Here is a 51,997-nt window from a genome sequence, read left to right as displayed (position 1 = left end):
GGCTGCTGCCAACACTGACCCTGTCTGCGCCCAGAGCTCCTCCCTGACAGCCCTGCAAGGCAGCTAACCGGGGCCCTTTTCACAGAGAGGGAGAGGGAGGGGAAGGGATTTGCCCAAGTCTGTCCAGCACCTGAGGTCACTTGCCTGGGGCCCTTTGACCCTGTCCGGGCCTTGGCTGCCCCTCCGCTCAGGTGGGGACAGGGACTTCTGTCTTGGGGGGTGACCTGTGGCAGCGATGCCATGGTTAATGTTTATGCTCCGGAGAACTCCCCCTGCCCCCAGACTGCTGGAAACCTGCAGCTCTTTCCTTCCCCCCGGCTAGCTCTGTCCGCCACGCCGCGTGAGGCTCTGCGTTTCGCCTCGCTGCCACGGGCTGCCTCATGCCACCGGCCTCCTGCTCGCAGCGTGGCTTTGTCGAAGGCGCACGCCAGTCTAGGGCATGTTTCCCCTTCACAGGGAGGGGAGGGCCTTCCCGAGGCTCCTCCTTGGCACCAGGTGCCTGCTGCATCTCCCCTCCCACGCCATGCGGCTGCTAGCCTGGCCCCGACTCCACCAGACCAGGACGAAGGACCGGTCGCTTCTGACTTCGTATCCCCTGGGCAGGAGCCCAGTGAGGAGGAGACAGTTAAAGCCCAGGGCTGTCGCCTGGAGCTTCCCGGCCTGACTTGCTGCTGGTCCTGGGGAATCCATTAAGGGCCCATCTCTGCTACACGTACAGCTTTGGGCACTTGGAGCTGTAGCCCTCTAACTTGCCCACTTGCAGGGCTGCTGGGAGGTTTAATTCCCTGGGAGATGTACCGGGCAGCGAGAGCCTTGGGTGGGATGGTGCTGCAGGAGAACAGGGCTGGACTGCAGCAGCTAGGAGAGGTTTCACGGGCCCAGCTGGGTGAGAAAGGCTAGCACTGATGGGGTGGGGGTGAGGCCACAGAAATCCACTCTTCAAATGACCAGCACTCCCTTTGTCCTTACTAGTCAGCTGCGAGCAGCACACCTCCCCCAGCTAGACTGCCAGGATCCCTAGGCTGACGGGACTGGTATGCCAGGGACAACGGTGAGTGATTCTCCACCAGGAACACAGCCCCCCACCTGCAGAGCCTGACCGGAGGATTCTATGACTCCGATAAGGAGCAAACTCCCCTCTCGGCTTGTCTTCTATTTAGCCACGGCTGCTGGAAGAACCTTCAAGTGGTTCGTGGTGGTAGCTTGCTCAGAAGCCTTGGGCCCCAGCCCAGAGATGACTTGGCTAGCCGCCCCCACCCTAGGTCAGGTCAGGAGTTTCCACTTGCCTTGCATCTTTAGCATCAGGCGCGGGAAGAATTGTTTAAGGGGAGAGCGGGGGAGATGCAATGCTCTGGTGAATTGCAATCATTAATCTAGGCAGCTGAAAGGAGGTGGGGGAGAAATTGGGGGGGGGAGAGGTGTAAAAGCCTCTTTCCTGCTCCTGAGGAAACTAGAGACTGAATTCTGCTGCTCTTTACACGAGGGCAAATCCAGAGTGATTCCACTTACTCCAGATTTACCCAGCTGTCAGTGAGCTCAGAATCTGCCCCTGGGCTGCTGCACTATTACATGGCATGCAGCCAACTGCCCCTTCGGCAAAATCCTTGTTCCTGCTTGGGATCCACTGCTTCCTCAAGGCACCGCTACCGGGAAACTCACGCTGGAGGACTCCCACTGGCCACTGGCAAAGCACTGCTGGGAGGAAGCTCGCAGCACTGGAATCTCACTAGCCACGGGCAAAGCACTGCTGGGAGGAAGCTCGCAGCACTGGAGTCTCACTGGCCACGGGTAAAGCACTGCTGGGAGGAAGCTCACAGTCCTTGAAGCCTCGCTGCAGCTGGACCCAGGAAATGCCCTTTGATCTCCACCGTTCTTTAAGCCCAGCATTCCCTGTGCTGCCCTGGGGTGGAGTTAGCTGGGCGCTGCCTTGCCGGGCGGTGGAAACAGTTCTCGGCGAAGTGTCAGCCGTTGATCTGTAAAGCTCTGTGTTGTTGTTGAAGATCAACTCTAGTCCTGCTGCCCTCCCCTCCTTCGCCCACCCTGGCCCGGCTGGGAGCATCCAGATGCCTCCTGTGTGCAGACAGCTGAAAGAGGGTTGCAGTCGCTCCGGGTTTACATCCAGCAGAAAGTCGGGGGCGGGGCTGTCATTATGGAAAGTTGGCAGGAGGCTGCAGGCCGGGAGGAGAGTGGAAAGAATGAGATCAAACCCAGAAAAATGCAACCCTGATGGAGGGCCTGGGAGGAGAGGCCAAGGGGGCGATGCACTGACACGCTGGGAAAGGATGGGAGGGGGAGGGGGGCTTCTGGCCAGTGGGTCTGGACACAGCAGCTGGCTGGGCTGAGGCACCTGACGCAGGTATGGAAAGCCAGGCCTCAGCTGCCTGCTTGCTTCCCACCCCTCCTGAGTGGCACCACCTGTCCGTCACAGCGTGGGCCGCTGCAGCGCAGGGCAGCCCGGTGAGAGGGGAATGGGGAGCCCTTCGGAGGGACGTCGTGGCTCCCCCATTGCTGGCAGCTTTTAAAGCAAGGTGGGAGGTTTTTCTAATAGTGCTGCTCTAGGGGTCCTTGGGGGACGTTCGTGGTTCTGTTACACAGGAGCTCAGACTAGGTGGTCACCACGGTCCCTTCTGGCCCAGGAACCTCTGAATGTGCCCCCAGTGTGCACAGCCAGGCTGCCGGAGCTAGCGTGCCTCGAGTGCTGCCACGGCACACTACGCAGGGGCCCTGAGTGCAAAGGGAGCGTGACCGCGTGGCTTGGAGGTGGCCTTGCCCCGGTCACTGGGTGAGGCTGGGAGTGGCTGGAGGCTGGCCCTGCGGGCAGCACGCCATGTGCCTGTTTTAAGGATCTAGTAGTACCTGCTACTTCTGGGCTTGCTCCTCCCAGTATCCCCTGCCTGCTTCTGCTTCTGCTGTGCACACAGGCTCCAGCCTCCTGCACGGCTGCGCACACCCCACCGAGCAGGTGCAAAACGCTGCCGTGCTGAATTGCATGTCTTTGGCCCAGCTGTAAGTGTTGACACAGCGTGAAAAGCAGCAAAGGATCAGGTCCAGGCACTCTGCCCCACCCCCACTGCTTGGGGGGTTGAGCTCCGCACCCTCCCCCGAAGGCACCTCTTGCTGTACAACCTCTAACCGAGCAATCTGTGCGTGTGCCTGTGTGAATTTTAGTACCCTCTTAGGTCACCAAGACCAATCTGCTGCCTGCTTTGAAGTAAGTCTCTGCACCCTGTCAAAATGCTTCTCTTGGTGCCCACTGATTGCTACTGGCCCCCGGTCCCTGCACGAGAACCAGGACCTCCACTATCCAGCGGACCAATCGGCCCATTGCTCTGTCCCCTAGCTAACTGGAACCAGTAGGAGCCAGCTGCCAGCTTTCGGCTGGAATTCCCTCTCTAGGGCTTCTGCCCTCTCACTTGGTCGATAGCTGCTGGTGTCACAGTATTTGTCTCCAGCCACTGGCTGACTCAGTGTGATGTGAACTGAAGCTTTTAGGTGCTGATCCTGCTCCCAAGGAAGCCAGTGGGGTTTTTGCCAATGTTTCAGTGGAAGCAGGTTCTCAGAGAAAAGCATCCCAGACAGGGCAGAAGGTGATGGGCCAATTCTTCTCTCCGTTACACCTGGGCACCCCTGGGAACTGGCTTAGGTGTCCCAGCTGTAAATGAGAGCAGGAGTGAGCTCAAGGGGTTTTAGACAATCAATGGTGCAACTTTCGGGAAGTAGCATCTGCTGCCTGGGAGGCACTGCAGGAAATGGACAGGCGAGAAAATCTAGAGGACAGGAAAGAAAATGCAAATAGTGTTTAAAGTGGCCAGGAGCAGCCAGCAATGTTCTAGTGGGAAAGAAGGGGCCAGAGCCCCTGCTGATGTAAACGTGTGCAGCTCCCTTGAAGTCAGCAGATCTATGCCTATTTATTCCAGATGAGGATCTGGGCCTAAACTTTACTCAGCCAGTTGCTAATAGGATCTTGAGTCTTTTCCCTTCCAAGTCACTCATTGGTATCCAGACTGGGTCAATGGGGACCAAAAGTTGTTGCCATTCGATGGCTGTTCGGTGGCCTCGGTGGAATGAGTTTGTTGGGTTTTCATCCAGTGTCCACCAGACAAGTGTCCACATCACAAAAAACACCCCCCAGCTGGCACTGATTGGCCCAGGGTTTCATAGCAAGGCCAGTGTTTGAATGGGCCATGGGAACAGAACTATTTTTACTTTATTTATTTAGTCCTTTTATAAGGCAACTATTGTGAGGCATCTAAGAAACGTACAATAAAAACCAAATGCCAAAGAATCAACCAGCCAAATACAATACGCAGCCAGACAGGGTAAAAAAACATCTGGCACTGGGACAAGCCTAATAGCCATCGGGCAAACCACTCTGCCTGCACCGGGATCAATTCCCATCTAGCGAGAGTAACAAGGAAGGGTAGCAAATATGCATGCAAGGGGAGGGGTGGGGAGCGGAGGGGCCCATCGCCAACTGAAAACAGGCCAACCGAAATAAACGAGATTTGCGTTATGCTTTGAGGGCAGATAGTGTAGGACTTTGGCAGACTTGCTGTACATGAGCCAAGGATCTTCACCTGAGCCATCCCTGCTCCTGACGGATGCGAGGCGCCCAGAGCAGACAAATGCCTTCTGACTGCTACTGCTGGATAGGGAGATACAGCAATCACATCTCTCCCCCTAATACTTAGGACTTACAGAAGGTGATGAAGGTTCTGCCATTGCCAGGACTTTGCATTGTCTCCTTTGGGGGTCAGTAGATTGCAGAGGACCCAATTGTCTTGCTCCGATCCCAAGAATCAGGCAGGCAACCCTAGTTTGTGAGCGTTGAAGCTTCTGGTGCTGTTTAAAGAGAAGCAGAAGCACATCTCAGTAATCCAGCCAGAATGTGGCAAATGCATGACCAAAGCATGGTCTGCATTGGAGAGAAAGTGACAACCATTCTGGAGAAGGCAGACACCATAACGGTCACTCTATTCTGTGTTTGCCACATGGGCCCCTCTACTGAAAGCATGTCCAAGGCTGACCCTGGTCCCACCCTGTCTCAGCACTGGTAGCTTCCCCCCCTTGCAGAACAGGCATGCCTGTCTCATCTGATGGAGGATTTCCCTCCTCCCCTGCTTACTGGCATGAGCTGGGATATCTCAATTGACCAATAATGCCATTTGCAGCCTTTTTGGGCAGCATTCTGGGCCACTTTTCAGTCCACGGCCCCTCTGCTCTGCAAACAAAAGGTTCATTTCAGCTGTTTACAGGGCAAGAAAAGAGGAGAGGAAAGTGATTAAAGAGGAGAAGCAGGGCAGTAGCAAAGCCATCACTACTTTTCTCTCTCCACATTCCCCCCTTTCCAATCTCTCTTCATCACTTCCTTTGCCTCTCTCGCTACATAGCCTTGTTTCTCCTGCACTCACCATTTCTTTCTGGTGGTGGTGAGAGACGGAGTGAGGTAGTGTCTCTCTCATCCTCTCAAATTCAGTGTGGGGTTCCCCCTCCCCACTCAAGGAGCATCAGACCAAGGTGTGGAAGCAAACAGAGTCTTTACACTGAGTTTGTCAGCAACAAGTCAGAGACAATTTGTTTATGCAATTGCAGGGAAGACCGCAATTGGACAGAGTGTCTGTTCTTAGGCAAATGTTCAAAGTACAAACAATATAAAGCAATATTTATACCCTTTTGTTACATATAGCTGTGTACTGTTTATACATTTTTTTCCATTATCTTAGTTAACGTTGCATTTTATTCTTATCTTAAAGCAAGGTCCCTTGTAGTTTTCCCATTCGCCTTGCAGAAACCCCGCTTTTACAAATCTTGCGTTATTAGGGTTAAGGTTGGCCTGTTATTGCTCTGTTTCTTAACCAAACTAAAATAACTGCACATAAATTCTCTTTTCCCTTTCACACTTCCACAAAGGTCATCTCCAGAGCTTGGTGCTGGGAAGATGCACCAAAGGGACAGGATTCTCAGCAGGGAAAAAGGGTCCAACCTGGGGATTTGACCCTGACATTTTTGTTGCTTTGAATTAAGATTGCTAACATTGAATCTGTGAAGTCTTAGTGTGGGCATGTGTGCATGCGGAGAAGGCATCTCAAATCGACATGGGTCATACCAGCAGCCTGGGATGGAAATGGTTACACATGTATAAAATATGGCACAGTTCATCTTCTCATGGAGAGGCTCTAAGAAAAGCTTTTGGGAAGGATGGTCTGGCCCCTCTCTTGCTCCTCACTATGGGCTGCAGGCAGGTCATGTTCCAAATCCCTCTAGTACAAGGATAGTGGAAAGTCCCTCCTGCTTTCCCAACACATGTTCTTGCAGAAAATTCCTGTTACTCTGCTGACCTCTCCACTCTGCTCACTGCTACCCCATTGTTGGACTCTCTAGCAGATGACTAATATCCCTGCAATTTAACTCTTCCTGGAACCCTGAAGCCACTATCCTGGGGTCATCCTATCTTGGTCCAAGGTGCCTGCCTAAATGCCATGGTGATGGGTGCATTATAAATGCTAGAAGATAGCTAGAGATCCCGAAATCCACCAGTCCTGCTTTTTGAAACTGTCATTCTATAATCTGCCCCTTTAGGACTAAGGGCTCTTGCCCTGAAATCTACCATTGCAGTGCATGGAAGCTGCTGTCCCCAGTATCAGACTCACACCAGCAGGAGGAATGGCTAGCCAGGGTTTGATTGCAAAGCCAGAGCTCTGATGAGGCTGTGCATGCCCAAATACATGACGCTGGTGAGCTTCTGAGTCAAGCCTGTTGGTGCTTCCTGCTACTGCCCGCAGAAAATAATGGTCAGTGAGCTGGCTTCATAGTGCTACAACTTTGTTTCTAAAGCCAGTTTCTTCAATCGTGCCAAAGACCCTCATCCTCATTACAAACAAAGCCCCTGCCAAGCTTGGCCTTTTCCCTCAGGCTGGACTTCCCACGGAGTATGGGTTGTAGGTGTTTGAAGATGCTCCGTACAGGTTCCAGTGTGGGGCAGTAGGTGACAACTAGGGATGTTTGGTCAGGGGTAGGAGGGGCATTTCTGTATTGAAACAGATTCTCTTGGGGTATTTGGGTGGCCCATTCCGTGATGCGGTCTACTTCTCTGGTGCAGCATCCTTGTTTGGTGAAGGCAGTTTTGAGTGTGTTAAGCAGAAGTTTTTGTTAATAGTCCCTAAGTGCATGACCGTGCACTGTGTACTATTAAATGTCATCCTATTTCTATTACTCCAGTCCTCTAAGCCATCCAGTTCTTCCTGGCTAATATTCTGCTCCTCCTCTGTATTGATGATGCTTCCCAGTTTTGTGTCATCAGCAAATATCATTCTGAAGCCCCAGCAGGGTTGCAGTCTCCTTGCAACGCATTCCCAAGATGCACAGCCCACAAGGTAATTAGTCACGAGTGAAGCAGATGACTCTTCGGGTTCATGACTGGTAGTTTGTGACAGATTAAATTTTACAAAGTAGCCTGAACAACTTGAGACTACCTAAAATCTCCTACTCAGAGCCATAGGAAACCTGTGAATCTCATGTTTTATGATGAGTAAATCCCAATTTCCCTTAGTTTTAGGATGGTAATGTTTTATTTGCTGGAAATAGAGCTGCTGTACCCCTCATTGCTACAACTGAAGGACATGATTGCTTACTGTGTCCTTCTCTGGTGGATAGAAAGGGATCACTTACCTTGTGCCACTGCAGAAGGAAAGCCTTTTACCAGTTGAATTTTAACGGGAAGACCCCGAGCCTAAACTCTCTGAGATAGACACCTACACAGACAGGCTTAGACATCAGAAGAAGGATCCACAGGAAGCAGAGGAACTGATTTCAAAAGAGCTTAATTGCAGGGATGAATTGGGAAGAGGACATAGCATCCCAAATGCACACCCCCGCCTTCTCCGGCAGATGCGGAAGTGGGGACGCCACTCTAGCAGCCTATAAGCTAAGGAGGATGCTTAATAACACAGCCAAGCTGCCTGCAGCCCAGGAGGGAAGGAAATATTTACAAGGAAAACACACATTTCAGCCAATTTTCCAGTGGAGCCCTGGCTCCTGTCCAGCTGCATGGAAAGTTTGCTTTCATTTACAAGGCATTTTTACTGACATGTTGTCTGCTGCGTCCTGCAGCAGGTGGGATCCAAGGAAGAATAGGGATGAGAAGGATCCAATGAGGCAAAAGGGAAGATTCAGAGTGGTTAGCTTTCACTCTGAACCAGCCATCCCCAGAACAGGGAAGCCCAGCATAAAACAGGGACATTTGTTAACAATTATAGCTCCAGACTTAGTAATGTATTCAGATTCCTCTACTGGCTGTATATCTATCACCTTCTCTTTTATTGCCTTTTTCTGGAAGCCCGTAGTGGTGGTGAGGGTGGAGATGAGAAGGGAGAAGCAGCTGCAAGGAAAGTTAAATATGCAACACTCTGAAGCATTGTGAGCAAAGAAGCTAGCAACACACACACTGCTCCTGGAGACAGGCCGGGCATCCTTAGGATCGCTTTCATTTGTACAACCAGTGTAGAAGGCCCCTGGGTCACATCTCCAGGCTCAGGACAGGAGGCCTTTCCTACCATGTCCCCAACCAGTAAGTGGCTGAGCCTTTCGTACCCTATGTTGGCCATGGACAGAGATTTTACTTAGGGGTTGGACCATGACTTCATCTGCAAAGCATAGAAGTTCTTGGCACCACATCTTCAGCAAGGAAGTTTTTGGTACCCTGATGCCAAAACACAAACTACAGCTCCAGTTACACTGCTTTGCTCATACCCAGCATTCGATGCTCCATGAAACAGCTACAAATAAAGAAAAGAGGGAAACATCCCCCATGTATCCTTTTACACAAAGCTGCAGGGAGGCCAGGGAGTACACCAGTTGTCTGTCTATCAAGCACCTATTCACAGTGGTATCTAGTCCTGAAATACAGATTTAAGGATCAGAGTCATAGATTATAAAGCTAGAAGGGACCATTGTGATCATCTACTCTGACCTCCAGGATAACACAAGACATAGGATTTCCCGGAATTAATGCTGGTTTGAACTAGAGCGGATCTTTTAGAAAAACATCTAATCTGGATTTAAAAGTTTCCAAGGATGGAGAATCCACCACAACCCTTGGTAAATTGTTAATTGCTCTCACTGTTGAGAATTTGCACTTTATTTCTAGTCTGAATTTGCCTAGCTACAACTTCCAGCACACAGCCCTTGTTGTACCTTTGTCTGCAAGATCGAAGCACCCTCTTACCAATGTTTTGTTCCCCAGGTAGTGACTACTGAACTGATGCTATACTTGCCCTGAAGGGAGCCAGACCCATACATGCTGGCTAGCACTCTTATGCTAAGGGATGATCTTTTAGATGCTGCGGCTCCATTTTGTCTTCTGTTGTTCCCAGTCCACTGTGAGTGAGCTATCCTGGTTGAGACAGCAGTTACTGTACTCCTCCCCAGGGGGTAAACTAGCATCACAGACTTTTCAGTAACTCGAAAAACAACTGCTGTCCCAAGCTAGCCCAGTTCAGACATTGCAGCTCTCTGAACATAACCAGACACACGCAATCGCTCAACGGTATCGGCTGCAGATTATACAGAGAGGAGATAGGGGCTGCGAAGTCTTCTCTTCCACACAGGCAGAATCAAATCCAGGCCACTATCAGCTGGATTCTGCTGACCTCTGGCGGCTCTCAGGTTAAACAGCAGCTCACTCCAAGCAGTTAGCTCAGGTAAGAGTTTTCTGGTGGTGATTTATTTGTTCTATCATGTTCCTCCAAGCTCTTCCTGGTGACCCAGGCAATCCTCTATCTTTTCCCCCCTCTATTATTTCCCATTCACAGTATGAATCCTGTATCAACCCCACCATCATTCTGGATGAGCAGAGCTGGAAATGGTGCTCCTCCCCCACCTCCATGAATACTTGTGAATCAGCCAAATGGTTCACTGGAGTGTGATCTGAGGGGGACTCCCTCTTACTGTGGCTCCCTTTGCAGCGTTACTCTCCAGTGCCCACCCAGGAGTGAAAGACTACAGCACAAGTCCCAACACTGGATCCTCTGCATGGTAGTGCACTATATTTCCACTAGCCTGGGGGTGTGGCTCTGTTCCAATAGAAATCTCACAAAGACGTGAGGCCAGGTCTGTACAAGCCCTCCACATAGAAGTGTTTTTTTCACTGCCTGAATTGCTGATGGTGAAGCATGTCTGGATCAACTATCCTTTCTCTGTCAGTGGGTGTATTCTCCATCTCTTTCAGCTTGAGTGATCGGAATGTGGGTCAATCTCCAGACACCAAAAGGAATGAGAGATCTCATTTCTAATCTGGGGGTCTCTCATCTGGGAATCTGCTGCTGTTAGCAACTGCCTAGTAAATGCCACTTAGCTGGCAATGAGATCTGGTTGATTAGCTAATCAATAACACGCTGGCATTGCTATAGCTGTAATTGAATACAGTTGAATACGTAGCAACAGTTGTGGCATTTAGACAAAAGACCTGACTTGAATGCTCTAAAAGGCCAGGTTTATTTTGTTCCATGGGGGACGCAGAGCTATGCTGTGTGAAATGTGTAGTTATATAACAGCTTGTACTCACTTTGTCAAAGAAAATATTTATAACACCTCAGCTGTGATGGCCTTAGCCCTGTGCCAGCTGTGTGATCACAATTATTACCCGTTATAATAACTGGGCTTACAAATTTATCCTAATTGTGAGCTCAACTGTAAGAAGTACTTGAAAGGTCATAAGATGTCACAATAACCTATAACAACAAAAGTTGATGGGAAAAAAATATGAAAGTGAGACAGACTGAATTAGTCCAAACAAAAAGACCTCCTGAAATAACTCATGGACTGTGTTAAGATCATGCTTGGTAAACAAGAAAAGTGGAACCAGAAATCAGTGAACCAAAACTGATGGGTTGGAAAGTAGGCCTAATTAGTGGACAAAATAATGAGATGGGCTATTCCAACCATCATTCCTTTGTGAATCCTTAAAGAAAGAGACTTCGAGGAGAAAAATTGGCTACTGGAGTGAGCTCCAACATCATGGCTGCCGTGCCCACTGTCTCTTGGGACCCCATGCCTTCATCATCCTGATTCTGAGAGAGATCCTGACCAGACTGAGCAGAAAGAGGGACCCAAATGCTGATAAATGCAAGTAATGCATATTTGAAAACATAATCCCAACTATACTTATAAAATGATGGGGTCTAAATTAGCTGTTACCACTCAAGAAAGATCTTGGGATCATTGTGGATAGTTCTCTGAAAACATCCACTCAATGTGCAGTGGCAGTCAAAAAAAACCTGAATGTTGAGAATCATTAGCAAAGGGATAGATACGAAGACAGAAAATATCATATTGTCTCTATATAAATCTATGATATGCCCACATCTTGAATACTGTGTGTAGATCTGGTTTCCCCCACATCTCAAAAAAGATATATTGGAATTGAAAAAGGTTCAGAAAAGGGCAACAAAAATTAGGGGTACGGAACAGCTTCTGTATGACGAGAGATTAATAAGACTGGGACTTTTCAGCTTGGAAAAGAGGCAACTGGGAGGGTATGATAGAGATCTATACAATCATGACTGGTGTGGAGAAAGTAAATAAGGAAGTGTTATTTATCCCTTCACAGAACACAAGAACTAGGGGTCACCAAATGAAATTAATAGGCAGCAGGTTTAAAACGAACAAAAGGAAGTATTTCTTCACACAGCGCACAGTCAACCTGTGGAACTTGTTGCCAGAGGAGGTTGTGAAGGCCAGGACTATAACAGGGTTCAAAAAAAGAACTAGACAAATTCATTGAGCATAGGTCCATCAGTGGGTATTAGCCAGGATGGGCAGGGATGGTGTCCCTAACCTCTGTTTGCCAGAAGCTGGGGATGGGCGACAGGGGATGGATCACTGGATGATTCCCTGTTCTGTTCCTTCCCTCTGAAGCACCTGGCATTGGCCACAGTTGGGAGACAGGATTCTGGACTAGATGGAGCCTTGGTCTGACCCAGTGTGGCCGTTTTTATGTTCGAATGACATTGCCACCTCCACCGGCTCCAGCTGAATCCCAAACACACCCTGGGATGAAGTGGGAACAGATTAACTGCAGCAGCAATTATCTTCTCTTTCCCCCAAAGGACAGTTCTTACCATCTTTGATTCCATCTAAGAGACTGTCAGACAAAGGGTTTTTTCCTTCTAAACACCCTCTCTAGCTACAGGGAAAGGGAACAAAGGATGTTGCTAAAATGAAAGCCTTGTTTCATACTTTATATTTTAAATGCTTTGACTGTTGTGTTCTCCTTTTTTATCTTTAAGAAAAGGTTAAAAGGATTTTTACTGGTGTGTTTGCCATGGTACTAAGAACCCGAGGTCTCTGTATATGAAAACCTGGACCTTGCTAAACACTGTTTAGTGTTGGACAGTGACCAGGTTATGTTAACACCTTCAGCCCATATATTCATCTAAATTAATACAAGAGACCTGCCTCACAAGCCAGCCCAGTAATAAAAGCACACAAGTCCTAATTGCCCATCCACAGTCAAGTCTATCTAGTACCCATGGAGGCCTGCTAAATGGGGTGTTGCACAGACTAGTGTGTGTGTTGCACTAGCAGGTTGGGGGAGTGACTGGGAATGCAGCTCATCCTGGCTGGTGCACCAGTATAGTGCACAGGGCTTGCAAAACTCATTAGATACTGCGACAAAGCTCTGTCCTTGCCTCCATGGGTCCCACGTTTCCTGGTGGATTTCACTAGTCTCAGAGGCTCACTGTGACCCTCCACATAACCCTTCTCTCTCTCCACAGTCTACTGAGCCATTTTCATCATAAGCCAGCAAGGGAGGCAAGGAGAAGTTATCCTTCCTTGCACGGTCTCTGTTGTCACCCAGTCTCAGTGATTAATCGGGGGCAAAAGGGGGGGTGGGGGGGAGAGCCCAGGCCCACCCTCTACTCCAGGCTCCAGCCCAGGGACCCTAATAGTATCAGCTATGGTAGCTGACCTTTTAGAAACATGACATGTACAATTCCCTGGGCTACTTCCCCCACAGCAGCCCTCACTTCCTCAAGCTCCACTTCACCCTTACCTCAGGGCCTCCTTCCTTGTGCCTGATATGGTGTGTACTACTCAGCCTCTCCAACAGCACAACTTCCTCCCACAGCTCCTGACATGCACACCCACCTGACTAACTGGGAGGCTTTTAACTAGTTTCGCCAGCCCCTGACTGGCTTCAGGTGTCCCAGTCAACGTAGCCTTGTCCCTGTCTTCTGGAAAGTTCTTAATTGGCTCCAGGTGTCTTAATTGACCTGGAGCAGCTGCCATTTCACTTATCCCGGTACCAGGGATTTATTTAGCCTGGAGCTAATATATCTCCCACTACTTTTCTATAGCCATCTGGCCTTGCCCCGTCACAATACCTATTAGTCAAGGGGCTAAGACAACTAGCCCGGGGTAAGCACAAAAGACGGGGGAAGGGGCTACACTGCTGAGGCTCTGGGTGAAACCATCTCCCCTGCTAGGAGTTCTGCCAAGATCCTCTTGGTGCTGCTTGGGGGCTCTATCAGCCTGGGGTTAGCAGGAGGTTGATTAGCTAAAAGCTGTTGGATGGGAGAATGGGGCTCTGCTTCTTCCCTCCTGGCAAGAACGTCTTTGTGGTCCTGTGGCAAGGGATCCCCTACTCTACCCTGCAGGGGACAAAGGTCACGGGCTCAAGGATGGAGGGCGGGTCCCAGCTTGGGGGAGAAGAGAGGGGCCTGGGGATAGGGCTTAAGGGTGGGACAGGCCTGGCCCATGGGTGGGTATGGTTGCCAACCCTCCAGGATTGTCCTGGAGTCTCCAGGAATTAAAGATTATGTCTTGTGAGGAAACCTCCAAAAATACGTCCAGCTAAAATTTGCCACTCTCGAGTATGGGTCGTGGCCTGGGGGGAGGATATGGGCCTGGAGGTGGGGCCCAGGCCAGGAGCAGGGAGGATGGGGTCTGGGGATCTAGGGAGGGGCAGGGCCAGGGGTGGGGGTCGGACGTGGGCCTGGAGGTGGGGCCCAGGCTGGGGGGCCAGGCCAGGAGCAGGGAGGACGGGGGCTGGGGATCTAGGGAGGGGCAGGGCCGGGAGTGGGGGTCCCGGCCTAGGGGGAGGTCGTGGGCCTGAAGGTGGGGCCCAGGCTGGGGGCCCAGGCCAGGAGCAGGGAGGACGGGGGCTGGGGATCTAGGGAGGGGCAGGGCCGGGGGTGGGGGTCCCAGCATGGAGCGGGGGGCCGAGGCCAGGAGCAGGGAGTACGGGGGCTGGGGATCTAGGGAGGGGCAGGGCCGGGAGTGGGGGTCCCGGCCTAGGGGGAGGTCGTGGGCCTGAAGGTGGGGCCCAGGCTGGGGGCCCAGGCCAGGAGCAGGGAGGACGGGGGCTGGGGATCTAGGGAGGGGCAGGGCTGGGGGTGGGGGTCCCGGCCTGGGGGAGGACGTGGGCCTGGAGGTGGGGCCCAGGCTGGGGGGCCAGGCCAGGAGCAGGGAGAACGGGGTCTGGGGATCTAGGGAAGGGCAGGGCCGGGGGTGGGGGTCCTGGCCTGGGGGAGGACGTGGGCCTGGAGGTGGGGCCCAGGCTGGGGGGCCAGGCCAGGAGCAGGGAGGACGGGGGCTGGGGATCTAGGGAGGGGCAGGGCCGGGGGTGGGGGTCCCGGCCTGGAGCGGGGGGCCGAGGCCAGGAGCAGGGAGGACGGGGGCTGGGGATCTAGGGAGGGGCAGGGCCGGGGGTGGGGGTCCCGGCCTGGGGGGAGGATGGGCCCAGGGCGGGGCGCTGGTCTAGGCCTAGGCCTGTCCCTGGCTCATCCCGGGTTGGTGCAGCCGTAGCTGCGGGTCCCCTTGGTAACGGAGCCGGCTCGGTTGCTAGGGGGCGGGGCCGGGCCGGCGCACGCGCGCGTCTCACTTCCGGCTCTTAAGGGAACGTGTCCCTGCGGCGGCGGGGCGGCCGGGCCGGAAGTGCGGACCGCGTTGGGGGCAGGCGGCGATGGCGGAGCAGGCTACGGCTCCCATGAGCGAAGCGCACAACGTGAGCGGGCCCGGGGAGGCCCCCGCCGCCGGCCCGGTGCGCCCGCCCGCCACCCCCGAGGGCATGGCCCTGGCCTACGGCAGCCTGGTGCTCATGGCGCTGCTGCCCATCTTCTTCGGGGCGCTGCGCTCCGTCACCTGCGCCAAGAGCAAGGTAACCTCCGGGCCCCCTCCCCCCCCCCCCGGACCGGACCGGACCGGACACCCCCGCCCGGACCGGGCCCCCCTTCTCCCCTCCCGGCCCGGGCCCCCCTCGTGGGACTCATCCTCTGCAGCACCCCCTTTGCGCGTCTGGGGCAGCCCCCAGGTACCTCCCGCGCTGCGGGGCCCTGATTCCGCGTATTGCTGCGCTGGTTGGACCCCCCCCCCCGACCCCCCGCCACAAGGGGCCTGGGACCCCCCAGTGACAGATCAGCCTTTTGCTGTGGTCCCCACTGCTCCCCTGAGACACCCAGGATTGTTCTGATCGCGGACGTTCCCTTCTCATGCTGTGGAGAGAAAAGTCCTGAGCCACCTCCAGGGTCTGGGACCCATATACGCACACATGGGGGGCCCCACAGCGTTTTCATTACCCCCCCAGGTATTACTGCTCCCTTCCTGGCAAAATATGCTTTCTAGCTACTGGTCCTTCACCCCTGTTTGTGGCCCACAGGGTTTTGCTTTCATCCTCTAGTCCTGCCTTCGTTCTCCCCTTCATGAGAGAAGTACCCATAGGGTATCTCTGCCTTATTGGTTATTGCCCCCTGGGTAGTGCCCCTGCTGGTTCAGGAGGAGTTCCTGTATCCTTGGAAAGCTTCTAAGCCCCATCATCCCTTTTTGAGTAATGCGTCCACCAGAGAGAGTTGATCCTGGGTTCTGTTTCTACCTCTCTGGCCTTCTCCCCAGAAAAGCTCCTGCTTCCTTTCACTATCCTCCACAGAGATGCTTTCCCTGTCTGAGAGAATTCTGCTCCCCTTCAGCTTTAGGTTAAATAAACACCTCTCAGAGTGTCTGCCTCACTGCAGGAGACTGCGTTGGATAACCTCCCAAGGTCCGTTCTAACCCTGCATTTCTATGATTCTGTGCATTATCCTGTCCCCTTCTTGGGGGGGTGTCTAGTAATGATAGCTCACCTTGGTTTTCCCAGTTATATCACATTTTCTTCCCTAATGGCTAGTTTTGGGAGTTTATCATAGCTGTGTTGTTCAGTGTGCGCTAGATGGAAATAAAGCTGCGGGGTTAACAACAGACCTTGCTGCAGAAAATGAGTGATTCTTTGGGTACTTAGATGCTGTCTTGATCTGGGGACTGCTGTGCAGCAGCCAGCTGTATGCTCTATATGAGTCGTCACTACTTTCATATGTTGTTTTGCATAAGTGGTAGCACTAGGGTGCATATCTCTCAGGCAGGATTGCAAGTGTGTTGTGAAAGTTTCTGTGTCTTGATTAGCCAAACAGCTAATGCCAAGTGTAGAGTGCAGGCAGCTGTTTGGTAACCATCACTAGACAGGTTTCAGGGTAGCAGCCGTGTTAGTCTGTATTCGCAAAAAGAAAAGGAGGACTTGTGGCACCTTAGAGACTAACCAATTTATTTGAGCATAAGCTTTCGTGAGCTACAGCTCACTTCATCGGATGCATCAGCCTTTTCTTTGTGCATCACTAGACAGTAGACTGCTAGCCATCATGCTCTGCTGTGTGGTCTCGGTACCACAGCAAGGCTCTTGATGTCACAGAGAGGATGCAATGTAGGGGAATAAAAGGTCATATCAGGAATTGAGGACCTATATTGAGAGAACCAGACTTTTTTGTGTAAAACAAGAGACTTCAAGTTACCTAACAGAAGCTTCCAAAATTATTTAAAGGAATTTACAAAATGAATACATCTTTCACACTCGTAAGGGGCTCAGTACAAGGGCGCATCCTAAGAATGTGATGAGTAAAAGGTGGCTGGACAAAACTGTCATTCAGTGGGTAATAAACATATGGCATACACAGATGGGAAAGCTAAATGAAGCCAAAAATATGAATAATGTTGAAACAGTTCCGATGCAAGAATAGCACAGGGAATGCAGAGCCAGCAGTGTCCAACACTGGCCTCTGCTAGGGGAGTAGGAAGAGAGAAATGGGGAGGGAGGTCAGCTCAGAAGGCCCGCTGCTTTCTTCCCAAGGGAAAAAGTAGTAAACTCTGGCAAGTCCTGCTAGGACAAAGGTGGGCAGGTATGTTTCCATATCAGTTTCTGCTTTTAATAAAGGCTCAGCAAGGATGACTGGAAGCCAGCAAGAAACTTATTTCCGTGTGAGCCCAGTGTTGATTAGTTCTGCACAGTCCAGCAAACTGATAGCACTGCTGGTGCTTCTGGACCTCTTCTCCCCAATGTGTTGATATGGAGAGCAGGTTAATCCACAGATGTGCTCTTCTTCTCTCTCTAGAATGCCTCAGATATGCCAGAGACTATTACCAGTCGGGACGCTGCTCGCTTTCCCATTGTTGCCAGTTGCACCCTCTTCGGACTCTACCTCTTCTTTAAAGTAAGTAAGCCACTTACATCCTGTGGTGTTGGGGGCCATAGAAATGTGTAAATTCCCTTCTTTGCTCGTTGTTTGTTTTAACCTCTCTACCTTACTGCATTCATGTTTAAATCACATCAAGACTGATCACAGCCTGCAGTGCAGACATCTCAAAGAGGAGTCTGAAAGGCTCTTTTTGGCTTGCTGTATTATGATCTCTAGAATCTGGGTGCACACTATGTTGAAATTGCGCAGGTTTTAGAGATCCTTGCAACATTGCTAGGCAGTGAGAGACATGAGGGATGGCGTGTCAGCCTATATTCTGAATTATCTGACTTTTATGGCAAGTCTGAGTCTGTGTACAAATAAGTGCTTATAAAATAAGACCAAAGAGCCAGTGACAATTTTGAGTCGCTTCTCAGACTACTAAGCACGTGTCCTTCCTTGACGCATTGTAGTGCTGGCTCTGAAGTCTGAGATGTACTAACTCAGTAGTTCTCAAAGCCGGTCCGCTGCTTGTTCAGGGAAAGCCCCTGACGGGCCGGACCAGTTTGTTTACCTGCCGCATCTGCAGGTTCGGCTGATCACGGCTCCCAGTGCCTGCGGTTCGCCGCTCCAGGCCAATGGGGGCTGCAGGAAGGGCGGCCAGCACATCCCTTGGCCCGCACCTCTTCCTGCAGCCCCCATTTGCGATCGGCCGAACCCGCAGATGCGGCAGGTAAACAAACCGGTCCGGCCTGCCAGGGGCTTTCCCTGAACAAATGGCGGACCGGCTTTGAGAACCACTGTACTAATTGATAACTCAGTGACCTGGCTGAAAGCAGAGGAGAAGGAAGAATCTAAAGTTCAGATACCTTCAGACTTTGTGTCATATTCCTTTCCTGCTGTAAGCAGTCTTAGGCATTGATAAATGCCGGCTATCCAGCTAACTGAGAAGGTAAAAGGTGACATTGTCTATAAGTAAAAATAATCTACCGCATGTTTCGTAGGGAAAGCCTCAGAGAAATACATCATCTCAGGTTACATGAAAATGCCAGAACTGTAGCTAGAAGTCATGGCAGTAAGGGCTTTAGGCCTTGTATATGAGAATAGTGGCACTGATATAACTAAATGGACTTAGGCCTCATCTCTGGGTATGTCTACACTACGAAATTAAGTCGAATTTATAGAAGTCGGTTTTGTAGAAAGCGTTTTTATATAGTTGATTGTGTGTCCCCCACACAAATGCTCTAAGTGCATGTAGTCAGCGGAGTGTGTCCACAGTACCGAGGCAACCGTCGACTTCCAGAGCGTTGCACTGTGGGTAGCTATCCCACAGTTCCTGCAGTCTCCGCCGCGCATTTGAATTCTGGGTAGAAATCCCAATGCCTGATGGGGCTAAAACATTGTCGCGGGTGATTCTGGGTACATATAGTCAGGCCCCCTTCCCTCCCTCCTTCCGTGAAAGCAAGGGTAGACAATCGTTTTGCACCTTTTTTCTTGAGTTACCTGTGCAGACGCCATGCCACGGCAAGCATGGAGCCCGCTCAGCCAACCGTCGCCGTATGTCTCCTGGGTGCTGGCAGACGCGGTACTGCATTGATGCACAGCAATGGTTTATTGCCTTTTGGCAGCAGACAGTGCAGTATGACTGGTAGCCATCGTCGACGTAGTCCTGGGTGCTCTTTTAACCAACCTTGATGAGGTCAGGGGCCCCTGGGCAAACATGGGAGTTGACTCAGCCAGGTCATTTCCCTTTTAAGTGTCGTCTCATGGCAGTTGAGTCCTACTGGCAGTGCACTCTTTTAATCAGCAGCCAGCAGAAGATGATGGCCAGCAGTCATGCCGTCTTCTGCTGAGCACCCAGGAGATGACGATGGCTAGCAGTCGTACTGCACAGTCTGCTGCCAGCAAGATGTATAAAGATAGATGAAGTGGCTCAAAACAAGAAATAGACCAGATTTGTTTTATATTCATTTTCTCCTCCCTCCCTCCGTGAAATGAACAGCCTGCTAAACCCAGTTTTGAGTTCTATCCTTGAGGGGGCCATTCTGTTTCTCGCAAAGCCACCCCCTTTGTTGATTTTTAATTCCCTGTAAGCCAACCCTGTAAGCCATGTCGTCAGTCGCCCCTCCCTCCGTCAGGGCAATGGCAGACAATTGTTCCGCGCCTTTTTTCTGTGCAGACGTCATACCACGGCAAGCATGGAGCCTGCTCAGATCACTTTGGCAATTAGGAGCACATTAAACACCACATGCATTATCCAGCAGTATATGCAGCTCCAGAACCTGGGAAAGCGAAACCGGGCGAGTAGGCGACGTCAGCACGGTGACGAGAGTGATGAGGACGTGGACACAGACTTCTCTGAAAGCACGGGACCTGGCAATGTGGGGATCATGGTGCTAATGGGGCAGGTTCATGAGGTGGAACGCCGATTCTGGGCTCAGGAAACAAGCACAGACTGGTGGGACCGCATAGTGTTGCAGGTCTGGGACGATTCCTAGTGGCTGTGAAGCTTTTGCATGCGTAAGGGCACTTTCATGGAACTTTGTGACTTGCTTTCCCTTGCCCTGAGGCGCAAGAATACCAAGATGAGAGCAGCTCTCACAGTTGAGACGCGAGTGGCAATAGCTCTGTGGAAGCTTGCAATGCCAAACAGCTACCAGTCAGTCGGGAATCAATTTGGAGTGGGCAGATCTGCTGGGGGGCTGATGTGATGCAAGTACCCAACGCAATCAAAGATCTGCTGATATCGAGGGTAGTGACCCTGGGAAATGTGCAGGTCATAGTGGATGGCTTTGCTGCAATGGGATTCCCTAACTGTGGTGGGGCCATAGACGGAACCCACATCCCTGTCTTGGCACCGGACCACCAAGCTGGTGAGTACATAAACCACAAAGGGTACTTTTCAATCGTGCTGCAAGCACTGGTGGATCACAAGGGACGTTTCACCAACATCAACATGGGATGGCCAGGAAAGGTACATGACGCTCGCATCTTCAGGAACTCTGGTCTGTTTCAAAAGCTGCAGGAAGGGACTTTATTCCCAGACCACAAAATAACCGTTGGGGACGTTGAAATGCCTATAGTTATCCTTGGGGACCCAGCCTACCCCTTAATACCATGGCTCATGAAGCCATACACAGGCAGCCTGGACAGTAGTAGTCAGGATGGTGGTAGAATGTGCATTTGGACGTTTAAAAGCGCGCTGGTGCAGTTTACTGACTCGGTTAGACCTCAGCAAAACCAATATTCCCACTGTTATTACTGCTTGCTGTGCGCTCCACAATATCTGTGAGAGTAAGGGGGAGACGTTTATGGTGGGGTGGGAGGTTGAGGCAAATCTCCTGGCTGCTGGTTACACACAGCCAGACACCAGGGTGGTTAGAAGAGCACTGGAGGGCGCGGTGTGCATCAGAGAAGCTTTGAAAACCAGTTTCGTGACTGGCCAGGCTACGGTGTGAAAGTTCTGTTTGTTTCTCCTTGATGGAAACCCCCCGCCCCTTGGTTCACTCTACTTCCCTGTAAGCTAACCACCCTCCTCTCCTCCCTTCAATCACCGCTTGCAGAGGCAATAAAGTCGTTGCTTCACATTCATGCATTCTTTATTAATTCATCACACAAATAGGGGGATAACTACCAAGGTAGCCCAGGAGGGGTGGTGGTGGAGGAGGGAAGGACAAGGCCACACAGCACTTTAAAAGTTTAAAACTTATTGAATGCCAGCCTTCTGTTGCTTGGGCAATCCTCTGGAGTGGCTGGGTGGCAGGAGGCCCCCCCCCCACCGCGTTCTTGGGCGTCTGGGTGAGGAGGCTATGGAACTTGGGGAGGAGGGTGGTTGGTTACACAAGGGCTGTAGCGGCAGTCTGTGCTCCTGCTGCCTTTCCTGCAGCTCAACCATACGCTGGAGCATATTAGTTTGATCCTCCAGCAGCCTCAGCATTGAGTCCTGCCTCCTCTCATCACGCTGCCGCCACCTTTCAGCTTCAGCCCTCTCTTCAGCCTGCCACTTACTGTCTTCAACCCGCCACCTCTCCTCCCGGTCATTTTGTGCTTTCCTGCACTCTGACATTGTCTGCCTCCACGCATCGTCTGTGCTCTGTCAGTGTGGGAGGACAGCATGAGCTCAGAGAATACTTCATCACGAGTGTGTTTTTTTCGCCTTCTAATCTTCGCTAGCCTCTGGGAGGGAGAAGATCCTGTGATCCTTGAAACACATGCAGCTGGTGGAGGGGGGAAAAAAAAGGGACAGTGGTATTGAAAAAGACACATTTTATAGAATAATGGGTACACTCTTTCACGGTAAACCTTGCTGTTAACATTACATACATAGCACATGTGCTTTTGTTCCAAGGTCGCATTTTGCCTCCCCCCACCGCATGGCTACCCCCTCAACCCTCCCCGTGGCTAACAGCGGGGAACATTTCTGTTCAGCTACAGGCAAACAGCCCAGCAGGAACGGGCACCTCTGAATGTCCCCTTAAGAAAAGCACCCTATTTCAACCAGGTGACCATGAATGATATCACTCTCCTGAGGATAACACAGAGAGATAAAGAACGGATGTTGTTTGAACCCCAGCAAACATACACTGCAATGCTTTGTTCTACAATGATTCCCAAGTACGTGCTACTGGCCTGGAGTGGTAAAGTGTCCTACCATGGTGGATGGAATAAGGCTGCCGTCCCCAGAAACCTTTTGCAAAGGCTTTGGGAGTACGTCCAGGAGAGCCGGGAATGCCAGGGCAAATTAATCATTAAACATGCTTGCTTTTAAACCATGTATAGTATTTTAAAAGGTACACTCACCAGAGGTCCCTTCTCTGCCTGGCGGGTCTGGGAGGCAGCCTTGGGTGGGTTTGGGGGGGACTGGCTCCAGGTCCAGGGTGAGAAACAGTTCCTGGCTGTCGGGAAAACCGGTTTCTCCGCTTGCTTGCTGTGAGCTATCTACAACTTCGTCATCATCGTCTTCCTTGTCCCCAAAACCTGCTTCCATGTTGCCTCCATCTCCATTGAAGGAGTCAAACAACACAGCTGGGGTAGTGGTGGCTGAACCTCCTAAAATGGCATGCAGCTCATCATAGAAGCGGCATGTTTTGGGCTCTGACCCGGAGCGGCCGTTTGCCTCTCTGGTTTTCTGGTAAGCTTGCCTCAGCTCCTTAAGTTTCACGCGGCTCTGCTTTGGGTCCCTGTTATGCCTCTGTCCTTCGTGCCCTGGGAGATTTTGACAAATGTTTTGGCATTTCGAAAACTGGAACGGAGTTCTGATAGCATGGATTCCTCTCCCCACACAGCGATCAGAGCCCGTACCTCCCGTTCAGCCCATGCTGGAGCTCTTTTGCGATTCTGGGACTCCATCATGGTCACCTCTGCTGATGAGCTCTGCATGGTCACCTGCAGCTTGCCACGCTGGCCAAACAGGAAATTGAAATTCAAAAGTTCGTGGGCCTTTTCCTGTCTACCTGGCCAGTGCATCTGAGTTGAGAGCGCTGTCCAGAGCGGTCACAAGGGAGCACTCTGGGATAGCTCCCGGAGGCCAATACCATCTAATTGTGTCCATAGTACCCCAAATTCGACCCGGCAAGGCCGATTTCAGCGCTGATCCCCTTGTCGGGGGTGGAGTAAGGAAATTGATTTTAAGAACCCTTTAAGTCGAAAAAAAGGGCTTCGTTGTGTGCACGGGTGCAGGGTCAAATCGATTTAACGCTGCTAAATTCGACCTCAACTCCTAGTGTAGACCAAGGCTCTATGAGAATGTTTGTACTAAAGTTGACTTTAAATTATATAGTTATACCTGTACCAATCCCTTATGTAGCTGCACTTAAGGTGGCAAATTACCAATTTCGACTGAAGCTTAAACTGGCTTAAGCGTGTCTACGTGGTGGGGGTGGGATGTAAAGGCCTAAATAGTTTACAATTTAAAATCAGCTTAGTTAAAGTGGTACAGCCTTTCTTTTATTGAGGAGCCTTAGTTAAGAATTAATTTCAACTGCAATTTTAATCCTTCAGCATTTACAACTTTCTCATACTTCTCTGCACTGTAATCTTCCATTCTTGGTCGTTAGCCAAGGGGGAATTTATTTTTAGAATACTTGAATGAAATTGGTTCAGATATATTTGAGTTATATGAGCACTGGGGCAGGGGGAATACTTCTCTAGAAATACCATCTGGATAGGGTTCTCACTCCTGGAATAGGGGAGACCACAAGCCAGGATCCCTACTATTTATGGCATCCCCCCACCATCTTTACAAATGCTGCCCATCAAGCATTCTGGTCAGTTCCTTCTTGACTGTGGTCAGAGAAGGTGTTCCCCCTAAGAAATCCAATCTCCTGTGGTGTCAGGATGCTAGCAGGACTCCTCGGGTACCTTTACCGTCCCTTATCTTTTGGTCATGCCAGGGGTGGCTGTGAAGTGTCTCGAGGGAAAGCACTAAACGTGTGCAATGTGGACAAATTAATGTTGCTACGTGAGCCTTCACTTGGACAGGTTTAAAATAGTTACCATGATGTTACTCTGCATTAAGCATTTGTATTTTAATTTCTCTCTATTTTAAGAGACTACAAGAAAAGATCAAAGGCTGCCTGAAGTGCTTCTTGGCAAATTTACCTAGGTTACAAATGTGCGTGTGAGAGAGAAAATGAATGCAGGCTATAAGGCTGCACATGCATTTCAGAGGGGTAGGGGTTCTCATAATATCCTCAGATAAACTAGGGTGGAGCATGAGTTTAGGATGCCTTTGGAACTGAAGGGGTAGGGGGAATGCTGCCTTAATTCAGTTTTCATAGAAATGTAGGGCTGGAAGAGACCTCAAGAGGTTATCTAGTCCAGACTCTGTCAACCTCTTTGTCATTTTTTGTATTCAGGCTGTTGCATGAATTTAACAAACAATTTCATGCTCCAATCACATGCTGAATTTTTCTCCAAAGGAGAATTGTGTGGGGAAAAAACGAGTGCCCTTTCCTGCAATTTTTTGATTAAGCCATTTTGAATAGCTCGCTGTTGCAGGTGGTAGCATAGACCCCGGAGGTGGCCACCTATCCCACATGACCCTTATTATGGGATCCGGGGACTAGTCATTGATTTTAATTCCTTTTTTGTTTTAACCCCGCGGTATGAAATATAGTAAATATGTTAAAAGAAAAGGAGTACTTGTGACACCTTAGAGACTAACCACAAGTCCTCCTTTTCTTATTGCGAATACAGACTAACACGGCTGATACTCTGAAACCAGTAAATATGTTGAGTTCCCTTAGTCATTCTTAGTCACTTGTCACAACTGTGACCAGAAAGCAGTGACCAGTAACGTGCTAGTTACATCACAGCTGCTTCACATGCAAAGGGGTTCTTGCGTTTTCTGCCACCTGCAAAAAGGGAATTGCTATTATAACCGAATCTCGGGTTTTTGCCTTCCAGATCTTCTCTCAAGAATATATCAACCTGTTGCTGTCTATGTATTTCTTTGTCTTGGGGATCCTAGCCCTGTCTCACACCATCAGGTAAAAAATGGGGGAGGGTACCTCAATATTGTATGGTAAACTCTGTCCTGGTGACTAGGGGAGCGTATAGGGAAGTGCCCTATGGTGTATGTGCACCTAGAAGGGGGCAGATTGGACTTGTTTATTCCCAGAGTGCTGTTACCTTACAGCAGTAGTAATACGACCTAGCACTTTTCATCAGTAGAACTCTAAGCAGTTTACAAAGGAGGGCAGCATCATTATCTCTGACTTACAGACAGGGAAGCTGAGGCATAGAGTGGAGAAGTGACTTGCCCAAGGTCATACAGCAGACCAATGGCTGAGCCAGGTGTAGACCCTGGCTATCCCAAGCCCCAGGCTCGTGGACAAAGCACTGGGCTATGCAGCCTGCAAAGGAGTTTGGATTTATGCTCTTACTGCACCATAGGTGTGCCTGGCCAGCAAGGCACTGTCCCTCTCCTGAGGAGCTAACAGTGTATGTTGTATTTAAACAGCAGAGAGAGCACGTTTTGCTTTGAACAGCAACCGTGAGAGATGGTTCTGAAGTCCTCAGTGGGCTTTTATTGACAGAGCTTGTGCCTCAGCAAAGCCAGTTGGGAAATTGGTTTACAAAGCACAAACCTCAGTGAAAACTGCAGGCTAAATTCTCATCTGCACTGGGACACAATGTGATACAGTTGGGGAAACAGGTGGAATTGGGCCACCGTTCTGCTCCATCCCTCATGCCTGCGGCTAGTCACACCTCCCAGTGCAAGTTAGAGCAGTCTCAGTGCATTACACCAGCAAGGTTCACTAGAGTATGGTGTACTCCAGCCCACCCCCTCCTGCCCCACACACCAGAGGGGGCAGCTCTGCAAGCTTTGCACTAGCTGAGGATTCCCTCTTTCCAGGGGGAACTGGTTACCCACTGAAAGAGCATTTCAGGTCCCTTTGCACCTTAGAGTAGGGTGGGATCTGGCCTTGGATGTTGCAGTCTCATCTGAGCTTTTCTAGAAAAGTCAAGTTATTGTGGGGTTGGGGAATCAGCTTCCTGTTTCCTGAGCTTTTTGGGGGTGGTGTGGGGAGCGGAAAGACGCCTTCCTTTAGATTACAGGATTTTGAACCCTACCCAGATCCCTCTGACTTCTGATATTGGTTCCACTAGCCTCTGCAAACCCAGGAGATTGTGGGCTTTTGGGACAGGGATAACTTCCCCAGGCTTTTGGATTATGGTGTTTTGCCTTTTTCTCTTTTAGTTGTGCTGACTCAAACACATTAGCTACTCCCTGAGACGGTAGTGCTGGTGTCGGGCTTCGAATGGGGGTCTCTCCACTCCAAGTCTCTGATCCAGGAGACTTGTGGGATGCTGCAACAAGTTACGCTAGAAACTGTTAGGTGGGCTGGGGCATGCAGAGGGCAATCCAGGGTGAGCCGCAGCCTCACGGCTTTAGGAGGTGTGATGGATGGGAAATGAGAACAGCCACTCCTGAGCGCAAGCAGAATTGGGATTGGGCTTCTCTCCCTCCAGTGGAGCTCTCCTTTCTCTCTGGCTAATGCTAAGCCAGCCCTGCCATGGGTGACTTTGAAAAGCATTGGAATGCAGCCAATTGCACCAAATTGGCATGCTTCCAAAATATACCCAGCAGTGGTTCCCCTGCAGGCCTCCTTCCCACCCACCCCCCCCCGCCAATTCCCCCGCCCAAATTGGTTTGAATACTGCCTATAACCCTACTAAGACTGTCTTCTGCCAGTTAGAGCCTGGTGATGGAGTCACAGCCCTGGCTGTGCCACTATCTCAGGAACATTCAGCAAGTCACTTCATTTTTCTGTACTTGAGTTTCCCCATCTGTACAGTGGGGATAGGGTAGAGGTGTTGGGACTTAATGTTTGTAATGTGAATTACAGTCATCCTGGAGGTAATAGGGAAAGGCATTGAATTCACAGGTGCTTCTGCAGGATTGACCTCCCCCCATCTCTATTTCAGCCCTGTCATGAACAAATTCTTCCCAGCTAACTTCCCCTGCAAACAGTACCAGCTTCTCTTCACCCAGGGCTCAGGGGAAAACAAGGAAGGTATGTCCATTTTGCCTGCTTTCCCTTGGGACTTTTTGTTCTACCTTTGTTTCCTGCTTCATGTGCTCTCACTCTCTCAGCTTGTCAATTTTCAACCCTTCATTGAATCAGAATATTTTGGACTCTGCCTCTCATTCCCCACGCCACGCTGCTATGGCCTGCTTGGATGTACCTAGCGCTCTTTAGATACTGTGCATGTGCTGTTAGACACCAAAGCCGAGGTCCTCCCTGCCTGCTGCCTTTTGGTCAGATGGAAGATCCCAGTATCAGGGTGCTGCAGAAATCAAACTGATAAAAATATTAATAATGAATTCTCTTTATCTAAGGCTTTTAAGTAATCTAGTGCTGTCTCCACTGCTCCTGATCTCCACCTGCTGATGGTCTATGAACAAGTAGAATATGCTTCACCTAGCTGAAAAAGTACTTCCTGCTAATTAACTGTGTGAATGTGAAAGGCGAAAAGGCATCCCCCTCCTGAGACAGCTGTGTGTATACAATCCCAGTGAACCTGAGTTCAGGTTCCTTCCTGGCAGCAAGACAATCTGCCGAGGAAGAGTGGCCTGGTTGAAAGGAAAGGTCCTGATTTTCCAAGTTCAGCTCTGAATGGACACCTAACTTGCATGTGGTTACTGCAGAATTGGTCACTTGCACGTGCAGTGTCACTCCGACACTCGTTTGGGAAAGTTGTCACGGTGGTCCTGTGTTGCTCACCTGCTGTGTGTGTGTGTGTGTGTGTGTGTGTATATATATATATATACACACACACACACACATACACTAGTCCCTGCTCTCTCTCTCTCTATATATATATACACACACACACACATACACTAGTCCCTGCTCTCTCTCTCTCTCTCTATATATATATATACACACGCGCGCGCACACACACACACTAGTCCCTGCTCTGCCTATGGGAGAGTGGGAGGAGTTGCGCAGGCCAGATGGAATCATGCTGTTATGTTTGTTACAGAAATAGTGAATTATGAGTTTGATTCCAAGGACCTTGTGTGCTTGGCCATGAGCAGCGTCGTTGGAGTCTGGTACCTGCTGAGGAAGGTAAGAAAGGGAACAAAGCAGCGGTGGGATATTCAAACTAGGAAGGGGGAGGAACAGCCCCTAGATCAAACTTGGGAGTCTCTTGGTAATCTGCCTGCGAGGAATAGGCAGTTTGTGCGGCTGGCTGTGCTGAGCCAGATCCATCTTCCTGTTGTGTTTGGCCCTTAGCACTGGATTGCAAACAATCTCTTTGGACTGGCGTTCTCTCTCAATGGCGTGGAGCTCCTGCATTTGAACAACGTCAGCACTGGCTGCATCCTGCTCGGGGGCCTCTTCATCTACGATGTGTTCTGGGTAAGCAGGCACGGCTCGTGGGCATTGGCGGAGGAGGATGAGCAGTGACACATCACCCCTGTTCTGTAGGTTTTCTGGCAGAGGTGTCCATATAGGATGTCCTGCTAATTTTGGGAAAGGAGGGAATACTGGAAACCGGGTGTATGCTTTCTCCTCTGCCCAAAAGCAAGGTGTGGGGGGAGGGGGAAATGACAGGGTGTTTGGTCAAAACTTAGCCCAGCAAATACTCTTCCAAATTATTCACTTAATTCCATAGGGTGGCTCCTGGAGCATGCATCTCTCCAGTGAGAGAAACCGGCTGCATTGCATAATGCAGCTGGCACCAGCACTGCTATCTGTTTGCTCTAGTATAGCTGGTTTTCTCAGCTGATTATCATGCTGTGCCTACAAGCAATCTCCAGCCAGCCTTCCTGGCTCTGTACAAAGGACTTGTCCTTGCTGCTTGATTTCATGTGTCTCTTCAGCGTTAAACAGTCACGTTGTAGCTCAGTGAGAATCGTTCACAATTTGGGATCCCAGGTGATGATTTTACAATAAGGGGAAGATAAATATGTTACTGAACATGCTACAGGTCCGTCTTGTAATGTTGGTGTGAAGTTTTGCTAGAATGTTTAAAGATTTTCCTTAGTCCTTGTGGCTGCTTCAAGGCCCAGGCTGCTGGAAAGTCCCTCTGGATACTGTCCTCTCTTTGGCCCTGGCTAGAGTTTCTGACCTCACTCCTTGGTTATAATAGACATTCTAATAGTGATTGCACCATTCTGTCATGCTCTTGTCTCTCTATATGGTAACTCTTGGATCTCACTGGCCAGGAACGAGCTGGCCTCTGATTTATAGGTCTACAGTTGGCTTAATCTAAACTAGATGCCATGAAATGACCAGGAATTGAAGAGGCCTGACAAACTCATGTTTAGTCCAACGAAAAGGTGCCAGTATTTAAAATGGACACGTTCCTCCAGATAATACAATAAAAATAGATGCCCAAAGAGCAAAATACAGTTGTCAGAAGCAGTCGTCACACTTCCTATTGAATTCAGTCCTATTTCAAGCTTCCAGACACACACTCTGCATTGTCTGCTAATTGAGGCCAAGTCAGCTGTTTGTACTTTTACTGAATGCCTTCATGTAAATTTAAGCCAATGGCAGGCACCCTCAATTTGGTCGACTTAATGTAGCCTCTCTACACACGCACATCATACGTCGTTTGGAAGCTTATGATGTCTACTTTAGGATGAGGTATGATATGGAGCTGTCAAGTGGTGCTGTTTCCATAGAAACAGGGATAAACAATGACACCATCACATGTTAAAGTGACCACATCGCAATATTTGCATTCACTTCTCTTAGTTTAATGTCTCTCTGTATTGTTGTTGTGATGCTTTGAGGTCATAATCTATTGTTAGATTTTGTTTTACCCTTGTATAGGTATCATTGAAATGCAATAGTGCTGGTGATGTTTCTAGTCAACCTCTTTATCATCATTACAATCTCTGAGTGTGTGGGCTAACACAGTCTTCGTTACCTGGGCATGTACCCAGTTCTGAGCAGGGAAGATTGGTCTGACCACAGACGCAGTTGATTATGCAGCAACCCCTATTGATACAGGCACAAATAAGTTCTTGTAGAAGCTCAGATGCCAACAGGCCCTTGAAGAATTACAGGAAATAATTCATCATCCACATTTTTCCACCCGTGTTGCAAAGGTGATCCACTATCTGGTGTACCTGTGTGCGAGGACATCCAAATCTTTATTTGCCAAGATGCTCTTTTGACATGCTCTTCAAAACTGTCCTCACATGGTGGGCGTTTGACTAGTGAGTTGTCCTTTTTGATGGCTAGATTGAGGCACAAGCAATTCAGATCTGTGGGTCTTCTTTTCTTTCTCACTCTGGTCAGACAGCACTGCTACCAACTTCCTTGCTGTAGAAATCGTAGCTTGTCTGTCCTCTCTCCCGGAAGCAGTAAGCTGTCTTTGTTTTAAGAACATTAAGCACAGATTTTTTTTCCCCCAACACCAAATAGGAATGACAGAATCACATTCTGTTAATGCAGGTACAGCAGGAGGTATGTTGCGGAAGTCAGGAATGAGTGTATCACAAATTGCACGCACAAGTATGAAGGGCAACACTTGTCAGTTGTGCTGGTAATGGAGCGTGTTTCAATCCACATGTTTATCTCTGTTCCATTTTTGGAAAGTAGTGAATAGCAAGTGCTACTGGAAAAATCTCCAGCCAGGAGGGGTGTTTGTGCTGTGTGTTTTCATGCACACTCAGGTATATTTTGAACCATATGGTCAGAGGGATTTTACAAGTGACTGCTTGCTGGATGCCACGTTTCGGCCTTGTCTACACTACAAAGTTTTGTCCGCAAAAGCTGCCTTTTGCCAACAAAACAGGAGAGGGGTGGTAAAACTCTGCTGTTTTGCCGACCGTATAAAACCATCTCAGCAAGAGGTGTAAAGCTTTTTGCCTCAAAGTTAAAGTGACAAAGTGTCAGTGTAGACGCTGCTGTTTGTTTTGTCAACATAACTGGCTTCCATCTGTATCCCACAATGCCCCCTGTGACAACTCGGCTCGCTGTTTTGATCTCTCCTGCCCTGTAGGCAGGCACCCCTCCTCTTTCAAAGCTCCGGGAAGTATCTGACAGCTCAGCATGCTCTGTTTGGGGAACAAAGGGCAAATCCTTAATGTGGAATGCTCCTGTTCTGCCCTGCACTAGGAACACAGCAGCAGGCAGACTGCTGTTTGGGGGGGGTGGGGGGCTGCTGTGACATTTCTCAGCACAGAGAGCTACAGAGCTGCTCAGGATGGCTCCCGGCAGCTGAGGAGGGTGTGGGAGAACTCAGGGAATCACAGAGCCATAGGCAGGCCAGCAGAGCAGGCTGCTACGGGAAAGACTGCTATGCAGACTCCAAGCAGAGCCAGGGGCTGATGTGGGGGGGTGTCCCTCTCCCCCTGCCTCAGGATAGGTCAGTCAGCCTGCTGTCCCCCTGCCCCAGACACACTACTCTCCTTCCCCTCCCCCAACCCCCCCCCACTTCAGTTGAAAAAGCATCCGACAATATACTGAGACATTGCAGACCCTTCCCAAAGCACCCTGCGATCTCTCTCTTGCACAGTGGGATAGCTACCCATAGTGCATTGGTCTGTGTCCGTGCGAGAGCTGTTAGTGTGGATGCACTCTGCCAACACAAGGAGCTAGTGAGGGCATGCAACTGCGATTTTAATTAAAGTTGGCTTAACTTTTGCTGACACAACTTTGTAGTGTAGACAAGGCCTTAGAAACTTCTTCCACAGAGGCACAGGGCATCCACCAATCCCCTGCTCTTTCTTGCATCCCTCCTCAGATCCTGTCCGGTGTTGTCTTTCTGCAGTTTTCACGGAGTTACGGTTGTATCAGCAGCCAATTCATCGAAGGTGTGGAATTGGAATGTGCCATCATTTCTATGGCAGCCATGGCACCTCTGATGTACCCTGTGGTTTCTCTGTTGCATGCTCTTAGCTTATTGATTCTTCCATCTTGAGCTTCCAGTTGATGTCCTAATTCATCTTTGTCTGTTCTTCTCATTGTTGTATCAGCATGGAAGAGGGACATAGGCACAGGTCCTAAGGACAGTTGCCATTGAAATATCCTCTCTGCACCTTGCTAAGGACAGGGCTCTGCGGAAAACATTTTCCGGACTGGTAGCTGCTGTGATTATCCCTTCCTGGCCAGACGTAAATGTGATCGTCTTGGCCATGTCAGCAAATGTTTTGGTGCCAGATTTCTTGCCTGGGCTGAAGAAGCTCTGGGTCTCATTGGAATCAAGTCACCGTTCATGAATCTGTTGGCTCTTCGCCGACAGCTGCTGTTTTCAGCAGACTCGCGTACATGTGGTGTTGCATGTAGGCCGGTAGCTCTGTTGGTAAGCACCTCTAGATCAGGGGTTCTTGCCACAATTTTTCTGGCGCTTCAGAGTGCGGCCACCAACTCTTGCTGATGGCCACTCAACAGTTTTACCTAAAACACTTTAGGAAAAACAAATATGCACATGTATATGGCCAAATCATAGTAATTTATTTATGCAGGGTTTTTTTGCAGACTAATAATAAAAATAGCTTACATTTGTCTCTTTTCTTTACTGGAGCTAAACAGAATAGAAACACAAATAAGGTGCTTTGTATGTTCTTGTCGTCTTTTATTGTTTTGCTTTTTTGCTGCATTTTTTTAGACTTGCTAGCTAGTAAACTTGCTTCTGTGAAAACTGATATTTGTACGTTTGCTGCTGTGAAAAGTGATATTAACAGACTGGTTAGCTGGCTGAGAGGCAGTGAAAACTGATATTAACAAATATCGCTTTTCACAGCAGACTTATTCAGCCCTGGCAAGCCAGGGAACAAATTAAGACTTGGATGGGGAGGTGGATAGGGAGGCACCAGGGGCGAGACGGGGCTGGTGAGCCCAGGGGTGGAGTCCTGCAGCTGAGGGATGGAGCCTACCACTGAGTAGCCAGAGTCCAAAGCCCCACAATCAGAGCCCGTGGCAGGAGCCTGCCGCCTGCCACACCAGGGCTGAAGCCAGAAGCCTGAGCCCCACTGTCCTGGGAAGATGGGAAACTCTCACTGGCTGTCTGCTCCTCCGGTGTTTGTGGCTCCAAAGGGGGGAAGGCCCAATCCCTCCTGGCAGCCCCAGAGGAGGGGCTGCTCCTTTCCTCCCCTCCCCCCCAAAATCACCACCCAGGAGACTGTGACTGCAAGAAAAGCCCTTGGTGGCCGCATGGAGCCACGATGGCCACATTTGAAAAACACTGCTCTAGATGTGATAAAGGGTCAAGTGGGTTTGTCATATTATTGCTGATATAGTTGGTAAGAGCTGTAACGTGCGCTTCCTCTCCCTTCAGTGCGGATAAAAGGACTTGTTTGTGGGGTTTGTCCTCACTACTACTTGTTAGACCACTTCTTTTTCTCAACGCTTTTGCATATTCATAATATGAAGCTGTGTGTTGTCATCTTTAACACCAATACTGACCTGTGTATCAAGTGTCACTGAATTAAAAAGCTAGTTTCTAGAATATTTCAAAGGCTAGTACTGCATGCGTAGGCAATTGCAAATTAAAAACCTTCTACCAGGCAGACTAGATGCGACATTGTATTTACAAAGGAAGAAGCATTACATTAGGAATTCGTGTACATTTATACCTACCCACCATGCAGGGCAAACTGTGGGCATGCAATCTACTGCTACTGGTTCACAACCTTCAGTGTGAAACTGATCTGGTCAGCAAATTTCAATTAAAAATATAAGAAAACTATTCTAATCACTTGTATTCTTAATTGTTAAAGTATCTCACACGGTGTGAAAACAGTTCATGTTGTTGTATTGCAAAATGTTGATATTCACCACTTTTGCCACATGCTAAGCAGCATAATTTCTGGGGGGAAATACCCACGCAAAACCAATACAAATCTTTTACTACATTGTTGTTTGGTAGTTTTCACCAATAAACACAACAATAAGGTGTTGAAATTAATTTAAACAGTAAAAACCTCAACTCATAGTCACGTTAGTGATTCTGGAACAGTTCAAAAAAAGACTCTCATTTTGTGTACCATTGTTTCACCTTGCATACAAGCTTATGGCACCACTTGACAGTTCCACATAATACTTCATCTAAACGTACCTAAAATAATCTTTCAAACAAGATATGATGTGGGCATGTGGAGAGCAAGTACTTTAAACTCCAGAAATATGGCCCTTTTGGGAGAATTGCTGCACTCCTATTACTCTGGCTTCACACTGAAGTAATGGGAATCGGAGCAAAAAATGAATTCTGTGACTGGTGGGAGCTCTGTCTCTGCTGTGACCACAACTGGCCCTGGTAGTGTTAGCTGCAGCTAGGCAGCTGTAGTGGAATGGCTTCTCTCGTTATTACCTGGGCCTCTGTTTTCACTTCGGACTGTTGTTGGCTCCTAGGTTTTTGGCACCAACGTGATGGTGACTGTTGCCAAATCGTTTGAGGCACCAATAAAACGTGAGTAGATCTTTCCTGCTTTCTGGGAAGACCTGTCCTGTCTCCTGTCCATCATCCTCACTGCCTGGGCTCTGGGCTCCACCTGGCTAGTTTCACGTTCTGTTATGTGTGCCATTGTTCATGAGTGGATTTTGTCATGAGTTCCCTCCCTTGGAGTTGGAATCCAACTCCTGCTCGCACTCTGCCCATGAGGAATTTGGATCCTCTTGCAGCCATTTGCTCTAGATCTGTATTGGTCTTTCCAGCGTGTCCTGTCACTGGCACACCGTGAAGTGCAATACACCTGCCAGGCAGGATAGCATTGTATGTGGGCATTCAGGTCTCTGATGATGGGGCAGGAACATCTGTAGAGATCTGGCCCAGCCCAGTGAAGGGGGTCAGTACGAAGCCTTTAAGGTGAGAATCATGGGGACTCAGGGTCACCTCAGAAGTGTGAAGTGAGTTTCTACAGCCACTGAACATGGTAGGCGCATCAGACGCGCGATCTGAAAGGCACCTGAAGCCATAATGTCTGCAGTATTCTGGGGTGTTGGTAGCCGCTCCCCAGTTCAGGCTATGTGGGGATTTGCGTGTAAAGCTGGAATAGAATCATAGAAGATTAGGGTTGGAAGAGACTTCAGGAGGTCATCTAGTCCAACCCCCTGCTCAAAGCAGGACCAACCCCAACTAAATCATCCCAGCCAGGGCTTTGTCAAGCCAGGCCTTAAAAACCTCTAAGGGTGGAGATTCCACCACCTCCCTAGGTAACCCATTCCGGTGCTTCACCACCCTGCTAGTGAAATATCCAACTTAGACCTCCCCCACTGCAACTTGAGACTATTGCTCCTTGTTCTGTCATCTGCCACCACTGAGAACAGCCAAGCTCCATCCTCTCTGGAACCCCTCTTCAGGTAGTTGAAGGCTGCTATCAAATCCCCCTTCACTCTTCTCTTCTGCAGACTAAATAAACCCAATTCCCTCAGCCTCTCCTCGTAAGACATGTGCCCCAGCCCCCTGATCATTTTCATTGCCCTGCACTGAACTCTCTCCAACTTGTCCACATCCTTTCTGTAGTGGGGGGCCCAAAACTGGATGCAGTACTCCAGGTGTGGCCTCACCAGTGCCAAATAGAGGGGAATAATCACTGTCCTCGATCTGCTGGCAATGCTTCTACTAATGCAGCCCAATATGCCATTAGCCTTCTTGGCAACAAGGGCACACTGTTGGCTCATAGAATCCCTCTTAATCGCCAGATTTAGCTTAGTAATTCTCCAGGGGACAATGGAATCTCCCAGCTAATAGTTTTAGAAAGTAAAGGAAACATTTTGAACATCATAATGGCCAGACTGGCTCAGACCAATGGTCCATCTAGCCCAGTATCCCATCTTTCGACCGTGGCCAATGCCAGGTGCTTCAGAGGGAGTGACCAGAACAGGGCAGTTTATTGAGTGATCATCTCCTGTTGTCCAGCCCCAGCTTCTAGCAGTCTGAGGTTTAGAGACACTCAGAGCATGGGTTGTATCCCTGACTATCTTGGCTAATAGCCATTGATGGATCTGTCCTCCATGAATGTATCTAATTCCTCTTTGAACCCTTTGAATACTTTGGCCTTCGCTGTATCCCCTGTGAAGGAGTTCCACAGATTGACTTTGTGTTTTATGAAGAAGTACTTCCTTTTGTATGTTTTAAACCTAATGCCTATTAATTTCACTGGGTGACCACAGGTTCTTGTGTTACGTTGGGCTCACTGGTCTGTAACTGCCAGGATTGCTGCTGGAGCCCTTTTTAAAAAATTGGCATGACATTAGCTGTCCTCCAGTGATCTGGTACAGAGGCTGATTTAAGCAATAGATTGCATACTACAGTTAATAGTTCTGCAGTTTCACCTTTGAATTACTCCAGAACTCTTGGGTGATACCATCTGGTCCTGGTGACTTATTACTCTTTAATTTATCAATTTGTTCCAAAACCACCTGTATTGACACCTCCATCTGGGACAGTTCCTCAGATTTGTCACCTAAAAAGAATGGCTGTTATGGTTGCTGTTACTGAGTGGTTCAGGTTTGTTCACCTCTTGGACCAGATCGTGTGCGCTGCTTAGGACTAAATCAAGAATTACCTCTCCCCTGGTGGGTTCCAGGACTAGCTGCTCCAAGAAGCACCCATTAATGGTGTCTAGAAATTTTGTGTCTGCATTCTGTCCTGAGGTGACATGTTCCCAGTCAATATGGGGTTAGCTAAAATCCCCGTTATTATTGGGGTTTCTGTTTTTGTAGCCTCTCGAATCTCCAAGAGTCACCGTCACCATCCTGGTCAGGCGGTCAGTACTGTAGTCCCACTGCTATGCTCTTATTAGTCATTCAGGGAATTTCTCTCTATAGTGAGTCTGTGGGGCTGTTGGATTCCTTTCAGATTTTTACCATATTTGAGACTTTGCTTTCACATATAGTGAAAGAACCATACTGCACCTTTTCCCTGAGTCGCCTGTTTCTTTGGGTTCCTTTAGCTAAACTGCCCACCTGCTCCAGACGACCCCCCCATGCATTCCTATCGGGCATCTTGGGCACAGGTCACTCTGAAGTGTTGGCCCCCTGGGGCCTGGACGTCTACAGTCTGCTCATAATGCTCCATCAGCTGCCTTCTTTCCCGTCTCCCTGCCCCCTCCCTCTGTGTCATCCCCTACTTCTAATACCGAGTAGAGAGATGGGACAGTTGCAGTTCAAGACACTTGACAAGCTGAGGTATCAGCTCCTCTCCAGAGACGGCAGCTTCTGCAACCCCCCTGAGCAGCCCTGTTGGATTCATCTCCAGCTGGGGGACCCAGGGCAGGATGCCTGGAAGCTTCCCACCTCCCTCTTTCTTTGCCCCCTCAATGTGGTCTTCCCCCAAGTTGGCACCACACAGCACTGCTGCCTGCGAGATGGGGACAATCAAGACAGTCTCACCAAAGGAAGCTCTGAATGTCCTAATGCCTCTGCTTCCCCAGCTCACCAGGAGGAGCCCAGCCTTTGTGCATGGAAGAATTGCATGTAGATGGGGCATGTCTCCCCATTCACCTGCTGTGGGTGATGGCTGGCAAGCGTGGCATGTGAATGGGATGTTGAATGATTTGTCTCCATGTTCCCTTGCTTCCCAGGGCCTGCAGTGGGGGGATATGCAGTAAGTTGATCCACCTTTGTGGCAATAAGAATAGGTTGAGTTTGGAGAGGAAACTCTCATGTGTAGGTCTTTCCATTCCTGTACTCACGCACACCCGCTGTTAACCTCCCACCAAAGCATCAGCTTGGCTTTGTGCTTTTAACCCTGAGCTCTTCCCCTTTTTAATACTCCCTCTCTGCTTTTCCAGTGGTTTTCCCCCAGGATCTGCTGGAGAAGGGGCTGGAGGCTGACAACTTTGCCATGTTGGGTCTTGGAGATGTTGTAATTCCAGGTAAAGCTGAATGGATGGTGTGTTAGAAAGTGTGTTAACCAAGGATACAATTTTGGGGCCTGGACTCTGGCCTGCTGGGGCCTGGGTGTGGAGTGTACACTACAAATCCAGCTGAATGGCTGCAGGTCAACCAGAGACTCCTCTGCTTAAGAGCTGGATGAGGACGAGGTCTCGTGGTTCTGAAGTGGAGGGAGGCTGTCAAAGGGAGCTTGGGGAGCCTGAAGCTGGGAGTAGGGAAGGGAGCAAGGAGAGGGGGAAGCATATGGGAAAGGTTACAGAGGGAAGCCAGGTGTTGGCATTGGTGCTGTCATGATAGCTGTGGACTTTGTTTGCCATGCTGATCTGCAGCACAGCCACAGCCAGTCCTAGAACCAGATGGCTCTGTTATATGCATTCATGTCGAGCCTGCTGCAGGCTTGCAGTGTTGGGCTGCCAGAGACCTTCTCAAATCGGCTGTTCTGGGAGCTGGGGCTGGCTGGCCTGAGCTGTGCTCATTAGGAGCGCTGATGCAGGGATTTGCTGCTGCCCCTCTCTCAGGGTTTGGACTATCAGGAGATACCTTTCCCTCCCAACTGCTACCATAGGCCCCTAGAGAAGGAACTGGTGGGGGAAGATGGGCTTAGAAGCATTTTAGACGGCAAAGCATTCTCTGAAGGGGAGGGCTTCTGGCAGCACAGCTAGTGATGCTCACAGATGTGCTAGGCCTTGTCACGTAATTGAGCTCTAGCGTGCTGCATGGTACGTCAGGCCTCCCTTCCGGGATAGGACTAGGGAAGTGTCCCTTAAGGTGATGGAGAGAGCAGCACTTGGCTGGCGCTGGTGAGGGGTCACCAGGTGGAATTCCAGGCTAGGGACCAGTTGTCTGAAAGGAAGTGGGGTGAGCATGTGGGTTCAGGTGCGTTCCCTCTCTTGGCTTGCTCTGCCCTGTGCCCCAGCGTAGCGCCCCTGTATTTTACTCCCCTGATCTTCAGTGCCTCTCCCTCCTGCAGTTTCCCTTTGCAGCGAGGGGTTGGGTGCTCTACAGCAGTGGCTCTCAACCTTTCCAGACTACTGAACCCCTTTCAGGAGTGAGATTTGTCTTGCGTACCCCCAAGTTACACCTCACTTAAACTACCTGCTTACGAAATCAGATATAAAAATACAAAAGTGTCACAGCCACTATTACTGGAAAATGGCTGACTTTCTCATTGTTACCATAGAATTATAAAATCAACTGGAATATAAATACTGTACTTCTATTTCCGTATAGAGAGCAGTATAAACAACGTCCTTGTATGAAATTTTAGTTTGTATTGACTTCACTAGGCCTTTTTATGTAGCAAAGATGTGTTGACATACCCCCTGGAAGACCTCTGTGTACCCCCAGGGTACATGTGCCCTGGCTGAGAACCACTGCTTTACAATACCAAGGGAGTCAGGAATTGCTTCTCTAGAACTGGACCAATATTGAATTCAGTCACAAGGGGGTGCTGTGGTCCCAAATGTGCTTACGGCCGTGGCCAAGTACAAGATCATCTTGTCGCTCTGCATTTGGCACCAGATATCAGGTAGACGATCTCTCCATCCCTTTCTCTAACTCTGTGTTTCTGCCCCTCAGGGATCTTCATTGCCCTGCTGCTGCGTTTTGACATCAGGTGAGCTGTGCCTCTAGGAGCATGTCTACAGGACAGCTTTGTTTTGCACTGTTTGTGTAAGTTGCCCCAGAGTGCTTTGCTGAACTAGATGAGGAAGGCCAGGGTGGCCAGACATCTTTTGCTGAGCCTTGAGATGGGGAAGCATTGACAGGAGGCCATGGGGCCTAGAAAGCAGGGCCTAGTCTAGAAAGCAGAAGAACAAAGGAGAAGGCAACAACCGTTGCGATTGAAAAGAGCCTGGTGCTAGACCTGATCTTTTTCGGCTTGTCTTGGAGCTAGTCTGGGGAAAGTCCATGGTCAGGGGGTGGTCACTTGTGATCTGGACCCTGAAATGACTGGGGCCCTGTCAAGTTGTTTGACCCAGGAAACTGCTGCATTTGTGTGTGTGCGAGCAGCAGCCCGCACATGCTGGAGTCTGGAGAGCTGGGGCTGGAGGAAGAGCGAAGACGACACAGCTGTGGTGGAGCTGGGAGAAGTGGAGGCAAGGCAGCAGTGTTTGTGAGCAGGACTGGGGTGGTTGGGCACATGGAGACACGGGAAGGGGAGCACTCAGGGTCACTGCCGATGGTGTAGGCCAGCGGGAAGCTGTTGGGAGTGGTCCTGTCACACAGAAGAAGCACTTCTCCGGACACGTGACCCATTGTCTGTGTGCATCTGTTGTCAGTGCTGTGCTTTCCCATGTGTAGGGAAAGCAGGCCCTTCCCACATGGCGTTCGGCCTGTGTCTGGACTTGAGTTCTCAGTGGTCACCTTGCATCACTTGGAAGATGGGCTACTGAACATGCCCCCCTCAGGTTCCCACCCCTCCTCCTCAAAAGCTCCACTTGCCACATGTATCATGCATCCATGCTGGCTTCTCCGTGCAGGGCTGGAAGTGCTACGGGTGCTTCTGCCCACATCTGTCTGCAGCTGCTGCCCCGGCCTGACCTGCAGTAAAACAGCTGCCCGGCCGGGGAATGGGTACAGGGAGATAGATACGGGTGAAGAGCTGCTCCCTTGGTGGAGGGCTTCTCACTGCAGCTTCCTCACTCATGTTAAGGGGGTATGGCTGCAGAGCACTTTTTGTGCTTATTGGGTAAGGACTGGGGGTTCCAAGATCCTTCTAGAGACCTTGTGTCATGGCAGCCTCCCCTCCAGGACTGGACTGTGCTCTCACCAGATCCTCTCTGCACCACTCCGAGCATGGGCAGGAGGGGCTGCTCAGGAGCAATGGTGCCGACGGCCTCTGCCAGCCTGGTTGTCAGTCTTCTGTGTGGATGTGTTGCCACTAGATTGCTAGGCCAGCTGAAGATCAGTCCTGATAAAGCTCGCAAATTCCATAAGCTGGAGTGGCTTTGGTATTGCCTCTCTCAGGGCCCATGTTAATCCTGCTCTCTTCCCTCCCCTGTAGTTTAAAGAAGAACACGCACACGTACTTCTACACCAGCTTTGTGGCATACATCTTTGGACTGGGCCTGACCATCTTCATCATGCACATCTTCAAACATGCCCAGGTAAGCTGAGTTTGCAGTCCCTGGCCATCAAGGGCCAGCGAATCCCCTGTCTTCTGTGCCCTGCCCATTACTGCTCTGCTAACCCCTGAGCCACAGGCAGCCAAGTGCAGCAGGAAGCTGGGGAAGGTTGGTCAGAACTTACGTTACAATCAGGGTGACAGAGAATCAACTCTGTATCTCTGAGCTGAGATTGTGTAGTGCCCACCCTGAGATGCCATCACAGCAAGCGATGCTAGACACAGCCACTCCATTTTGCCTTTTCTAACTGGGGGTGTGTGTTTCGTAACAGAGTGGAGCACCTGGCTGGGGGGAGAGTGCATTAAATGCAAAGGTTACTGGAGACTGCCCCTCGGAGAACTATCTGTTCACTGCTTCTAGCACAGCAGAGCGAGTGAGATTCTCTGCCTCATGCATCTGCAAAACTGTCTAAGATCCTCTTGCAGGGTGTGTCCTGCCAGGTGTGACGCAGGAGGCAGCCAGGCCAACAGGGTTTTCAGCTCCCGGGTTAAGTGTGCCTTGAAGAATTGTCTCGGATTGTAAATTGGGCAAACTGGCTCTGGGAGTCCTAGGCACTAAAGGTGGAGCCTGCTGCGAGCATCTCTGCATATAACTGCACTTTACTATCTTCGGGAGGAGGGGGGTGGTTCTCCCTGGCCTTGCAGCTCCCTCACGTCAGTGAGGAGTTCTGCTCATGTGCTGAGAACAGCCTGCTCTTTAGTAACGGGGAGCATCGGTGTGTTCTCCTGGGCTTGTCTCTAGATATCAAGAGCAGGTGCAAGCACAGCATTAATGCCCGGCTAGTTTTAATGCTTCCCAGCTACCCCCTGCATGGGAGGAAGGAATGAACAAGATGTGAAAACGATGGGCGAGCGTGGCAGCCACTGTGCCCGCAGCACATAAGTCTGCTAGCCTTGGGCAGTGGGCTCTTCCGAGAGGGGCTGGTCAGTACTTGGGGGTTCTCCGCTCCTCCTCTGGGGCAGTATCCCCAGATCTTTAGTCCCCATCCAAGTGGGTGCTAGACGAAAGACAGGACCTTGATTATCAGAAAGTCAGGACCTGTAGAGTGTCATCCACCCCTTCCTGGAACAGCTCTGCATTGAGAGTGCTGGGCCAGAGAGTGGGACTTCTAGTCACGTTCTTACTCTGGTGCTACGGTATGTTGGGACTCGACGCTTACGGATTTCTGGAGCATAAAGGAAAGATCTGACACTGAGCCCTAGCCCTGAGCTGTGCCCAGCGTTCCCTCGTGTGTGACTTACTCCTTAATCTGGGGACTGAGACCAGCTGTGAACCCAGATGAGCCGGCCCCGTTCCTCCCCAGTGGCCTTTGCTGCAAGCTGTGTTGGCTTTTCCAGCTGTTTGATGCAGTAATTGCCTCTGTTCTCCTCCCCCTCAGCCAGCGCTGCTGTACCTGGTCCCTGCCTGCATTGGGTTTCCTCTCCTCGTGGCCTTGGTGAAGGGAGAAGTAACCGAAATGTTCAGGTAAGTCAGCCTCTAGCCGGCAGTGCTGGGAGCGCCTGAGATGTGCAGGTGTTCCCATGCTGGGGCGCAGGCAAATGGACAAGTTCATCTGGGCATGCTGTGGGTGCGTGGGCGTGTGTACGGGTGGAGGGAGCGAATCTGTGTTTATACACGTCTCTCTGGAGCGTTCCTCCTCTAGCCCGGTCCCTACCCTCCTCCTGGGCAAGTGCGTGGGAGCGCCAGGGCTGGAACACAGGTGACGCCTCTGGTATCGCTCTGCACTGTGAACTCTGACTCACTCTTCCGATGAGCTGGGGTGAAGTCAGAGGGTGGGCCTGCACACCTGCCTTGTCAGCACCCAGTCGCTGTTGCAGTGCATGCTGGGGGAAGGGAGCAGAGCCAGCCCAGCCATGGAGCCTGGAGAGGTAATGGCGTGCTTCATCATCACGGGTGCCACCAGGCCAGTTTAATTATCCTTCCCCTCTCCCGGAGCAGGGGAACTAGGTCCTAGCTATGTGCATCTTCTCTGTGCTACTCCTGCCCCCGGCCCTGTCCTCCAGTGCTCTCCACACAGCTGCCTAGCCTAGTACTGCTGGCCAGCAACTGGAGGCACCCTTCAGTCTGGCTCCAGCACCTTCTGGCTGGCCTGTCCCAGACATGGGAGTCCTGCACCCTCCCAGCCACAATGGAGCCCTGTAAGTTCCTCCCCAAAGCTGGCATCCTTCTCACATGTCACGGGAGAACTTGGACAGTCCACGGCCCATGGAAACGCAAGCTCCTTGCATTGTGGTCTCCATCTGCTCAGAGGGGGCCTGTGGCTCTGGGTCTGGCAGCTGGGCTGAGACAGAGTTGATCAGAAACTAATGGAGGCAAAAGTGTGGTAAAGTAAAGGGTCGAGTTGCCATTCACCTCTGGATGCCAGTGGAACCAGCCTTTCCCTCCCCATCTCCTAGTCCAGGGAACGCTACTGTGCACCTTCCCCACGGTGGCTCTTCGCTGGGACTTCTCCCCTCTTCCCAGTCCCTTCAGCACCTGCCTGGTCTTTGATGTTTGCTTCTGACAATCGCTGCTGCAGGCACTGTGTGTTCTGGCTTCATCCTTCCTGTGCACCTGGTATCCTGCAGCCACTTTTCACACACGCCTGTGACTCACCAGCTTGCTGCAGCATCACCTCCCATGCTAGAGATGGCTCTGGTGAGAGACAAGCTGCTTGGACACACGGTCTTTGAACAAGGAGCTTGTGGACTCTTGTGGCAGAGTGAGAAGGGTTAATGTCCATGCCGGCCCAGCGCTCCGAACGCCGCGCATAGCTCTGACCCCAGTGTGGTTCTGACTGTTAGCAAGTCCCCCTTAGAACTAACCTGATAGGAAAGAGCGATCCCCTCCTAGCATCTTAGAGGTGGATGCAACATTCTGGATCTCCAGGAGTCGGCTCTCTTGCAGGGAGTGCAGGGTTTGGATGTCTTAGGAAAGTTTCTGGGGTCCAGCATCTCTTGAAACTGCTCCAGTATTTGGAGGAGGAAATGGAACTCGATAAAGCTCATGTGCCTGGAGGGACGGAAGCCCCCCCACCCTAGGAATTCCACCAGGTGTGGGATCCTAGGCTGCTTTGATGCAGCTTGTGTTTCTGTGAGCGCTGAAAGTCTGTGATTTGAGATGGGGACCTACTCCATGTGTCTCCATCAGCCACCTGCGCTTCTGGCAGCACATCTTAGTCTGAGGATGGTCCCCAGCTAAATTCCACATGAGCTCTCGGCCTGCAGCCCCTTGCAGTTTGCACACGGAGACATGGCTCTGCCCTGAGGAGCTTACAGGTTGGACACAGAGGACCAGGTGACCAAACAGTAGAATTGCTGGCCAGTGGTATTTTCAGTGGTCTGGCGGTTGAAAACACACTGCTGGGCTTCCCAGAACAAGTGTCCTAAGAAGAGGGGGGATACCTGGTGTGCCTGACTATGGAGGGGGTTGGTTGGGCCGCCAGGAAGACGTGGGAGAAGAAGCCAGGGGGACCAGTTAGATATCTAGGGTCCGTGGGGGTGGAGGAAATGCAGGCTGGAGCAGAGCTAGGCAGCACCCGCTTGGAGCTAACTCTCTGGGGTTCATGTCCCTGCAGAGCTCTCTTAGGCAGGTCCCTAACGTCCCATCTCCTTTTGTGCTTTGAATTAATCACAGGAAATCCGATAGCTAGCACACCCAGAGGGAGCTACCGCAGAGCAGCCTGGCCTAGACCTATATGGAAGAGCTTTTGCATGTATTGGTCTGCTGCCTCTCAAAGGCCTCTGGGCCTGGCCCTACCATGTGTGCACTTCTGTGCATTGGTGCACAATTTTATTCTCCTGCTGGGCCCTGTCCATTTGCTCTCCGTGGTCACGCTGCAGGTACTGCCATACCATAAACCTCAGCCCCTCATGCCTCATACAGCTACACTCATGTAGGTTCATGCCCCAAGGGCTTACACAGAGTACACCGCAGTGTGAGCTTCCTGGGGGCCCCCATGTGGCCAACCCAGCCCCCCAGCTCATCCCAGTGCTGGGGACGAAAGGGCGGGTTAAGAGACAGCAAGCAGGCTTTGCAGGGCGGAGTGTTTGCAGACATATCACTCAAAGCGATTCTTATTCCTTTCTTTCTCTTTCCCTTCTATCCCATTCCTCCCTGTCCCCTTCCTGTCTTTCCTGCAGCTATGAGTCCTCTGCTGAAATCTTGCCACACACACCAAGACTTACCCACTTCCCAACCGTGTCGGGTTCTCCGGCCAGCCTTGCCGATTCCATGCAGCAGAAACTGTCCTGTCCCCGCCGACGCCGGCAACAAAGCCCCAGTGCCATGTAGCAATCGCACCCGATGCCCTTTCTTTGTCTGTCTCTGTCTGGCCAGGTAGGGTCTCTCCAGTTCTGTCAAACTCCTTCCCAGCTCCTCGGTGTCTGGCTTGTGCTGTGGCCATCTGCCTTGCTGCGATGGGCTGGTCTCACTCTTTCTGCCTTTGAACGGGTGCCCCTCCCCTCTAACGGTGTCCTGGTCACAGCGCTAAGTGCCAGAGCACCTTCAGGCCACCCGCTTGCCCAGTCTGAACCCAGCTCGTGAGCCCATCTGCACAGGCTGCAGAATAACCCCCCCAAGGATCAAGTGCCTGATGGGGCTGGAGCAGGTGTCGTTAGCTCAGCTGTTTAGCTCTCTACTGTCTGCCTGAAGGCATGGCTGCTAGGCTCTCTCCTCTGATCTCCCCTGCAGCTTCTAATGTCGCTATTGTGGGGCTTCTCCCTGCCCCAGGGAACCAGTCCCTGCACGGCCGAGTCTGCTGAGCTACTAGCCTCTGCGTACGCTCTTCCCTTCATGCAGCCAGAGCCAGCCACCCGAAAGAAGAAGAAGAAACCTAAATCTGCCTTACTGAATAGCCCGACCCTCTCCCCGGCTCCTGGCTTAACTGAGGTCACTTGTCCCAGGCACACGTGCTCTTCGCAGCCTGGCCTGTCTGGCCTCGTGAAAATGCCAGTGCCGCACTATACGAGGGGCAGTGGTTTTATTCAGGATAGCCGAATATTCTGCATGGCGCTGGGAGCCAGCGTTCTCAGATCCACCTGCCACCTACGCAAGCCAGGGCTGGCTTGAGCTGAATTCTCAGTCCCTTGACCGGGAGGAGGTGTCCATCAGCGTGCGTGCTCAGTGAGCTGACTGGCACGTGTGTATGAGCGTATCTGCGTGTGCACCTTGCTGCCGTAGTGAGACCCTCTCTTCTCAGTTTGGAAGGTATATTGAGTGAGGGAGGGCTGCCTGTGGTGGGGGAGGTAGGTACAACAGGGCATCATACGTTGTCAGCCTCCCCTCTCCCACTGACTTCACTTGAATCCTGTGTCTGGCGCTGTAAGAATGATGGTGGGAGCTGTTCTCCCCACCTGCATGGAGTCCTGCTCTGTGTGGAACTAGCCCAGAGATCTGCACTGCTAGGGGCGGGCTAGAAAGCCCCGCTCTCTGTGCAGCTGGCTGACAGTGCTCATGCCCTTGGTCCTGATCCACACGTTCCCCACCCACTTTCACCCAAAGCAGAGGCGTTGACTTTCCTAAGAACTGCAGCTGCTTAACTCCCAGCATCCTCTCCTTCTCTTGCCCTCAGCTATGAGGAGAATTCCATGCCAAAGGAGGAGTCTGGGGACTCCAAAGACGCAAGGATGGAAACGGATAAAAAAGAGAAGTGACCTTGCACGCCTGGGTCAGGATGGGCGTGTCGGGACCAGGCCAGGCTGGGATCCAGGCCCCATCGCAAGGGATAAAGATAAAAAGACCAATTGTGTATCAGCATCGTGTTGTGTGTGTGTGTGTGCGCGCGCGCGCGTGTCCGGAGAAACTGTCGGGATGGGAGAAGTCTCTGGAAGCCATATCTGTCTGAAGTCCTTCTGCCATCCCGATGTTCCACCTGGGGCCTGTCCACTGCCACGCAGTGCTTTGGGCAGCCATGCTTCCTTATTTTATTTCATATTTTTTTGTCATCTCCTAAATGGGTAGAAAAAAGGGGAGGGGGAAAACCAAGGGGCTGGTTTTTAAATTTTGTATTGTGGATTTGCTTTCTCTCATATTAAACCATCTCGAAGGATGGAGGAGCTGTCTCGGTCTGTTCCTTGGTGGTAAGTGGGTGGAGGAGCTTGTCTCTCCCTTTGGGCCCCAGCGGGGAGAACGCTCGTTACCCCAGAGCAGCGGATCGGGTGTTGCCTGGCCCCCGCCCTGGGTGAAATCCTGCCTGGAGTGTGTTGAGTGGAGATGAGCTTCAGAGTAGAAACCTGTTACTTCCAAGCTAAAAAGTGACCTCCAGCATCACTGTCTAGTGGGGTGGGGGGGGGCATGCTTTCTCTTAGCCTAGGAAGGTCCTTTTCTCTGAAAACTCCTGTCCAATCACTCCCTCAGTTTACTTACACACTCACGTGATTCACTTGGCCCCTGATGGAGAGGAAGGGTGAGGCTGGCTGCCTAGAGGAGTTGGATGCCTGATTCCCATTAATTTCTGTCTTGGGTAGTGGGGGCCAGATGAGTACCCTAGTATCAGAGTGCTGGTCCACCTTTATTGTCCTCATCCGCACAAAGCCCTGCGGGGCAGAGTTGAGCTTTTATCCCCATTGTACAGATGGGAAACTGAGGCACACAGAGACCTGCCCGAGGTCACACGGGGTCTGTGGCAGAGCAGAGAATTGGCCCCGGGTCTCGCCGGTCTCAGGCTAGGCCCTAACATCCTTCCTCTCCTGTTAACTTCTCATGGGAGTTGGGGAGCTACAGCTGAGGTGGCTTTGAGAATTCCACTTGATCGGCTTGGCTTAGATCATGTGACCCCTCCTTGGCCAATAGCAAAGCTGCAGTGGCACTAGTGGAAGTGGCTGTTTGACATCAATGCATTGTTTGCACTTTGTCCCATGCCCCTTGGAAGCGTTTCTGGGTAGAGCAACGCTGGCCTTTTCCAGTGCAGGGCGCTGGCGGTCTCACCGTGCCAGGGGGAGCTGCATGTTGGGAACACCACCTGCTGTGACCTCTGTGGAGGAGATCCACCTGCCTGGCAGGACAAGGGGCAGAAGGCTTGTTGCCTCCATGAAAAACCGAACCCAACAGCTGCTGATGGAAGAGAAGCCTAGAGCTGCCATCGCAAGGTGGGTGGGGAATAGGACAGAGGGTCTTCTGGGGACCTGCCACTGCTCAGAGCAGGTGAAAGAAGGGGCAGAGGGGCTGGGCAGGGAGAAAGGAAGGTGATCAAGTCTATCCTGATGTGTGTTGCCCGTCCTATGCCAAGTATAAAGGAGCAAGAAAATATGCCTCAGAGGTGGGGGGCGGAAGGAGGAGACCAGATAAATGTCAGATCCGTTCCCTGCCCTACATCCTGAGGCTTCTCCTCTTTAACTCCTGGGGCCTAGAGCCCCGGTCTGAGAGCCAGGATCCTGAACTGGAGCGAAGGAACTAGGCAGTGTTCAGGCCTGTGTTCAGGCCTATGTTCAGCTAAGTGGACTGGGGCTGACAATCCCTGTGTCTGACTCTGCCATCTGTCGGTTGTGCCCAGAGACCCCGATCAGCATCGGGGTCCCATTGTCCTACAAACCCAGAGGTAGAAACAATCCCTGCCCCTGGGCAGTCTGTGTCTTTGGGCACTGCTGTGGCTCAGGGTCCCATTAAAACCTGCTGGGCCCTATCACTTTCTGGGCTGGAGAAGCTTCTGTCTGGGACTGGGCCGCACGCATCTGTGACCTCGGGCTTCTCTTCCCAGCCTGCCCGGCTGTGGTTCTGGAAGGGAAACACTCGCAGCAGAGTGCTCTAGGAATTGACACACACTCTTCCCGTCTAGCCGGTAGGGAGATCCAGCTAACCTCCTTCTCCGGCTCCTGCGCTGTTGCTGAGTGAGAGTCCTGCCCCAGGACAGAGGAAACTGCAGGGATCGCAACATGTTAGGAGCAAAGGTCAGATGCTTCTGATTGTAAGCGGTTACCTGCTGGAGCTGTCAAGTCTCTGCCGCTTCTTAGGGCACCTCTGTGTTTGGCCTTGGATGTGCAGCCTGGTGCAGCATGGAGCTGTTACCTGTCGTGATCTTTCCCTGCAGGACTCAGTGGAGCAGCTGTTAGATTCCCTCCCTTAGCTAAAGGAAGCAGGGCAGAGTCAGTGATTCATTGCAGGAATGCGTGTGGGGCACCTCCCTGGTACCCACATAGCATCCTGCATGCAGGGAAGCTGATCAGCGAGAGCAGTGGTGTCTGGGAGAGGCCTGTCCTGTCCCATGGGTGTGCCAGTTCTGCTGCCCACAGTGAGTGGCAGGGCTTCACTGCCCTCCCTAGGGAAGGGATGTTCTGCACTGCTGCAGGTTCAGGGCCCCTGACTGCCAGCCTCAGGCTGCCTTAACTAGAACTGTTGCTTTTGCCCAGCACCTGTGCTAGCCTTGGCAACGAGTGCCTGTCCACTAACCCTAAAATTAGATTAGAGACGCACTATGGGCTGTGGCAGGGATGGGACTCAAAGCCCAAGCTGGCCTTTTTAAAAGGGTGGGGGGGGGGGGGGGAGACTTAGTCCTGGTTGTGCAAGAAACAATGACCATGGGAACTGAGTGTGCAGGAGCCTGACCTGCTAGTGCAGAGTGGGGACCTGCCCTGTTCAGCTACAGGGAGTGTGACCTGCCCGTCTAGCTCCCCATGCCCAACTGCACACCGTACCAGCAGAGACCTGTGTGGCAGGTGGGGAAAAGTGCAGCCGGCCCAGCCCACCTCCCCAAGATCTGGCAGCAACTGTGATGTGAGTACTGGGGGGGTGTCCCCTTTCTGTCTCTTGGGAGTTGATGGGGTCCCTTTGCCATTCCTGGGGTGGGGGGGGAAGAGAGAGAGGTATGGTCCCTGCCACTCAGGGAGGGGGTTGCTCTGCCACTGTCACTGCAAGGGGAGGGAGAGCTGGGGGGCAGCCATGGGGGCTGGGGGATGTTACATTATGTCTAAGGCCTCTGCTTCCCTTAATCTGGCCCTTGCTAACTCTGGATGCCCTCTCACAATGTGCTCTGGCTCCTGGCAGCTGTATCAGTGCGCCCTGCCTCATAGTGAATAGCCCTTGCTCCCAGTCTGTGGGCACCGTATAGCTCCTGGGATCAGCTCCCTCTCACACACGCACGGGGCTGCCTCACACCTAGGGCTGGGCCGACACCTCAGGCATGGTGTCCTGCTCTCCAGCCCTGCGCTGTCCTGCCCCCGTGCAGGCCACAGTGGAGTCCTGTAGAGAGCTGTCCTCGGGTTGCCTGCCTGGCTTGTTCCCCCTGCAGCAGCTCCCTCTGCCATGAGTGCAGTCATGAGCCCTAACATGCTTCGGCTCTGGGCCCCACGAGCCTCCCCCCATGCTCGAGAGCCTCGGAATATGGCCTGGCTAACAGGGAGCAGGCTGGGCCCGGGAGGAAGGGGCTGGCTGCCGCGGTAAGGGGCCTGAGCCAGCTCCTCTGGGAAAGGCAGTTTCAAAGCTCCAGCCGTGGAGGGCAAGGAGGAGGGGCACTGCTCCCAAGCCTAGACATCTGCAGCCCTCGTCCTGCCTCCCATTGTTAGTGGGATTCCGCTGGCTGCCTGATTCCTTCACATTGGCCCTTGTGTCCCCCCATGCAGGTGGGAGCCTGGCCCCTTTATTGAACTGCCTTGCCCTCTGGACAAGGCCTGGCCTGGCCGGATCAATGCGGCCTTCCGTTGCTCGGCAGTTTCTAAGTGACCATCTCCTCCCCCCACGCTGCCCGCACCTCTCCAGCTAGGGCAAAGGGACAGCTGGGCCATCAGCTCATGGTTTTGTGACAGGCCTTGCTCAGCCTCTCGCAGCAGCAGGCGAGATTTACGGGGCTGGCCTGCTGACCCGAGCCCTGTGGCCAGGGAGCACAGCTTCAGGAGCGAGAGCTGTGATCAGGGAGCCCCCACGCTCAGCCTGGGCTGAAGCACAAAGCGTGAGAAGAAGCCAAAATGCAGAAATACAGTGGATAGGGGTCGTTTGTCTTCAGACTGATTGGGAAATGCCTACGGTCCATCTTAAGACGCACAGACCTGAGGGATCCAAGCCACGCTGCAGGCCAGCGCCCTTAGGCTCCTATGGCTACACCTCCCCTCATCCATCCTCAGGCTGGAGGGGAAAGGGCCGGAGGGCGCCAGGCCAGGCCTGGCTGCAGCAGATTGAGGGCAGAGGCCCTAGCCGCAGAGCTTGCAGCTCGCACCCTGCCATAGAATTCAAGGGCTGAACCAGAGTTGCCCTGGAGGAAAATGGCTCTTCCTCATTCCACCCTGATTGTTCTCAGGTTATAAAGTGACCTGTCATCTTGCCATTCCCTCCAGTGCTGGACCCAGCTCCCAATCTGCCCCCCTCCCCTGTAACTTCCCCACCTGTCTCTCCCACACCTTCTACAGACACGTCTCTTTCTCCCACTGCTGCTGGATTTCTGGATAGTCCTTTGCTTTCAGAGCACACATTTCATTCTCCAAGCTCTGTCCTGTGGGTGAGGGGAACACAACCACCCTGCCCTTTATAGCTGGGGAAGCTGAGGCAGAGTGCTGTGCTCACACCCTTGGGGCCACCCTGCAGTCCATGGTATCTGTGTATTCACTGTGCAGTAGCTTGTCAGCATTGTGGTGTGCTGGGTGCTCCCCAGGGAGGCAGCCTGGGCTCCCCTTTATTTGAAAGGACATGGACACCTAGACTTGAGCCTTTGGTCTTGGCCCATACTCTGAGAGACTGGCCTAGCTCACAGAGCCCGGTAATATTCCACCCCACGTGCTGGGATTTCTCAGCACACTTTAGAAAGGTGGGGGAGGGAATATCTTTTATTGGACCAACTTCTGGTGGTGAGAGAGACAAGCTTTGGAGTTTACGCAGAGCTCTTCTTCGGGTCACGTATAAGCTCAAAAGCTTGCGTCTCTCACCAACAGACATTGGTCCAGTAAAAGACATTCCCTCACCCATCTTGTCTCTCCAGTATCCTGGGACTGACCTAGCTACAGCAGCTCTGCATTCATCCATGCAATTTGTTGCTACTGAGGATGTCTCCAACTGAGCAGTCACCTGTCTCATCTCCCTGTGCCAGGAGTAGGTGGTCTGGGTTCCCTGCTGCTGTTTTCTGGGAGGTTATTCTAGTTTCTGAGGCAGGAAAGCTGTTTCAGTCGTGAGGAGACAACCATTTAAAACT

General features: G+C 51.3%; 1 protein-coding gene across 4 annotated transcripts; it reads left to right on the top strand.

The window, feature by feature from the left end:
• The first annotated feature begins 14,927 nt into the window (after nucleotides 1-14,927).
• HM13 (histocompatibility minor 13) lies at nucleotides 14,928-46,897 on the top strand. Of its 4 annotated transcripts, none has more exons than XM_074969496.1 (13): nucleotides 14,928-15,157; nucleotides 17,412-17,510; nucleotides 24,882-24,964; nucleotides 26,907-26,995; nucleotides 27,969-28,054; nucleotides 28,223-28,348; nucleotides 34,298-34,355; nucleotides 37,681-37,764; nucleotides 39,362-39,398; nucleotides 40,788-40,890; nucleotides 42,287-42,372; nucleotides 45,030-45,225; nucleotides 46,460-46,897. In XM_074969496.1, exons 1-12 carry the CDS (start codon nucleotides 14,963-14,965, stop codon nucleotides 45,178-45,180), a joined length of 1,197 nt encoding a protein of 398 aa, XP_074825597.1. In that variant the 5' UTR covers nucleotides 14,928-14,962; the 3' UTR covers nucleotides 45,181-45,225; nucleotides 46,460-46,897. The 4 variants fall into 4 exon arrangements, with proteins under 4 accessions (XP_074825597.1, XP_074825598.1, XP_074825599.1 ...); XM_074969497.1 differs by lacking the exon at nucleotides 46,460-46,897 and adding an exon at nucleotides 45,580-46,451; XM_074969498.1 differs by lacking the exon at nucleotides 45,030-45,225 and having other exon boundaries at nucleotides 46,460-46,896.
• The last annotated feature ends 5,100 nt before the right edge of the window (nucleotides 46,898-51,997 follow it).

Source organism: Natator depressus, chromosome 13, assembly GCF_965152275.1.
Source record: "Natator depressus isolate rNatDep1 chromosome 13, rNatDep2.hap1, whole genome shotgun sequence".
NCBI lineage: Eukaryota > Metazoa > Chordata > Testudines > Cheloniidae > Natator > Natator depressus.
This window is presented reverse-complemented; position numbering and strand designations above follow the sequence as displayed.

What these genes read in the sequence shown, in the direction of transcription:
- HM13 (XM_074969496.1), top strand. Translation starts at nt 14,963, where the DNA reads ATGGCGGAGCAGGCTACGGCTCCCATGAGCGAAGCGCACAACGTGAGC. An exon ending in GACTCTACCTCTTCTTTAAA is followed by an intron (nt 17,511 to 24,881) that starts GTAAGTAAGCCA and finishes TTTGCCTTCCAG; the next exon opens with ATCTTCTCTCAAGAATATAT. An exon ending in CTGCTGCGTTTTGACATCAG is followed by an intron (nt 39,399 to 40,787) that starts GTGAGCTGTGCC and finishes CCTCCCCTGTAG; the next exon opens with TTTAAAGAAGAACACGCACA.